A 72,089-nucleotide genomic window follows, 5' to 3' on the forward strand; every position below is an offset into this window, starting at 1 on the left:
AAATTCTTTAAATTATTTAAATTCTTTAAATTCTTTAAATTCTTTAAATTCTTTAAATTCTTTAAATTCTTTAAATTCTTTAAATTCTTTAAATTCTTTAAATTCTTTAAATTCTTTAAATTCTTTAAATTCTTTAAATTCTTAAAAATTCTTAAAATTCTTAAAATTCTTAAAATTCTTAAAATTCTTAAAATTTTTAAAATTCTTAAAATTCTTAAAATTCTTAAAATTCTTAAAATTCTTAAAATTCTTAAAATTCTTAAAATTCTTAAAATTCTTAAAATTCTTAAAATTCTTAAAATTCTTAAAATTCTTAAAATTCTTAAAATTCTTAACTTTCATAATTCTTATAGTTTTTAAAATTGTTAAAATTCCTTAAAGATTTTTTTTATGATCTTATTATCACTGGAATACATTTCTATAGATTTTATCTTGGTGCTTTAACCACATAAAGCTGCCAAAATTCCTACAAATACCGCATCCGCACAGTTTCTACCAAAATAAAAAAAATAATAAGAAAGGAAGCTCCTCATTTATTTCCCATTGATTACACGCCAAATCGAAGCTGACAGTTTCTATTAAAAGCGTTATCTCGTTTACCCACGCGAGATGTCCTCCACCCCAAGAGACGGTGAGCTCGAAGGTGATTGACTTTCCCGCGGGTGGGGATTACATTAAAAGACGTGACGGATTTAAAGAAAAAGAGAGCAATAATCAACGTAATCGTGAAACGATTTGGAGAAATAAAAAAAAGAGCGATGTTCTTTTTTTAACGCCTCGTTAGACACTTGGGATTCGCATCGCAGCAGGCCTTGGGGACGAGGTGACGCTCGCCGTCAAAGTTGAAATTTATTAACTTTTCCCACCGCTTGCTGCGTTAGCGGTGCCGGGTTTTGAAGTTGGTCCACTTTGGGTAAGGAAATAATGTACTAATTTCACAGGCGACATAAAATTAAACCGCTCAAAAGTAATTTATTACAACTTTTTTGGGAAAAGCATCACCTCACCTTCACAATGATATCCTCATTCAAGAGCTGGGTCCTCCCCAATTCCATTGCAAAACTTTTCTCTTATCGTCCAACCGTACACGGACCGCCATAAAATCCAAAAACCTGATCCGGAATTTAGTTGCTGCAACTCTCCCGAGAGGCCGGCGAAAATGGAGTGTTCCTTTCTTCACGATTTTCGATTTAGTGCCCAAACTTTTATTACACATTTCAACGCCATCTAGTCAGCCTGGAAATAGTCAATTAAAAGCCGACGGGTCCGGCCTGCTACGATCCATCAGAGAGAAAGTGAGCCACGTTGCTACAGGACACTTAAATTTTGGGTCCGGACACCCCTATGGCTACTTGGATGGCGCAAGTGTATACGGGGCTCGTAAAATTAGACAGCTTTTTTCCTTGTTGTCTGATCCCGCCACGGGATTAATCGGCGGGAAGGCCGGAGCAGCAGATTCTTTTTTTTTGCCATATGAACCTGAGAGAGCCTATTTTTATGGCCAACGGGAGAACCGGGACAGGGTCGTCATTTTGCATGGTTGGATTGCGTGTTGCTGGTTTTTTTTTTTTGTATGCAAATTTCTCAACCGTCTGTAATCCCTATCGGCGATAGCGTGATTGTCGATTATTTCATGCTCCAAATTGTAGCACATGGATTTTTTGGGAGCATTACAAGCATTTTTTAAAAGCAAAATCTGTTTTATTTTTGTTACATTTAAAACATATAGGGGAACTATACCCTTTCTCAGCCTATTTCTATTATCGGCCTATCAGCACTTTGATCAAGAATTACAGCTTAAATAAAGTGTTTTTGACTGTTCCAAAGTAATAAATAGCTCAACTTAAAGTGAACAAGCAACTCTTCATTGTTGATACATCTGAGAATGTTGGTTTAATAGCGGAAACGGCAAAAGTGATGAGAATTGGTCGAACGGCTTAGTGTGATTAAAATGGGTATATTTCCCCTATTCCGAATGTACACTTCCCTAACACGGACGTCAATGTTAAGTACCATCATCGGGGGTGTGCTGAAATTTGTATGACCCAATCTTACCCCCACACCCAATGTCACCCCTGATGACGGTACCTAGATAAATCTACATGGTTTTCAAAAAAAAAAAAATTTTTTTTTTAATTCTACTATTCTACCATTCTAAAATCCTACAATTCTAAAATTCTACAATTATACAATGTACAATGCTACAATTCTACAGTTAGGTTTTATGCCGACTCGATTTAGAGGTTAGCACTGTTTACATGGACTTAGCACAGTTCGATGCGGTCGTCGATTTTGTTCGGGGAAATTCGTCGACAATCGACGAAGACCAGGTAAACAGTGCACACGAGCTGTCAAATGACGTCACGCCGTAAAACCTAATACTACAATTCTAAGATTCTAAAATTTTAAGGTTTCAAAATGTGAAAATTAAAAAAAATAAGTTTATCAATTCTGTACAAAAATTAAAAAATCTTTAATTCTTGCTTACTTTTTCAAAAGGTCCTATGTACAGGGTTGTTACGGACGGCGTGGATCGCACGGATCTGGCGCGGATTTGCTGGTTAATTTTGCTCAGGCGCGGATTTCGCGCGGATAGCAATTTTGATAAACAAAATAATTGAGAACGATAGAATTTCTATCAATTTTACAAAGGAAAAGATTATCAGGAATTAAATAAATTCAATCTTTTTCGTTGAGTGCGAGAACATCGATTTCTAAGAAGTTGTTTATGAAGAAAATTTTCTTCTAAAAATTATTGATTTTTTTTTCTTAATACGAAACTTCGAAATAATCTTCAAGGAGCGATTTTTTTTTAAATGTATTGCGATTTGTTTTATAAATTTAACATAACATTACAACTCATTATTTTTATAACATCTGCAATTTCATTAAAATCAAAATAACAAAATTAGAGCTTTGAAACTTTTTAGATTTTCTAAGTTTTTTCAATATAAAAATTTAAATTTTTAAATTTTTGGTTTATTGAAAAAATGAAAAATTCTGGTGCCACTCTGATTCAAGTAGAATTTATTCTACTCCCAATTATCACAACATGACGAAATCCACTTACAAACTGCTATAATAACCGTCTAAAAGCGAAATGTCATGTTCACATCTTGGTTCAAATAAAAAAAGAAATGTGGAATTCAGAATTTACATATTCAAATAATAAAAAAAATCGAATTCATAATTTGAAATTGCCTAAACTTACAGACTCAAAAAACGTAAAAATTATTAAATTATTAATTATTAAATTATTAAATTATTAAAATATTAAATTATTAAATTATTAAATTATTAAATTATTAAATTATTAAATTATTAAATTATTAAATTATTAAATTATTAAATTATTAAATTATTAAATTATTAAATTATTAAATTATTAAATTATTAAATTATTAAATTATTAAATTATTAAATTATTAAATTATTAAATTATTAAATTATTAAATTATTAAATTATTAAATTATTAAATTATTAAATTATTAAATTATTAAATTATTAAATTATTAAATTATTAAATTATTAAATTATTAAATTATTAAATTATTAAATTATTAAATTATTAAATTAGGCTGGTACAAATATTTTTAAAAGTTTTTGTCACCCCCCCCTTCAAAATTGGCCCGAAAAATCAGGGGGCAAAAAAAATATTTTTACAATAAACTTTAAAATTTCAATGAACATTCAAGTGCAACCAACTGAAATCAAATTAAAATACATTCTTCTGCGTTTAAAATCATTTTTAGCATGTTTGGGTTTATTAAAAAATCTTAATATTTTTTGAAAAATTTCGATGCAAAATCTTTTTTTTCGATACAATTTTTGTTTTTGTCAGATCTTAGATTTTTTGAAACCTAATGATTGCAAAACAACTGAACTAGTGTAAAATGCATTTTAAAACACTTTTTTCATTTAAATGTGAAGACTATGGCTTGTTATTTAAATTTTTATATTTTTTTATTTTTTTGCCCCCCCCTTGACCTCGGCCAGGGCCGAGGGACAAAAACTTTTTTAAATATTTGCATCGGCCTTATTAAATTATTAAATTATTAAATTATTAAATTATTAAATTATTAAATTATTAAATTATTAAATTATTAAATTATTAAATTATTAAATTATTAAATTATTAAATTATTAAATTATTAAATTATTAAATTATTGAATTATTAAATTATTAAATTATTAAATTATTAAATTATTAAATTATTAAATTATTAAATTATTAAATTATTAAATTATTAAATTATTAAATTATTAAATTATTAAATTATTAAATTATTAAATTATTAAATTATTAAATTATTAAATTATTAAATTATTAAATTATTAAATTATTAGATTATTAAATTATTAAATTATTAAATAATTAAATAATTAAATTATTAAATTATTAAATTATTAAATTATTAAATTATTAAATTATTAAATTATTAAATTATTAAATTATTAAATTATTAAATTATTAAATTATTAAATTATTAAATTATTAAATTATTAAATTATTAAATTATTAAATTATTAAATTATTAAATTATTAAATTATTAAATTATTAAATTATTAAATTATAAAATTATTAAATTATTAAATTATTAAATTATAAAATTATTAAATTATTAAATTATTAAATTATTAAATTATTAAATTATTAAATTATTAAATTATTAAATTATTAAATTATTAAATTATTAAATTATTAAATTTTTAAATTATTAAATTATTAAATTATTAAATTATTAAATTATTAAATTATTAAATTATTAAATTATTAAATTATTAAATTATTAAATTATTAAATTATTAAATTATTAAATTATTAAATTATTAAATTATTAAATTATTAAATTATTAAATTATTAAATTATTAAATTATTAAATTATTAAATTATTAAATTATTAAATTATTAAATTATTAAATTATTAAATTATTAAATTATTAAATTATTAAATTATTAAATTATTAAATTATTAAATTATTAAATTATTAAATTATTAAATTATTAAATTATTAAATTATTAAATTATTAAATTATTAAATTATTAAATTATTAAATTATTAAATTATTAAATTATTAAATTATTAAATTATTAAATTATTAAATTATTAAATTATTAAATTATTAAATTATTAAATTATTAAATTATTAAATTATTAAATTATTAAATTATTAAATTATTAAATTATTAAATTATTAAATTATTAAATTATTAAATTATTAAATTATTAAATTATTAATAAATTAAAAAATTATATTATTCAATTATTTAATTTTTTTGCCATTTTCTTAGTTCGGATCATTTTCGGAGTCATATTTTAGTTTAGAGAAATTTAGAGAAGAAAATAATAGAAATTTCGTGTTTCGATTTTCCGGAGTAAAATTTTGGCGTGAATTATCAAGTACAAAATCGCTAGATTTTATAATTTGGTGATTTATTATATGGTTTCATGGTATTATTTCTGTATTATTCTTTTTTCGTTTGAAATTTGATTCATCATGTTACTCTCTTATATGTTTGTCGCGATTTTTTTTATATGGCGCGGATTAGGTTTTGGGGTCGGCGCGGATCTGGCGCGGATTTTTTTTTCGATTTTTCCGTAACAACCCTGTATGTACATAGGAAACCCATGGCACATTGGTTGTTTTGAAAAAGTAATCTAGAATTCAAAAATCATGAAAGTTCAAAAATTCTAAAACTTCAAAATCCTAAATTTTTCAAGTTCTACAAATACTAATTCACCGCAGTTCTGAACATCTCCACTTGTCTTTTAGTTATTTAAACTAATATTTTACTTTAATTAGCATGCTTTCCCGCAGCAGTCAAAAGCAGTGCATCCAAGTAAGCTGCTTTCCATTCATCAAAAAGCTCTCGCACAACTCGTGCTGATGGCACACGATAACTGCTTCTTGTACCTTCGTTGCTCCCTCAGCCATCATGGCATGCTTAGGGCGCACAACTGCAACGGCATGGTACGATTGTGATTCCTTGCAGAATAATTAAATTAATGAGATTATTTTCCCTGTGCGTTGACATTCCATGGACTGCTGTGACTAGTAGAAGCTCGAGCAAAAGCAGAGTCTTCTTGTGTAGATTTTAACCCTTTTGTTCATCTCAAAATGTCAACGATTAGAACGATTTACCAATCACAGAAATGCTTCAAACGACCAGCGATGCAGCCTACTCGGATGAGATTGTAAACATTCCAAGCGAAGAAGCCAACAGATGGGTTGCTCTATCTCCCAAGGCTTACTACGACGATCCCTCCTTTTTTTTTCTACTCTGAATTTCTTGAATGAACTCGTTTCCCCCTTCTTAATAGAGTTTTCCTCCGTTTACATTGTAGATGCACGCACGCGGGTGGTGGCAGCTGAGCGATTCTATTTAAAGACAAAACATTGTTTTTTTTATTGCTCGCGCGAGAGCAACGTATCAATCGCGGCCAGCTGCGATGTGCACCGAGAGAAAATCGTTCCCCGTTTTGAGCAGCAATCGCCGCGACCACGTGTTTTCAGCTTCCCTGCGTGCCGCGTCTGCTTGCATCGAGATGTCGTCGTCGTCGCCTACTGAGACTCTTGAGTTCAAGTAGCGCGCGGCTTATCTCATGGCACTCTTGGATGAGTTGAAGTTCGGCGCGATGGAAAAGTGGCAGCAAATTTCGCTGGTGTTGTGCATTTTTGGGTTTCTGAAGGAGTTCCGGCCGAGTGAGCCGTTCGTGTTCCAGTACTTGACGGGGGCGGAGTCCGGGTACAATGTAACGGTGGAGCAGGTCGTGCAGGATGTGTTCCCGATTGGGACGTACTCGTACGTGGCGCAGCTGGTGGTGGTGTTTCTGATTACGGACTACTTCCGGTACAAGCCGTTGATCATTGTGGCGGGGTTGGCGGGGACCGTGGTTTGGAGTATGTTCGTGTTGGGGAGGTCACTCGGGGCGTTGCAGGTTCTGGAGGTGTTCTACGGGACTTATATGGCGGCGGAGATTGCGTACTGGACGTACATCTACGCGAAGGTGGATCGACGACACTACCAGAAGGTCACGTCGCACATCCGGTCGGCGACGCAGGCTGGCCGGTTTGTCGCGGCGACCACCTCGCAGGCGTTGATCTACTCCGGAGCTACGGGCTACCTCGGCCTGAACTACATCTCGTTGGGAGGTATAAGCTGATCAGTACAAAAAGTTTCTTCAAGATTCTCTAACCAAAACAATTCCAGCTCAACTGGCCACCACGGTTTGGGCCTTCATGCTACCGCCGGTCCCGGCCAGCATGTACTTCCACCGGCAGGAAGTTCCCACGGACGAAGAAACGGACCTCCCAAAGGGGCCGACCTGCTCGCGAGCCTCCGAACTCCTCTGGGCACACTTCAAATCCGCCTACACCAACTTCACCGTCATCCGGTACAGCCTCTGGTACTCTCTCGCCGTCTGTCTCTACTACCAGATCACCTCCTACGTCCAGGCCCTCTGGTCCGAGATCGGCGGCCCAGACACGATGCTCTGGAACGGTGCCGTCGAGGCGATTCTCACCCTAGCCGGTTCCCTCGTCGCCCTAGCCGCCGGCTTCGTTCCCCAAAAGCTCCTCACCCCCCAAAATACTATTCTCGGCCTATCCGTCATCGCGATCGCAGAAGGCTGTGGCCTGCTCCTGGCAACGCGCACCACAACGCTCATGGCCTCCTACGCCGGTTACACCCTGTTCGGCGTCCTGCACGCCTTCTCGATCACCCTAGTGAGCGCCGAAATCGCGAAGCACATCTCCGACGACAGCTTCGCGCTCGTCTTCGGCATCAACACGATGGCTGGACTGGTCGCGCAAACGCTGCTAACGCTCGCCATTGTCGACAGCGATGGGTGGTTCGCGCTGGACGTGCGCGGCCAGTTTAGCGTGTACAGCGTGAGCTTCGTCACGATTGGGGTGCTGTTTGGAGTGTTTGCCCTGGTGGAGGTGGGGAAGAGGAGGCGCGGGAACATAGCGAGTTGATGCGCAAAAGTTGCGTCAAAGTAGGCGGGAATAAGAGGGTCGCGGCAAATACGGGTAGCTTTGATGTGCGAGTGTGTTCATACAATGCGACTGAAGGAAAGTTTTCTTTCCAAGAAAGGGGTTAATCTTGCCAAAAGGGATCGTTTATACTGGCTTTTATTCATCCAAGCAGGCTGATTTGCATGAGGAGGATAAATTTGACATGGCCTGCTGGGAATCGCTGCATGGTAGCTCGGAATAAAGTGAAGATAAGGGATCATTTTTTTAAAAATTATTCCTTGGCAAACAATATATTAGCATTTATATTTTAAATTAAAAGTTTTTTATTTGTTTACCCTCCGAAAGTCGTGACATGAGTTAGGCAAATTTTGAGAAACTAGTCCAAATTATTCCGAAACTAGTTTGCAAAAGCTTTCTAAAAGTTAAGCAGCGACGTAGGACAATGAAAAATTGTCCTTTATAAAAAAAATATCTCTGAATTGGTTCGAAATGTCTAAACAAGATTTTCAAACATGCATTCACAAATAATTCTGAGAACCAAACACAAAAATTCAGGAAAAAAAAACATTTATAAAAACATTTATATACATTATGAATTAGAATTTAAGAATATTTAGAAATTTAAAAAAAGAATTTCAGAATTTAATTTAATTAATTTTAGAATTTTAGAATTTTAGAATTTTAGAATTTTAGAATTTTAGAATTTCAGAATTTTAGAATTTTAGAATTTTAGAATTTTAGAATTTTAGAATTTTAGAATTTTAGAATTTTAGAATTTTAGAATTTTAGAATTTTAGAATTTTAGAATTTTAGAATTTTAGAATTTTAGAATTTTAGAATTTTAGAATTTTAGAATTTTAGAATTTTAGAATTTTAGAATTTTAGAATTTTAGAATTTTAGAATTTTAGAATTTTAGAATTTTAGAATTTTAGAATTTTAGAATTTTAGAATTTTAGAATTTTAGAATTTTAGAATTTTAGAATTTTAGAATTTTAGAATTTTAGAATTTTAGAATTTTAGAATTTTAGAATTTTAGAATTTTAGAATTTTAGAATTTTAGAATTTTAGAATTTTAGAATTTTAGAATTTTAGAATTTTAGAATTTTAGAATTTTAGAATTTTAGAATTTTAGAATTTTAGAATTTTAGAATTTTAGAATTTTAGAATTTTAGAATTTTAGAATTTTAGAATTTTAGAATTTTAGAATTTTAGAATTTTAGAATTTTAGAATTTTAGAATTTTAGAATTTTAGAATTTTAGAATTTTAGAATTTTAGAATTTTAGAATTTTAGAATTTTAGAATTTTAGAATTTTAGAATTTTAGAATTTTAGAATTTTAGAATTTTAGAATTTAAGAATTTAAGAATTTAAGAATTTAAGAATTTAAGAATTTAAGAATTTAAGAATTTAAGAATTTAAGAATTTAAGAATTTAAGAATTTAAGAATTTAAGAATTTAAGAATTTAAGAATTTAAGAATTTAAGAATTTAAGAATTTAAGAATTTAAGAATTTAAGAATTTAAGAATTTAAGAATTTAAGAATTTAAGAATTTAAGAATTTAAGAATTTAAGAATTTAAGAATTTAAGAATTTAAGAATTTAAGAATTTAAGAATTTAAGAATTTAAGAATTTAAGAATTTAAGAATTTAAGAATTTAAGAATTTAAGAATTTAAGAATTTAAGAATTTAAGAATTTAAGAATTTAAGAATTTAAGAATTTAAGAATTTAAGAATTTAAGAATTTAAGAATTTAAGAATTTAAGAATTTAAGAATTTAAGAATTTAAGAATTTAAGAATTTAAGAATTTAAGAATTTAAGAATTTAAGAATTTTAGAATTTTAGAATTTTAGAATTTTAGAATTTTAGAATTTTAGAATTTTAGAATTTTAGAATTTTAGAATTTTAGAATTTTAGAATTTTAGAATTTTAGAATTTTAGAATTTTAGAATTTTAGAATTTTAGAATTTTAGAATTTTAGAATTTTAGAATTTTAGAATTTTAGAATTTTAGAATTTTAGAATTTTAGAATTTTAGAATTTTAGAATTTTAGAATTTTAGAATTTTAGAATTTTAGAATTTTAGAATTTTAGAATTTTAGAATTTTAGAATTTTAGAATTTTAGAATTTTAGAATTTTAGAATTTTAGAATTTTAGAATTTTAGAATTTTAGAATTTTAGAATTTTAGAATTTTAGAATTTTAGAATTTTAGAATTTTAGAATTTTAGAATTTTAGAATTTTAGAATTTTAGAATTTTAGAATTTTAGAATTTTAGAATTTTAGAATTTTAGAATTTTAGAATTTTAGAATTTTAGAATTTTAGAATTTTAGAATTTTAGAATTTTAGAATTTTAGAATTTTAGAATTTTAGAATTTTAGAATTTTAGAATTTTAGAATTTTAGAATTTTAGAATTTTAGAATTTTAGAATTTTAGAATTTTAGAATTTTAGAATTTTAGAATTTTAGAATTTTAGAATTTTAGAATTTTAGAATTTTAGAATTTTAGAATTTTAGAATTTTAGAATTTTAGAATTTTAGAATTTTAGAATTTTAGAATTTTAGAATTTTAGAATTTTAGAATTTTAGAATTTTAGAATTTTAGAATTTTAGAATTTTAGAATTTTAGAATTTTAGAATTTTAGAATTTTAGAATTTTAGAATTTTAGAATTTTAGAATTTTAGAATTTTAGAATTTTAGAATTTTAGAATTTTAGAATTTTAGAATTTTAGAATTTTAGAATTTTAGAATTTTAGAATTTTAGAATTTTAGAATTTTAGAATTTTAGAATTTTAGAATTTTAGAATTTTAGAATTTTAGAATTTTAGAATTTTAGAATTTTAGAATTTTAGAATTTTAGAATTTTAGAATTTTAGAATTTTAGAATTTTAGAATTTTAGAATTTTAGAATTTTAGAATTTTAGAATTTTAGAATTTTAGAATTTTAGAATTTTAGAATTTTAGAATTTTAGAATTTTAGAATTTTAGAATTTTAGAATTTTAGAATTTTAGAATTTTAGAATTTTAGAATTTTAGAATTTTAGAATTTTAGAATTTTAGAATTTTAGAATTTTAGAATTTTAGAATTTTAGAATTTTAGAATTTTAGAATTTTAGAATTTTAGAATTTTAGAATTTTAGAATTTTAGAATTTTAGAATTTTAGAATTTTAGAATTTTAGAATTTTAGAATTTTAGAATTTTAGAATTTTAGAATTTTAGAATTTTAGAATTTTAGAATTTTAGAATTTTAGAATTTTAGAATTTTAGAATTTTAGAATTTTAGAATTTAGATTTTAGAATTTTAGAATTTTAGAATTTTAGAATTTTAGAATTTTAGAATTTTAGAATTTTAGAATTTTAGAATTTTAGAATTTTAGAATTTTAGAATTTTAGAATTTTAGAATTTTAGAATTTTAGAATTTTAGAATTTTAGAATTTTAGAATTTTAGAATTTTAGAATTTTAGAATTTTAGAATTTTAGAATTTTAGAATTTTAGAATTTTAGAATTTTTAGAATTTTAGAATTTTAGAATTTTAGAATTTTAGAATTTTAGAATTTTAGAATTTTAGAATTTTAGAATTTTAGAATTTTAGAATTTTAGAATTTTAGAATTTTAGAATTTTAGAATTTTAGAATTTTAGAATTTTAGAATTTTAGAATTTTAGAATTTTAGAATTTTAGAATTTTAGAATTTTAGAATTTTAGAATTTTAGAATTTTAGAATTTTAGAATTTTAGAATTTTAGAATTTTAGAATTTTAGAATTTTAGAATTTTAGAATTTTAGAATTTTAGAATTTTAGAATTTTAGAATTTTAGAATTTTAGAATTTTAGAATTTTAGAATTTTAGAATTTTAGAATTTTAGAATTTTAGAATTTTAGAATTTTGGAATTTTGGAATTTTAGAATTTTAGAATTTTAGAATTTTAGAATTTTAGAATTTTAGAATTTTAGAATTTTAGAATTTTAGAATTTTAGAATTTTAGAATTTTAGAATTTTAGAATTTTAGAATTTTAGAATTTTAGAATTTTAGAATTTTAGAATTTTAGAATTTTAGAATTTTAGAATTTTAGAATTTTAGAATTTTAGAATTTTAGAATTTTAGAATTTTAGAATTTTAGAATTTTAGAATTTTAGAATTTTAGAATTTTAGAATTTTAGAATTTTAGAATTTTAGAATTTTAGAATTTTAGAATTTTAGAATTTTAGAATTTTAGAATTTTAGAATTTTAGAATTTTAGAATTTTAGAATTTTAGAATTTTAGAATTTTAGAATTTTAGAATTTTAGAATTTTAGAATTTTAGAATTTTAGAATTTTAGAATTTTAGAATTTTAGAATTTTAGAATTTTAGAATTTTAGAATTTTAGAATTTTAGAATTTTAGAATTTTAGAATTTTAGAATTTTAGAATTTTAGAATTTTAGAATTTTAGAATTTTAGAATTTTAGAATTTTAGAATTTTAGAATTTTAGAATTTTAGAATTTTAGAATTTTAGAATTTTAGAATTTTAGAATTTTAGAATTTTAGAATTTTAGAATTTTAGAATTTTAGAATTTTAGAATTTTAGAATTTTAGAATTTTAGAATTTTAGAATTTTAGAATTTTAGAATTTTAGAATTTTAGAATTTTAGAATTTTAGAATTTTAGAATTTTAGAATTTTAGAATTTTAGAATTTTAGAATTTTAGAATTTTAGAATTTTAGAATTTTAGAATTTTAGAATTTTAGAATTTTAGAATTTTAGAATTTTAGAATTTTAGAATTTTAGAATTTTAGAATTTTAGAATTTTAGAATTTTAGAATTTTAGAATTTTAGAATTTTAGAATTTTAGAATTTTAGAATTTTAGAATTTTAGAATTTTAGAATTTTAGAATTTTAGAATTTTAGAATTTTAGAATTTTAGAATTTTAGAATTTTAGAATTTTAGAATTTTAGAATTTTAGAATTTTAGAATTTTAGAATTTTAGAATTTTAGAATTTTAGAATTTTAGAATTTTAGAATTTTAGAATTTTAGAATTTTAGAATTTTAGAATTTTAGAATTTTAGAATTTTAGAATTTTAGAATTTTAGAATTTTAGAATTTTAGAATTTTAGAATTTTAGAATTTTAGAATTTTAGAATTTTAGAATTTTAGAATTTTAGAATTTTAGAATTTTAGAATTTTAGAATTTTAGAATTTTAGAATTTTAGAATTTTAGAATTTTAGAATTTTAGAATTTTAGAATTTTAGAATTTTAGAATTTTAGAATTTTAGAATTTTAGAATTTTGGAATTTTGGAATTTTAGAATTTTGGAATTTTAGAATTTTGGAATTTTAGAATTTTAGAATTTTAGAATTTTAGAATTTTAGAATTTTAGAATTTTAGAATTTTAGAATTTTAGAATTTTAGAATTTTAGAATTTTAGAATTTTAGAATTTTAGAATTTTAGAATTTTAGAATTTTAGAATTTTAGAATTTTAGAATTTTAGAATTTTAGAATTTTAGAATTTTAGAATTTTAGAATTTTAGAATTTTAGAATTTTAGAATTTTAGAATTTTAGAATTTTAGAATTTTAGAATTTTAGAATTTTAGAATTTTAGAATTTTAGAATTTTAGAATTTTAGAATTTTAGAATTTTAGAATTTTAGAATTTTAGAATTTTAGAATTTTAGAATTTTAGAATTTTAGAATTTTAGAATTTTAGAATTTTAGAATTTTAGAATTTTAGAATTTTAGAATTTTAGAATTTTAGAATTTTAGAATTTTAGAATTTTAGAATTTTAGAATTTTAGAATTTTAGAATTTTAGAATTTTAGAATTTTAGAATTTTAGAATTTTAGAATTTTAGAATTTTAGAATTTTAGAATTTTAGAATTTTAGAATTTTAGAATTTTAGAATTTTAGAATTTTAGAATTTTAGAATTTTAGAATTTTAGAATTTTAGAATTTTAGAATTTTAGAATTTTAGAATTTTAGAATTTTAGAATTTTAGAATTTTAGAATTTTAGAATTTTAGAATTTTAGAATTTTAGAATTTTAGAATTTTAGAATTTTAGAATTTTAGAATTTTAGAATTTTAGAATTTTAGAATTTTAGAATTTTAGAATTTTAGAATTTTAGAATTTTAGAATTTTAGAATTTTAGAATTTTAGAATTTTAGAATTTTAGAATTTTAGAATTTTAGAATTTTAGAATTTTAGAATTTTAGAATTTTAGAATTTTAGAATTTTAGAATTTTAAAATTTTAGAATTTTAGAATTTTAGAATTTTAGAATTTTAGAATTTTAGAATTTTAGAATTTTAGAATTTCAGAATTTTTGAATTTTTGAATTTTAAATTTTTGAATGAGTGTTTTAATAACCACGAGCATCATGAAGAGCCTGAACGGCAAGGATTGCTTTGATTGTCAACTTTCGAAACGATAACGAATTAGGAAACTGCGTTCAAATTTACTATTATTGCCCTCCCGAAGAATCGATAACAGAAAAGACCACTAAATTCCGGCCATAGACAATATCGGAAAGGCTCAAAAGGGGGACAATAAAAATTTCATTTTATCTGATAAATGTCACATCGATTTCGATTTCGGGTCGTCGAGGAATTTCATTATTTAGTGGTGGCGCCAGGTCAGAGAGTCCCTTTTCGGAGTGGGTTTCCTCCGGGTCTATTCAGAATATGTATATGTTTGTTTCTATCTCGACAAATATCTTTGAACAAACGGCGGCTTGAAGTTCAGTGATCCTTTCGACGGAGGTTACACTTTTGTCGACCTGGTAGTAACAAATTTTCTCAAAATTTCACCACCGTCGTCTAGTTGTTAAGAATGTTTAAAATTAATTAAAATCTGACAGTTGCGCGAGCAGCAACCCGGCCGCAATCAACGCCACGCCTACGTTGATCCGCGCGAATTCTCGAGACCACGTGGTTTCCCCCCAGGAAGAGAGATTTATTTTGAGCGCGTGGAACACACTCAGCACTCGAAATTGAATAATTTAATCTAAATAATCGACACCATCTAAATGCTAATGATTGAAACTTTCGCGGCACGTGCTCGAATTCAGGTGTTTTAGCAAAACGGGCTCTTCGGGAAGGTTTTAAGGGGGGGAAACCATGGAAACTGCGACGCGCAGCGCCTACTAAGAGCTGCTAATTGGACGGATTTGTTTGGTTGTGTTTGATATTTTTTATAATTAGCTCATTTTGTTTTATTATAAAACAAAAATAGCTCAGTAAAAAGAATCTACACGAATCGCAATAAACAAATTAGAACTTTGCCTTCAGTGGCAAAATTTTCCCGTTTTTTTTTAGCCCTGAAGTGGGTGTGGGTGTAAAGGCGACAAATTACTTAACGCAAAAAGGGGTTAATTTGTAATTAATGTAATTTTAACTTGCTACCGCGCTTCGTTAATGGTTTCGTTGTGCCCCATAATTGAACAGATTTTTGGCAGACTCCCAGCGCTACGAAGGCGGTTGACACTTTTGAGGTTGTGATTTCTTAGAGAGGAAAACGTTTTCTTTTTTCTCAAATTAAATTAATTTAAATGACACGTGTCAAAGCAGACATAAAGTCGGACGCAGCTGTCAGCTCGTGATGAAGAAAGCTTCCCCACATACTCCGGAGTTGGTCGCCATGGCAACGTCCCGTTTCCTCATTCGCGAGGCCTGCTTCGATGGATCCTGGTGTGGGCCATAGATATCACTTTAGTGCCGTTTTTTACGACCATCAGAATTTTCTTTTGACACCTCCTCCAGAGATTACGAACGCCGGAAGTGTCAAGCAAGCATAGTAAGCGTTGCTCGGAATAATAATGTGACTTCCGTCACGACTCAATCGACACGCGATAAAGGAGGACGCTTGCTTTGATGAAAGCCCTCCAAAGGGAAACGCATTAAAGACTTCGGGAAACTTTTTCAACCCTGGTGAAGTCTCGCAAATAGCACTAATAAAGCAGTCAATATTTTCTGCACGAAAGTAGAATAAAAAAAGCTTCTTGGAGGTAGAGTGAAGTGGCAGGGCAGGGCAGGAAGAGTACATTACTTCCAATCTAGAGAGTGTGTGTGCGAAAAGCTTTCTGCCGCCTGCTTCGATGGCAGACGTGAGGGGGGGGGCGTCGTTTTGCGCGTTGACGCGTGTCACGTTTTCTAGTGTATCGTAGTAGGCGGGTGCGGTGGTGGGTGACAGCGTGACAATGACAGTGTGACTGCATGAAAGGTTGACTATGGTGCCGTATTTTATGGGACAATCGCGAACTAGGTCAGCGCGGAAATTGCCTGGAGTGTCGGGGTATTATGTGATAAAGATTGTTTTTTAAATCATTTCAAAGTTGAGGAAATATTTAATACATGCTTCAAATTATTACTTTGCATACTCGATAATAGAAATCTGCCATATCAAAAATAATGCACTCAAACCCCGATGGTTTGACACCAACTATTGTCAAACGAACGGGGTCATTTTTTAGTTTGACACCCCTTTTACACGGAGTTCACACACACTACCAAACGTTTATTTTGATAGTGTGCGTGAGCGCCGTGTAAAAATGGCAGTTCGTCACTTTTTTGTTTGACTTGACCAACCAACGGGGTACCGGGGGTTGTGTGTAGTCGCCGAGTCAGCAGGACCCATGAGAAACTTAGCATTTTGCAAATTCGCCGAGTTGCCGATTTGTGCTGCACCTTCATGAAAAAGATAGAGCGCCCTCAGGACTCTCAGGAGGGGGGTTCAAGGACCGCATTCTCAAGGTTGCCAACAAACAAACTCCGATTTTCAAAACTATATTTCTCCCACTAAAATTACAAACTCGCACTCAGCTGCATCAACTTGAACGGATTTTTCCCGCTCAAAAACTCCAACTCCTTGTCGAACCCGTCCTTCGTAATCTGGATCCACTTCCGGTTCAGGTAGTACTGCACGGCGCTGTGAAACTCCTCCTCCGAGTAATTGTCCACCCGAACGGGCACAAACGGATCCAAATGTTCGAAGCCTTCGCGCCTCAGCTGGTACATCGGCAGCGTCGATTCCATCCGGTCCTCGGTCAGTGCCATCCGGTCGACGGTCACGATACACACCCCATTGCACCAATCGGCGCCGGTAATGTCCAGAAAAGGTCGCGTAAGTGTGAGCTTATCCGGCGTCACGCGGACCTTATTCTCCGTCAGAATCCTCGTGTGCGGGTGGAAAAATGCGTTAAATCCGTCAATCACGACCATCGTCTTGACCCTACCGGCCGTCGATTGTTCCTTCAGCTCACCCAGCAACGCCGCAATCGCATCACACGAAAATTTCGCTCGATTAATCCCATGATCAATCAATTCCAGCATCGGCGCCCCCGCCGGAGTCGTCTCGCGCTTGCTCCAAACATAATCCCGGCTCACCTTCAAGTCCAACTTGGCCAACAGCGGCGCGTTCTGGTTCTTAAAGTGCACCAACCAAGCCGCACCGTCCAACGGCAAATCCAAACATCCCTCCCGCGTCCCCGAAATCGCCGTCTCCTTGGCCCGCTTCATCCAGTTCGGAACCCACGGAACGTGCACCAGCACAAACTCCTGGCAGAACCCGTAATGCAGCAAATGGGCCAACACCATCGACTTCCCCGCACCATCCTCCCCGTACAGCACGAACCGGTTCGCTGGCCGGCGGAAATCCGTCGCGTTCAAGTGGCCAATCAGCTCCACAGCCGCCGGCCGCACCATCAAACACGCCTCGTTGAACGTCTTGATCTGCTTCTCGTACGTCTTGGGAAAGCCCCCGTGGGCGAAGATCTGCTTGCGGACGTCCGCCGGAATCGTGTAAAAGCGGGACAGGTGCGACTGGTTGTGGCGGACCGGGTTCGATTCGCCGGTGCGAAAATCGTCCAACTTTTGGGGCTGTGGGGAGGCGACCGTCGAGAGTGGCTGTCGGAGGCCGGTGGATGAGCAGCGGACCACTACGGGGGCCGATCGACGGAGGAACATTGTGGGGACCGGCTTGCGGACGGGGTGTTGCGTAAACAGATGGGCTGGAAGGAATTTCAACTGTTTTGACCATGTTTAACAATAAAGAAAACTGCAATACTTACTTTAATAACACCTTAGTGATATGTTATTGAAAAATAACTTTAATCAATCCAATTAACATTGAAAATAAATCAAATTCTGTGATTTTTAATGCAAAACCCGCAAAACTCACGTTCTTTCTAAAATCGGAAAATAGTAATCTGACGTTTGATTTGTTTATTTCGAGCAGGGTTGGGGAAAACCGCGGACAAACTTATCGTTTGGAATTAAAACGATATTTATTTCACACGTTGAGGTAGAAAGGTCGAAGGGATGCATAAATTAACCCACCGGCAGTCGCGTACGTGTACTTTGTACACACTTTACAAGGAGCGATTTTTTTTAAATTTTGGTACGATTTTTACTATTTAACTCTTAGCTCATGAAAAAAACGACCGAGCCACGTAGCCCAGTGGTAACGCTTCCGTCTCGTAAGCGGTAGATCGGGGTTCAAATTCCGGCTCGGACCAACACAATGGAGTACCCGACGCGATTGGTAGTGAGCAATGTATTTCTTATGGAGCGAACTGTCAAACTACCACTCGAATCGGGTATTCCATTGGTGATCTTTTCCCTTCCGGATTCAATTGGGTACTAAAGCCCTATGTAAATTTTTATGTACAACGATAAAAACCACGATTAAAAACCATTTCTTATCACTTTTTTTCATTTAAATGCAAAAAATTTGTTTTGACAAGACAACATTTTTTTGATGGATCAACTATAGTCCCCTTGGAACGAGCTGTCAAGTAGGAGCTTTTCTGTCTAGAAAGACCGCGAGGTTAATTTTTCAAGATTGATTTAAAAATCCATTTTAAACTGTTTGTGGTCGTACAAGGCGTCATTGTACTCAGAAAAATAAGCTTTATCGCTGTAAAAAATAATAGCAGCAATCTAAGCTTCATTTTAGGACCCAATTGCTTAGTAAATTGAAGGTAGTGTATTGTCACAAACTGGACCTTATCAAGACACCTTAGGACCTATGGAATGTTACCATTAAGTTGATTAATAAACTGTCACTGAATTCGCTTTGTAAATGCCGGTCCCGATACTCTTCACGGGTGTTCCCTCAGGAACAGGGAAAAATAACTTAAAAATTATAAAAACGTGGTTCCATTTACCCCACAAAAGTCTGATTTTATAAAAAAAAATCTAGTAAAATAATGCAAAAGGGCCGTTGCGGATTTGTAAAAAAAGAGTGTATCCCTTTCATGATAGATGTAAATATCCCCTAGCGTAGGCAAGACACACTCTCCCCTTTTACATTGTTTTGCTAGAATTGTAAATCATATTGCTCATTCATGGCAATATCAAGATTCTCCTACACTTTGCCAAACAGGAAATTAAAATGTCAAAGTAATTATGTTTTTGTAAAAACTTTTTTTTAAGTCAAGACAGCAACCCGCAACCATATGTCATAACAATGTAAATGAGACAATGAAGATTTTTAACACCTTAAGAGGCAGTATTTGAAGATTCTGCTCGGTTTGTTCTAGAGGTCGTATCGAGGTGCTCCAATTTGGATGAAACTTTCAGGGTTTGTTTGTCTATACATGAGATGAACTCATGCCAAATATGAGCCCTCTACGACAAAGGGAAGTGGGGTAAAAGCAGCATGGAAGTTTGAGGTCCAAAAAACATAAAAAATCTTAAAGTTGCTCCCATTTGCGTAAAACTTCATCAATTCCAACTCTCTTAGATGCATTCGAAAGGTCTTTTGAAGCACTTCAAAATGTGCCATAGACATCCAGGATTGGTTTGACTTTTTCTCATAGCTTTTGCAAATTACTGTTAAAAAATGATTTTTTAAAAACCTCAATAACTTTTGGCAACAGCCTCAAACACCCATACTCCAATAGGTCAAAAGTTAGGGAATTTCATGGACTATAAGCCTACGGTATTTACTTTTTGGCCAATCGCAGTTTTTCTCATAGTTTTACGATTTTTCTAGAACAAACATTTTACAACGTTAGTTTTTGCCCTGTAGGCCAAGAAGACGGCACTTTTTGGTCTCAATTTTGTCATATTCGGAATCCTCGAACAATTTCACGTAAGTTAGAAGTATTGGAGTTGTAATTTTGATTTAAAAAATAATTAAATAAAACATTTTTGAAAAAAAAATTGATCTTATTTACCCTATGATCGATACGTCAAATGCTGTATCAAGTAGGCGAAAACTTGTTTTACTCCTAATCCGAAAAAATGATAAATAATATTTTAATTCATACTAAATGGCATTTTTTCCAATTAAATTCAAAATTCCAACACCTCAATCTAATTTAAAATTTTCTGAGGATTCCGAATATGTCAAAATTGAGACTAAAAAGTGCCGCTATGGAGGCCTACAGGGCAAAAACTAACGTTGTAAAATGTTTGTAATTCTGTAATTCTGTAATTTCGGAATACATTCGTCCGGCTTCAGCTGAAGATTCATGCTGTCCCATGTTGCATGTTCGAGTGTAGACCTACGGAAAACCTTGCCGCGAGGAGAGGTGAGTGAGAAGTACACGAACCACCTACGACATAATTCCTCGGGCGGCCCAGGTCAACTCGAAGTTACCCCAGGCACCCCCAGTGCAGGACACATTGGGGGTAGAAAGTGGATAGAATTTTCAGTGAATACAATAGTTATGACAATATAGGTTCATATAATCCTTATTTCTTGATCTTACCTTTTTTTTTTTTATTATTATTATTTAACTAACTGGCCTTTGTTAGACATATTTCGGCCAAGTGTTTATTTTTAACAAAGTTTGTCACTTGAATTCAACTGAGACGTAGTCCCACGTCAAACTATTTTCGTCAATCTCCTCTTCGGTTTCGGTTTTTGTATAGTCCACTCGTTTGCCTCCAAGTTGTTAGCAATTGTCTTTGCTGGGCTGGTGATAAATTGTTGCTGTATTTGTTGTTTCTCGCGTTGTTCTTTGTAGTTATAGTGGTCAGCTTCAATATCGCGTATTGGTGTGTAGTTGGATGATGAGTACAATGTGGTGGTGATTGGAGCTTCTTCGTTGTTCACGATCTTTGTTTGGTCTACGTCTAGTGGAGTAGTGCAGCTTGTTGTCACCTTCGTCTTTGTAGAAGTGCATTTTTGTCCAGGGTGCAATTTTCGGGAGCAATGGCGGCATGTCTTCTTCTGGTTAGGATACACGATGTAAGCCAAAAGACCATCGATTTTTAAAAACGAAGGAATCGGCTTTTCGAGCTTAATCCGGACAACTCTGACACCATTTGGGATGCCAGGAAAAAAGTCACGCCAAACCTCATCGTGGATCGACGTGACCTTGCCGTATTGTTGCAATTGTGAAGCAATCAAATGATTAGGCATGTTGGGTGGCAGATCATTGACCTTCACCGGCGTTGAATCGTCTTCCACGTAAAGTGGAATGTAGAACTTCTTCTTCTCGTAGATGATATAGTGTTTAGCACTGTGGGTGCCAGCAATTTCAGCAGCTTGATCCGGTGTGGCCATTTCGATGATCACTTGATTCATCGAAATGTTCAATTGCAGGTTGCGCACTTTGGAGAAATCAAGTGCCACATCCTTGGTAAGGAACTTTCGAATAGTTTCGATGTCTGGAATCGATGGTAGCACGTTCAAATCGACTACCAGAGAATTTTGTCGATAACTTGGCATCGTAGATGAGCTTTATTAGCTGGTTCCGAACACGAATAAGCAACGACCTAGGGTCGTAACCGTCTCACAATGTTAAGCGAACAGAGCACGAAACGCAAAAAGCGCCCGTTTTGGCTGGCGAATGCTAAGCGACTGTTGATCTTACCTTTTGACACTATCAAACCTAGCAATATTACTATTGCATCTTACCATACCCTTTTGGTAGTGTCAACTTCAAACCTTCATCCATTGTACAATTAACGCAGAATTTCCACTATATCCTTCATGCGGAATCGTCGTCTACTTTCTTCGCCTTATTATCACTTAACCACGACGCGATATTGTTCTCACATTTTTTGAGCTTCTACGACCGATTGTTATTCACGCACTTATAAAAATACTTGTTCTGTTTCGCGGCTTTGTGAAAAATACACGTGTGTTGGCTGATACAATGACTTTTTCGGTCATCGTATGCTCGCAAGGTACATGAAAGAGAAAAAGAGAGAAAAAATGGGATAAGTACAATGTAAAATAAAATCGAACATTGAATAACAGACTAACACAGAAAGAAAGAATAAAGAAACCTTCAGAACTACCAACTTGTAACGAGAAGCTTACTAGAAAACAACTGAAGTTGTGAAATATGGGACAAGACAAACAAACTTGAATAGCTAACATATATAATAAAACAGTTTGAACGTACCTTTAATCATATTAACAGTTATGCCCAAATTTCTTACCAAATTATTTTCAGCAGTTACATTTCTACAATAATGTATTGCGATTCCAAGTTAGAATAATTGAGTAGTTAAAGTTTATGGGTTAAGAGACAAGTTATAGCAATAGCAAAATAAATAGATGTATAGATTTTACTAAATTTTATCTTAAAAGAATAGGAAAAATCTAGCTTGTTTTTGAAAATAGCCAATGCACCAAGAGCAAACATACAGCATGTCACGTTCACACCATATGGAGTAAATGTGATAAACTATATGTCCACATTCGGGGCACCACCTTTTTCAGAATATAGGAAATGATAGAAGGAAGACCCCATTCTGTATGGTGGAAGATTTCTGCAACACCTTGGACTCGGACCAGACATTTTGTCTGAAATAAGAGAGAAAGACAAATATTAAAATTGTGGTATTATCACTAAATCCTATCATCCTTTCACCCCCCAAGACATGGTCTATCCTTCGTGCCTTCGTGTCTTGGGTGATGGCGAATTCTACCTTCTTCAATGATCTTCGGACCACCTCCAACTAGAATTCACAACAGGACCTCCCTCGGCTCCAGTTTACAACATGACAGCGACGAGAACACAGCCGATGGGAGTTGACAGTATCAAATGCATGCTATACCCTTTGCTTTGCTGGATACTTACTAATAGCAAAGGGCGAGAGTCCTGCGACTCTCAGCAATCATGAATACTGCCCATTTGCCACACTAACGTTGTAAAATGTTTGTTCTAGAAAAATCGTAGAACTATGAGAAAAACTGCGATTGGCCAAAAAGTTAACACCGTAGGCTTATAGTCCATTTAATTACCTATCTTTTGACCTATGGGAGTATGGATGTTGGAGGCTGTTGCCAAAAGTTATTAAGGTTTTAAAAAAATCCATTTTTAACAGTAATTTGCAAAAGCTATGAGAAAAAGTCAAACCAATCCTGGATGTCTATAGCACATTTTGAAGGGCTTCAAAAGACCATTCGAATGCATCTAAGAGAAATGGAATTGATGAAGTTTTACAGAAATGCGAGCAATTTTAAGATTTTTCATGTTTTTTGGACCTCAAGCTTCAATGCCCGTTTTACCCCACTTCCCTTTGTCGTAGAGGGCTCATATTTGGCATGAGTTCATCTCATGCATAGACAAACAAACGCTGAAAGTTTCATCCAAATCGGAGCACCTCGATACGACCTGTTTCACATCAATGAAAAACTCGCTCTTAACTCCCAAGCTCGAGAAAAAGGGGGAATTTGTATGGAAATTCCCCCTTTTTCTAGAGCTTGGGAGTTTAGGTGTTAAGGAAGTAGGCTATCCTGCTTATGTCAGTGAATGTTTACATGTAAAGTTCGGTATGAAAAATTGCGCATTTTTTTGTGAACCCCAAAAAAAGTTGAAAATATGTTCGGTTTGAGCGCGTTTGACGGTGCACGCGCTTGAGGTTCTCGAGAAAAAAAATAAAAAGATAAAAATATCCAACGAATCAAAATGCTTAAAAAATAAATACAATAATGAAAGAATTCAATAACAATTGAAAAAACTACCAAAAAAGAACAAAATCGAAAAACAAATATTCTTATATTTAAAAGAACTTAAACTGTAAGAATCTTTGGTTTCAACATTCAACATTAAATTTTGAAATTCATAAATTCTTTAAAAAAATAAATTCTTAATAACATAATTATTTATTCTTGAAAGTTTTTGTTTAATTCTAAAAAGCAAAAAAATCAGACATTTTTAAAGTCATATATTTGGTCCATATCATATGCCTTGATTTTAAATTTTTTTAATTTTTAAATTTTATGATTATTATTTTTTTTAATTTGAAATTATAATTTCTTTAAAAAAAATCAATTGTAAAATTATTAAATGTTCAAATTTCAATATTCTTAGCTTTCCAAATTTAGAATATTCGATTTTTTTAATTTTTAATTCCTGACTGTGGAATTATTAAATTTAGAGTCTTTGAATTCCAGATTTTTATTAACATTTTGAACGAAGAATTTTAAATTTTCATATTATTTATTTTTAAATTGAATTTTAAAGTTTTCACTGATAATTTTTGTTGTTTCTTTATATTTTTGGTTTGTTTTTGTTTGTGTTTTTCAATTTATAAATTTCTGTTTTTTTATTTTTTTTATTTAAAACAAGCCTTACCCGACAAACTTCGTTCTGCCTTTTTTTGTTTGTTGACGTTTTTTGTTTTTTTGCTTATTCAGCCTCCTGTGATCAAAACATGATTTTACGTAACTTTTCTATACAATTTGCCGAAGCTCCGGAATCGGTTCCAGAGTGGGCAAAGTGTCAATTAATTAGCGTATAAACCTTCCTTGGGCTTATACGAACCCAACGCAACAAAGAGCACCTCGATCTGACGCTCCGTATTGAACTGATTCGCGTTCGAACAAAACCGTCGAAATTTTATATATATATAAGATAGATATCGCCCGTGTGGATCAATCGGACCGCGCACTGGACTCACAATCCAGAGGTCGCCGGATCGAATCCCGCGGCGGGCGCTCTAAAATTCTTTGTGTAAATATGGGTATTCGGCGCCGTCGCTCCGTGCCATACTTTCATACACTTAGGAGCCCAGGGCGGCGAAGTCCTTGTAGATAAAAAGGAAGACACTAGTGGTTGGTACTAGCAATGGTGGCCGACAGCTATAAAGTCAACTTCTATATCGAAATGTCGGGATTCCTATACTGCCGTTCTACGCATAATTGTCCCATGTTCAAAAAAGTGCAACTGAGAAAAACGCGATTGAAATTTTTCGACCGATTTCTGTGTTTCTACGCATAATTGTCCCGTGGGTTCCTATTCGCCCTATGTGTCTCTAATCGCCCCAGTTAGCAGTTTATCACCCTTATTTGTGATCCTCTTGCTATACAACAGGTGAACAAGGCATAATACTTAGTTAAACTTATGATTCCGTGTAAGAAAATACTTGGTGGGACAATTATGCGTAGAAGTTCAACGATGGGACAAACAGACTTGGTGTTGTTTTCAATGAGTTTCCGAACAAAGTACCAGATTTTATGTGTTTTTCTTAAAGTACACATCAAACTAAACTTAAAAATGACATAAAGTCAAAATCGTCCAAAACTGACATGGGACAATTATGCGTGGAACGGCAGTATACGTCATTTAAATATTTTTTAAGGTTTTGATTTTTAAAATTTTGTGTTAGACAAGTTAATGATAATTGTTGGACTTTCCCTCTAGTTTAGTTCATTTTGAGCAACAAAAAAAACCGTCCTTTAAGTATTAAGATTGTGCATTGTTAGTTTAGAATAATAAGGAATTCAAGGATTTTCAAAAATATTGATACGTTCGTAATTTTAAGTCATATTCAAATAAAGCAAATCCAAGCGTTTTTGGCTTCCTCTCCGAGGAATGCCATATAAAATCACTTGAAAATTGGCCAAAAAATTGCACTTCGATTTCTCGGAAATGGCTGAACGGATTTGGACACTTCCGGTTGCATTCGATCCCTCTTAGCTTCCGATAAGTCGCTATTGAAAATCTTCCCCGTAGCCCTTTCCTGTCAAAAGATATTTACGAAAAACGATTTGCAAAACTAAAATGGAAAAACAAAAAACGATGAAAAATTTTCAAAATTGCTTCATTTTTGCACAACTAGGTAGTCTGGAATGTCCTCCATCCACGGCTGAAACGGGACAAAAATCCATTGAAATTAGCCAAAGTTACAGCCACTTTAAGAAAACTGTTTGCATTCAGCCGCCTCCAAATCGACTAAAACGTGGCCAAAATTAACCAAAATTTCGGCATGTTGCACATTTTTGTAAAGCTTTTTCAAAACCCAATCCAATGAGATACATATCTCGACGAATTATTAGGCTTAGTCGCTAATATCTGCACTAAACTGCTATTTTTGACGATACCAATGCATTATCACATGCTGGTTCGCCCATCCGGCTAAAAAACCCAGAACCGACGACGTCGTCGCCAGAACTATTATACTTCACTCGAAAGCATTTTTCATCGTGCTTCGAATGTCATTTTAGGAAATAAAATTCCCTTTGTGAATCGCGTCCAGCATGCAAAGATTCCGCCGACCTCAAATCAGGTCCAGCATGGCCCCAAAAGTCGAGCGGCCGGAAGATTGCTCGAAAAACCAAGTCGAGCACCTTCCGGCCGGAAGATTGCTCGACAACGCGCAGAGAGAAAAAAAAAAAAAACAAATCAGCTCAGAGAGCGAGCGGGAGAGAACGAGATTCGAACCCACGGCCAAAAATAAAATTCTAGGGCGCGCCCTAGCTCACTACGCCGACTCGACTTGTTGAGAAGAGTGCAACAAGAACGCGACCAACTGGTCGCAATTGGTTTACGGCAGATTATTTTATTTTGGGGGAACCCGAGTTTTGGCTTCCTCTCCGAGGAATGCCATATAAAATCACTTGAAAATTGGCCAAAAAATTGCACTTCGATTTCTCGGAAATGGCTGAACGGATTTGGACACTTCCGGTTGCATTCGATCCCTCTTAGCTTCCGATAAGTCGCTATTGAAAATCTTCCCCGTAGCCCTTTCCTGTCAAAAGATATTTACGAAAAACGATTTGCAAAACTAAAATGGAAAAACAAAAAACGATGAAAAATTTTCAAAATTGCTTCATTTTTGCACAACTAGGTAGTCTGGAATGTCCTCCATCCACGGCTGAAACGGGACAAAAATCCATTGAAATTAGCCAAAGTTACAGCCACTTTAAGAAAACTGTTTGCATTCAGCCGCCTCCAAATCGACTAAAACGTGGCCAAAATTAACCAAAATTTCGGCATGTTGCACATTTTTGTAAAGCTTTTTCAAAACCCAATCCAATGAGATACATATCTCGATGAATTATTAGGCTTAGTCGCTAATATCTGCACTAAACTGCTATTTTTGACGATACCAATGCATTATCACATGCTGGTTCGCCCATCCGGCTAAAAAACCCAGAACTATTATACTTCACTCGAAAGCATTTTTCATCGTGCTTCGAATGTCATTTTAGGAAATAAAATTCCCTTTGTGAATCGCGTCCAGCACGCTAAGATTCTGTCGTCCCTAAATCAGGACCAGAATAGCCTCAAAAACGTCTTCGCCAAGCCAAGACAAGTCAAGTCATTTCGGGAAATGACAATATGTAATGTGTTCTTAGATACCTATCCATGAGCCATCGATCGACTCCGTTAGCGATACACTTTTTACCCTTTCTTAAATTTTCGCTTTAGCTGTAGAAGGTGAGAGCGGAATGCAAGGCGTGAGAAGGAGAGAGTTTACGGAAATTTTGACTCGTTTGAGCACTGCATAGGGACGTGGCGTTACATCGTGCTGCCATCTGGTTTTTTTAAGTGCAAAAGTGCTGAGTCATCGTCTAAAAATAGACGGCGTCCTATCTCGCCCAGCAAAATGAAGTCGATAAAGTAGTCGGTTTCGATAAGAAAAAGTGGAAAACGTGGTCTAAAAATAGTGACGCCATCCCCCTATGCCGTCACGGTGTAAAAACTCGCGTGCATTGCTTACATGGATTTTCGTCGACGAACATGGGCGTATTTTACTTCTACTCGGATTGAATAGCATTCGATTTAGTAAGTCTCTAGACTATATACTAAGTATTCTGCTTTCAGTCAAAAAGGATCGCAAAGTTATTATTTTAAATTGTTTTAAAAATCCATTTTAAATCCTTTGCGGTCGTACAAAGGGTCATTGTACCCAGAAAATTAAGCTTTATCATTGTGAACAATAATATTACCAATTTAGTTGAATTTTAGAACTCAATCAACGAATCGCCTCTATATATACATGTACATTCTCAATACATTTATTTGTGTATGAACCGAGAAGAGGAAGCCCCCATTCACCTAGGTGGATTAAGTAACGTTTTTTATTTGGAGTTTTGCGTTCCTTCATATCTCCGTATCCAAAGTTTTGAGAAGTGCAAAAGTAAAAATAAGACATTCTATTGCACACTTTGCACCAAATTCTCCCCCTGTGCAAATCATAACTGCACACAAAATATTTGCACACTGGAAACCATACCCCCTTTAAAATGGATTTTTAAATCAATTTTGATAAATTTACCTCGCGGTCCTTCTTGAAAGAAAAGCTCCTACTTGACAGCTCGTTCCAAGGGGACCATAGTTGATCCATCGAAAAACTGTCAATATTTTTTTGCATTAAAATGAAAAAAAGTGATCAGAAATGGTTTTTAATCGTGGTTTTTACCGTTGTACATAAAAATTGGCATAGGGCTTTAGTACCCAATTTACCAAAACATTCAAATCATGGTGTGCCACAGAAGATGTTTTGTTTGCAAAAAAAATCTGCTTTCTTTCTATCGTAAAAGTTGTTTGTCATGAATCACGTGGACACTTTAGGGAAGGGAATAAAAATATCAAGAATAATAACCCCCTGGGATCACTGTTAATGGCTAGAACGTTTGACAGTCACCAAAACCTTGAAGAGCCCACGTGGTAGTATTAGTGAAGAGCCCACGTTGTTTATCGTGAGCTCTTCACTAATACTACTGCATGGGCTCTGTGAGTGTAGCAGTATTGGTGTTGTCTGTTTGTTTACACCAAATCTTCAAGAAACATCACTTTTTGTGTGTGCAAATCTGTTACGAAAAAAGAACTGTTGCTTCCGATTGACCGGGAAGATTTGCCGGATAGTACTGGACCGGGGACTGGCCAAGTCCCGCTGTTGATTCTTCCGAACAACTCGCTGCAATCTCCGGCAAGGAGTAACCAACCAAGTGCAGAAACATCCGTGATTCCGGTGATTGTGGCGGAGCTGGTCTTTCCGAGCATCCTTCGATAACCTTCTCCGAGGACTGTCCCACTCCTGCTGTCGACTCGCACAGGGAATCGAAGGAATCGCGTGCTTGTGTAGAATCCGACCTTTCGTGGACTCACAAGAAGTTCATCGCGAAGTGGTCCGAACAAATCTGAACTTTGAACTTGCAAAACCGTCTTCATCGCCACTTCGCGGGGCATTTATCCATAGTCTCTGGCAGATAGAGTCCTTTGGGAACTTGCGTTTGGAAATCCGTCCCGTGTCCCGTGTCGTTATTTTTGACGAAGAACTTCGTCTTAGGGCTCTATACAGGGTAGCAATCCAAAATTTCGCGAAGCGAAATGAAACCGAAAAATGAAACGCCTTCCCCAAGCAGAGGGGAAAATCACAGAAGCAGCGCGGCCGACGGTTTTGATATAAATATAAACGCCACTCCCTCCACAGCATTAGTTTAGTCGGTGGTCTACCACCGAAGCGAGAGAAGCTCAGCTCTTCTCGCGAGCGCCAGCCTTCTCGCTTCCCTACAAAACCACGGGAAATTTGAAGGCTGGCTTCAGTCGGTGGTCTACCACCGAAGCGAGAGGAGCTCAGCTCCTCTCGCAAGCCTTCTCGCTTCCCTAAAAAACCACGGGAAATTTGAAGGCTGGCTTCAGTTGGTGGTCTACCACCACCAGGTGGCGTCTTCAGGAACTAGCTTAGCTCCTCTCGAAAGCGCCACCAGGTGGCGTTTCAGGAACTGGCCTTCCCGCTTCCCTATAAAAAAAGCAAGCGCCTCAAGGTGATGCCTTCTCTAAATACCACCTAGCCTTCCTCACATAATGTTAAAAAATCAAGAATTCAGCTAAATGTTTCTTTATTCGTTCTTCGTCATATTGGTTATGCCTGTTACATTACCACTGCACCTTTTTTCATGGAAATCATTTCTAGAGTTTTTTTTGATTAGGTCCTATAAACATATGAAAGACAATAGCTTATAGGTCCTTTTCAAAAAAAAGTCTGGATTTCAACATTATGAAATTATGCCTTTTTTACCAGGCGGTTTGTTTATTTTCAAATTTTGACATCAAATGCGTTCTTCATCTTCTTTGTTGTCTTCATGTTCGCGTCGAATTAGGTTTCATAAACATGGCCGTCGTGACAGAGGGCTGGTTTAAACACCCTTGCAAAAATATCAAAGAAAAAAATGCTGAACAAGTAATTTTTTCACCATAAATCCTCGAACCTCGCGAACTGAAATAATGAGTAAAATTTACTCTTTTCCAACACTCTACGCAACCATCCCACCCCTGCACTTATCGTTTTGTTGCTCTCCACTTTCTTCTTCTTCGCGCCGAGAGTTTCTTTTTGTTTACGCGCATGTTTTCTGTCAGATTTCGATCGCTGTCACTCTCCAATCACGTCATCGATTTTTCATGGCCTGATGATAGTGCAGCAGCAGCCGCGGAGTGAAAACTGCAAATTTCAAGACGAAAAACGATTCTTTTAAAATTACGCTGCTCAAAAGTGGTGAAAAGGTGTGATTTTTGTCTGTTTGTAACCCCAGTTTAGTCGCCACCAGCGAAAATGGCTTCGTGGGAAATTCACGATGACATGAACTTGTAAGTTTCGGCCACTTTTTTTGCGGAGAAGATTTTTCTTTCATGTTTTTGTGTGTTCTAAATTTCAGCTACATCACTGCCAACAAGTTCTTCATAGAACCGAACGGGAAGAGCGAGGTGCTGATCATCGACCGGGTCAGCCGGGAGGCGTCGGTGCAGGTGAAGACGAACCAGCTGCCGCACGGCGTTCCGATCCGGAAGGTTTGCGGCGTGCTGGGCGCGATCAAGCTGATCAGCGGGTTCCACCTGGTCGTCGTGACGCACCGGATCTTTGTGGGGATCGTTAATTCGCAGGCCATTTGGCGGCTGGCCGGCTTCGACATCATTCCGTACGTGCCGTCGTTGACGCACTTGAGCGAGACCCAGAAGGTGCAGAATGGGGTGTATTTGGCCATGATCCGGCAGGTGCTGGACACGCCGTATTACTACTTTTCCTACACGTACGACGTGACACACACGCTCCAGCGGCTGCACTCGATGCCGCCGGATTTCATGCAGACGGGGTTGTACGAGCGGGCGGATTCGCGGTTCGTGTGGAATGGGTTCATGCTGAAGCAGTTTCACCGGCCGGAAGTAAGGCAGTACTGTTTGCCAATCATTCTTGGGTTCGTGTCGATCAACGATGCCATGGTCAATGGGCACGCCTTCCAGTGGATCATCATGACGAGGAGGTCGGTTCATCGGGCTGGGACGAGGTTGTTTTGCCGTGGAATTGACCAGACGGGGAACGTGGCGAATTACGTCGAGACGGAGCAGATTATCGACGTGCGCGGGGATAAAGTTTCGTTCGTGCAGACGCGTGGAAGCATTCCGCTGTTTTGGCGCCAAACGCCGAACCTCAAGTACAAGCCGCCGCCGGAGTTGGTTCCGGGTCGGGACCATTTGATCGCTTGCTCGAAGCATTTGGACTCGCAGCTTATCCACTACGGCCGGCAGGTGCTGGTCAACTTGATTGACCATCGTGGCGCGGAAGACGTGCTGGAGAAGGCGTTCGCGACGACCATTTCGACGCTGGCCAATCCGAACGTCCGGTACGAGTCGTACGACTTCCACGCCGAGTGCCGGAAGATGCGCTACGACAAGCTGCACAACCTGATCGCTCGACTCGCCCACGAGCAGGACGAGTTCGGTGTGTTTCATCTGCGCCGGGACGGAGTCCTGCTCTCGTCCCAAGACGGCGTCTTCCGGACCAACTGTATCGATTGCCTGGACCGGACCAACGTCGTCCAAAGCATGCTGGCCAAGCGCAGTCTCGAGCAGGCGTTGATGCGCCTCGGCGTCCTGACCAGCGGCCAAAAGATCGACCCCTCGTCCGCCTTCGAGTGGCTCTTCAAGGGCGTTTGGGCCGACAATGCCGACCTCGTCTCAACCCAGTACTCCGGAACCGGTGCGCTGAAGACCGACTTCACCCGCACCGGCAAACGCACCAAAATGGGCCTCCTCCAGGACGGCGCCAACTCCCTGACCCGATACTACAAGAACAACTTCAACGACGGATTCCGGCAGGACGCGATCGACCTCTTCCTCGGAAGTTACACCGTCCAGGACGGCGAAGGTCTCACCCTTCCGTGCCCCCTCGTCATCCAAAAGGGCTGGAAGTACGGAACGTTCCCCGTGGTCCTGCTCTTCGCGTTCGCAATGTTCTTCGCGTCCGTTGTCTACCCCCAGGAAAAGTACAACACGGAACACCTGCTGTTCATCCTGTTCTGGGGCTCGATGGTGGGCGTGACCGGGGCCGGCATCCTGAAATACGGCGTCGAGTTTGTCGACTGGCCGAAGCTGCTGCCGCAGGCGACGCGCTCCAAGATGGACGCCTGACGGCGGTGGAACTAATTTTATTATGCGAACTTTATTTCCGGGGCCGGTTTTCCTTGTTTGTACATAAATATAACTTGAGGTATTGAGACAAACAGTTGATGCGCGATTGCACCGTATATTTAAACTTTCTTCCCGTTTCACCATTTTAAAATCGTCGACACTTTGGTAGAGCGAACAAAACAAAATAAATAATCGATCAGCAAAGTAGGCTGTGGCTAGGACAAATTGGATGCACTCCTTTGCAATAAGTACAGGAAACTATTAAATTTCAATAAAGGCAACTTATTCCATGGCATCCTGTGCCTGTTTGTTTTGAATATTGTGAAAATTCCATTTTAAATATTCTACGATTTTTTAGAATAATATAAATTTATAAGCAAACTTTATTTTTTAATAATCAACGAATCATCTCTGCGGTTAACTTTGCACAGTGGGCTTGGCCAGGCCGCATTCACCATTGAATCTAGCGAATAGACCTTATAAGAATAAGGTTAGATGAGCCAATGAGTAAAGTATTTTTAACAAAAAAAAAACAAGATTTTATGCATCACTGATCAAATTGAATTGGAGGCAGTAAACATCATTCAATAGTTTTCAAGAAATTTCAATTTGAAGTAAAAATTAAGCGGTGCTCTGGTAGTTTATGTAAAACAAACCGTATATATTTTTGAATAGGGCCATCAACAAATGCCGTAGCATCTTTTCTTAGCATTTCAAACCATTTCAAACTATTCAAATTTCCTATTTCAATTTTTTTAGAATTTCACATTTTTATATTTTTTTGGAGATTTCGAATTTTTGACTTTTTTTGCATATTAGAAAATTTGGAATATTCGAATTTTGGCATTTTTGAAAATTTAGAAATTCACAATTTTACATGTTCTAAATCTTACATGCTAACAATTTTAATGTCTTGAATAAAATTGAAAACTTTTCGATTTTACAGCTTTTAGAATTTTAAAATTTGACAATTTTAGCTTTTAGAATTACAAAAAAAAAATGAATTTAGATTTTATTTTTTTAATATTTGAATTTAAAAAATAAAGAATTTTAGAATCCTACATTTCAAAAATAAGAAACTTTAAATTTCTGAATTAAAAAAAAAATATTGAAATTTCAGAATTTTGTTTTTTTTTTTTGCGGAGCGAGGTGGGACAGCTAGGATCAAGTCTGTCCAAGCTGTGTCAAAAAAAGGTAAAAACTTTAAATTTCTGAATTCCTCAAAATTTTGAAAATTTAAATTTCTGAATTTTGAAATTTTAAATTATAAAATTTCAGAGTTTTTAAAATTCTAGGACTTTTTAATTGTTGCATATTAGAAATTTAGAATTTTGGCATTTTAGAAATTTAGAATTTCACAATTTTACATGTTTCAAATGCTAACAATTTTAATGTCTGAGATAAAATATAAAACTGTTGAAAATTTTGATTTTAAAGCTATAAGAATTTCAAAATTTTGCAATTTCAGCTTTTAAAACTACAAAAACAATCAATACATTTTTGAATTTTAAATTTTTAGTGTTTAAATGAATAAAATTATAGAAGTTCAAATTTTAGAATCCTAGATTTGAAAAAAAAATTAAAATTTTAGATAATTCAGATTTCAGAATTTTTCAAATTTAAGAATATTCAAATCTTAGAACTTTGAGATTTTTGAATTTTAAAATTTTATAATTAAAGAATTTTTAAATTTTAGAATTTTTCGATTTTTTAATACAAGAAATTTAGAATTTTAAAGCATTTTAAAATTTTACAATTTTACAAGTTCAAAATTTTTAAAGTTTGACATAAAATTTAAAATTGTTGAAAATCCTGATTTAAAAAATTTTTGAATTTAATTTTTTTTCAATTGCTTGATTTAAGCTTTAGAATTAAAATTTAAAAATATATAAATTTTAGAATTGTAAAATATAATAATATTAAAATTTTAGAAAGTATTTCAAGATTTGATAATTATAAAATTTATCATAGAATTTCAATTTTTTTGAATTTTATAATCTTAGTCAGTCCAAGTCCGGTTGTGTCAAGGAAAGGTAGAAACCTTAAATTTCTGAATTTTTAAAAATTTTGAATATTAAAATTTCAGAATTTTGAAATTTTAGGTTTTATAAATTTTGAAATTTTAGAGTTTTAAAATTCTGGAATTTTTAAAATTTAGAATTTTAGCATTTTAGAAATTTAGAATTTAACCATTTTACATGTTTCAAATGCTAACAATTTTAATGTCTGAGATAAAATATAAAACTGTTGAAAATTTTGATTAAAGAACTATAAGAATTTTAAAATTTTGCAATTTTACAAAAACAATCAATAATTTTTTTACAAAAACAATCAATAAATTTTTAAATTTTGAATTTTTAGTGTTTCAATCTAAAAATAATAGAATTTAAAATTTTATAATACTAGATTTGAAAAAAAAAATAAAATTTTAAAATTTAAAAAAATTCAGATTTTAGAATTTTTAAAATTTGACAAAAATCAAATTTCAGAATTTTTAAAATTTTAGAAAATTTATATCTTAGAATTTCGAGATTTTACAATTTTGAAATTTTATGGTTTAAGAATTTTGAATTTTAGAACTTTAGAATTTTAGGATTCAGCATTTTAGAATTTTACAAGTTTACATGTTCAAAATTTTAAAGTTTGAGATAAAATATAAAACTGTTAAAAATCCCGATTTGAAATTGTCAATTGTTTAATTTAAGCTTTAGAATTAAAAATGAAAAAAATATATAAATTTTAGAATTGTAAAACCTAACAATATTAAAATTTTAGATTTAAGATATTCTAGATTTGAGAATCATAAAATTTTACAGTCTTAGAATCATAGAATTTGATTTTTTTTTGAATTTTATAATCTTAGAATTTCACAATTTTGGAATTTTAGACAATAAGTATTTTAGTATTATAGAGGGAGCGGCCGTGGCTGACTGGTTACGGTGTTCGCTTTCTAAGCGAATGGTCCTGGGTTCGATTCCCATCTGCTCCCAACGAGAAAGTATAGGAAATATTAATCTTGAAACTCTGAACATGAACGAAAAATCAAAGTCGCCCGAGTCGGGGTTCGATCCCCCGTCCTTTGGATTGGTAAGCAAAAATGCTAACCACTAGGCCATCACGGCTTGGTGAGCAACGTCTGGAATTAGGAATACTGTTACTATCAAACTATATACGCGCTGGGTCCTTGTCCATTTGACAAGGGTTCGGAAGTTCTAAATAACGTTTGAACCCGATTGGTGCAAACGTTCTTCAGGGCGGGGCTTGTCGATAAAAGCTGAGGGACCTCGCGCTCGGCTAGCCAGCGTAGAAATGGGTCACCGAAGCTCGGCAGAGCTAACACCTTCCAAACGCCTATGCGAGTTATTTGCATGTATAGAATGTAGATCTAAAAAATACATGGAAACAACTCAATTTGTAAGAAGCGACCGCGTGGTCCCGTTTGGTTGGTTGCACACACACACACACATAAGTATTTTAGTATTATAGAATTTTAGACCATTAAAATTTTTAAATTTTCTGGATTTCAGATTTTTTTGAATTCAAGAATTTTAGAAAGATAAGGTTTTAGTTTGCTCTACATCGAGATAATGTCAGCTCTACAAGTAATTACGTTTAATTACTTGTAAGGTTTTAGTTATTTTGCAAACAAAAAATTGTTTTCTCATTTATTTTTTGTTTATCTTTTTGCGTTTTATTTTTTCCAAAATAAAAATTAATTGAAGTTTTTTTATAACTCTCCAAAAATCAAATGACAATTTCTCTAAAAATGTCTAAAGTGTTCCTAGCCAAAGAAAAAAAAAGTTTTCTACCACCTGGCAGAAGACCCACACCTATCTTAGTGTCACCTCTTCGCTGCAATTAGTCACAACGGGCGGCGACCAACCAATTTGTCAATTTGCATAAACTCATAATCGCTGCTTCGCTTGGTTCGCATCGCTCAAATGCCAAGAGCCGCAACCACGCAACGCGCTGCATCGCGGAGAGGTGCGATTTTCAACTCATCAATAAAAGTATGCACTTTACTGCCTTCTTCATAACCTTTTTTTTTGCGCCATTGTTCTCCACTAATTTGACGTTTTTGCAAATGTTTGAAACGCCGCCCATCTGTTCGGCTGGCAACACTGATCAAAACTCATAAAAATTGCTTTAAATCTGAAAATTTAGCAGTTTTCATGCGTGCTCACATCTGAACAAGCTTCAAACAAAATATCACCTGAAAATTTTGAAAATTGCGCGAGTTTAAACCTTTTAAAATTGCGAAGTGACCAAGAAATGCACCTGTCAAACGGAAAAGCAATATGGCGGGGAGCCACCCATCCACAATTGTTTTCCGCTTGAAGAAAAAAACGAAGTTGACTTTATAGCTGTCGGCCACCATTGCTAGTACCAACCACTAGTGTCTTCCTTTTATCTACAAGGACTTCGCCGCCCTGGGCTCCTAAGTGTATGAAAGTATGGCACGGAGCGACGGCGCCGAATACCCATATTTACACAAAGAATTTTAGAGCGCCCGCCGCGGGATTCGAACCGGCGACCTCTGGATTGTGAGTCCAGCGCGCGGTCCGATTGATCCACACGGGCGGGACTAAGAAGGCCGAAGAAATGAAGCCATTTGCGCCCAAAGGTCAGACAGTTATTACCTGTACAATTTCTTCTTCTCATTTGGCCGGAGGAGGAGGAGGAGGAGGAGGACCAGACAGAAGCAAATTACCGATGGCTGGGCGGTCGACGGGTAATATGATCCAAAGCTCGTCACCGAGCTTTGTCAGTTTTTGCAACCGCAAGGCGGATAAGTGAGAAGTTAATCAGCCCCGCGTATTGAACAACGGCACGGAAAGTTGCAATTTGAGAGAAATCTCATAAATTGACAACCCTTTTGAGGAGCTGTCAAAATAATGCACGTTAAAAGAATATTATACAAGAGAAAATTATGTTTGTTCAAAACAATTTTATTTTCAATTAAAGTGTGCATTTGACAGTTTGAGTTTGACAAATCAGAATTTGACAATTTAAAAATTGTTTCCGTGCACTGTAACAATAACACAATATTGCCATGGTAACGCACGTGGCGCACTTGAGCCTGACCAGGGGTAGTCCGTCTTCCTGGATACGTGCCGGGTCAGTTACGACGGGTGTGACCTCTCTCTCTCGCTCCTTCTTCTTTCTCTCAAGTTGTGTTAAGATGTGTGTGCGATCGAAATGGGTGCCCTTTATGCAACAAGAATGGCGTAACACAACAACGCAACATCAATCGAGCCAATTCCAGAAGAAGCTGGGGAAAGTTATGCAAGACCGAGGTCACTTTCGCTGACGTCGTTCTTCATCGGTTATGATTGGAGCAAGAATAATGGGGAAAAAAAAGCAAAGCAGTCTGGTGGTGTCAAATGACAAATCAGCGCCAACTAGATGAAACCAGAAGGATGCTCCCATCAAGATTCCAAGTCGGTGTCAGATTATGAAACGTCAAACTCTCACTCCCAAAAATGAAAACAAACAGCGATCTAACCATCTCATAATTACAGGTTGTTACAGAAGACTCTCGTTTAACTAAAAACACACTTTTAAGCATGGCCTGCTCGCGCGCACCACCACAGTTGGTCAAAACGGCCAAATATTTAATAATCTGGCCCATCCCTTTCAGCGCGGCAGCAGTACTAGTAGGCCTTGGAAAATCGTCGGTCGTTTTAACCCAGTAGGTAAACAAAATTAAATCGTGTGTAATTGATGTCTAACTGAGCGGTAATGGGCCCAAAATGGGATGTTACACAGGTCTCGGCACACTCCGCGGAGTTCGGCGGTTATCGGCGAAACTCGATCTTTCTACCACTTTTCGGGAAGGCCTTAGGCGTCCGAAGGCATTAAGCTTCAAAAATCTTTTCAATAGCCTTATTTACATCAAAATTGACACAATTGCCAAAATTGTCAAAATTGTTAAATTTGACATAATTGTCAAAGTTGTCAAAATTGAAAAAAAGGTCAAATTTGTATAAATTATTCCAAATGTCAAAAATGTCACAATTGTCATTTTCTTTCAACATTGACAAAACTGTCAAAATAACCCCAATTTTCAAAATAGTAAAAAAAAAATTGAATTGTCACAATTATAAAAATTGTCCAAATTTGACAAAATTGTAAAAAATGACCAAAATTGTAAAAAATGTCCAAAATTGTCAAAATTGTAAAACTGTCAAAATTGTCAAAATTGACAAAATTGTTAACATTGTCAAAATCGTCAAAATTGTCAAAATTGTCAAACCTGACAAAACTGACAAAATTGTCAAAATTGACAAAATTGTCTAAATTGACAAAATTGTCAAGATTGACAAAATTGTCGAAACTGACAAAATTGTCAAAATTGAAAAAAAATGTCAAAAAAGTTATATTGTCAAAATTGTCAAAAATGTCATGATTGTCAAAACTGACAAAATTGTCAAAATTGACAAAATTGTCAAAACTGACTGAAAATTAAAAAAAAAACAAAATTGTTCAATTGTCAAAATTATCAAAATTGTCAAATTTGCCGAAATTGTCAAAATTTTAAAAATTGTCAAAAATGTCAAAACTGACAAATGACAAAATTGCCAAATTAAAAAAATTGTCAAAATTGTCACCGTTGTCAAAATTGTCAAAAATGACAAAAATTTCTAAACTGTCAAAATTGTCAAAATTGCCCAATTTGTCAAAATTGTCAATATTGTTAAAATTGTCCAGATTGTCAAAATAGTCAAAACTGTCAAAATAGTCAAAACTGTCAAAATAGTCAAAACTGTCAAAATGGTGAAAATTGTCGAAATTGTCAAATTGTCGAAATTGTCAAAACTGACAAAATTGTCATAATTGTCGAAACTGACAAAATTGTCAAATTGTCAAAATTGTAAAATTTGTCAAAATTTACAATATTGTAAAACTTGTAAAAAATGTAAAAAATGTCAAAATTGTCAAAAATAAAAAAAAATTGGCCATATGATCAAAAATGTTAAAAAATTGGCAAAATGATCAAAACTGTCAAAATTTGCAAAATTATCATAAACTGTCAAATTTATCAAAACTTGTCAAATTTGTCAAAACTTGACAAATTTGACAAAAATAGTAAAATTGACAAAAATTACAAAATTTAAAAATGCAAAATTGTCAAAATAGTAAAATTGTCAAAATTGTCAAAATTGTCAATGTTTTCAAAATTGTCAAAATTGTCAAATTTGTCAAAATTGACAAAATTGACGAAATTATCAAAATTGACAAAAATGACAAAATGTCAAAATTGTCAAAATTGTAGAAATTGTCAATGTTGTCAAAATTGTCAAAGATGTCAAAATTGACAAAATTTTCTAAATTGTCAAAATTGTCACAATTGCCCAATTTGTCAAAATTGTCAATATTGTTAAAATTGTCCAGATTGTCAAAATTGTCAAAACTGTCAAATTGGTGAAAATTGTCGAAATTGTCAAATTGTCGAAATTGTCAAAACTGACAAAATTGTCATAATTGTCGAAACTGTCAAAATTGTCAAAACTGTCAAATTGGTGAAAATTGTCGAAATTGTCAAAACTGACAAAATTGTCAAATTGTCAAAAATGTAAAATTTCTCAAAATTATCAAAATTGTCAAAATTGACAAAATTGTAAACCTTGTACAAAATGTAAAAACTGTCAAATTTGTCAAAAACTATCAATTTTGTCAAAAACTGTCAAATTTGTCAAAAACTGTCAAATTTGTCAAAAACTGTCAAATTTGTCAAAAATTTTCAAATTTGTCAAAAACTGTCAAATTTGTCAAAAATATTGAAATTGACAAAATTGACAAAATATACAAAATTTGATAAAAACTGTCAATATTTGCCAAATTTGCAAAATTATCAAAAACTGTCAAATTTGTCAAAAATATTCAAATTGACAAAATTGATAAAATTGACAAAATTGACAAAATTGTCAAAATTGCCAAAATTGACAAAATTGACAAAATTGACAAAATTGACAAAACTGACAAAATTGACAAATTTGACAAAATTGACAAAATTGACAAAATTGACAAAATTGACAAAATTGACAAAATTGACAAAATTGACAAAATCGACAAAATTGACAAAATTGACAAAATTGACAAAATTGACAAAATTGACAATATTGACAAAATTGACAAAATTGTCAAAATTGTCAAAATTGTCAAAATTGTCAAAATTGTCAAAATTGTCAAAATTGTCAAAATTGTCAAAATTGTCAAAATTGTCAAAATTGTTAAAATTGTCAAAATTGACTAAATTGACAAAATTGTTAAAATTATCAAAATTGACAAAATTGACTAAATTGTAAAAATTGTTCAAAATTGTCAAAATTGTCAAAATTTTCAAAATTGTTAAAATTGTCAAAATTGTCAAAATTGACAAAATTTTCTAAACTGTGAAAATTGTCGCAATTGCCCAATTTTTCAAAATTGTCAATATTGTCCAGATTGTCAAAATTGTCAAAATGATGAAATTTGTCGAAATTGTCAAATTGTCGAAATTGTCAAAACTGACAAAATTGTCATAATTGTCGAAACTGAAAAAAATGTCAAATTGTCAAAATTGTCAAAAATGTAAAATTTGTCAAAATTATCAAAATTGTAAAAATTGTCAAAATTGACAAAATTGGAAAAATTGTAAAACTTTTAAAAAATGCAAAAAATGTAAAAAATGTCAGAATTGTCAAAAATTACAAAATTGGCAATATGATCAAAACTGCCAAAATTTGCCAAATTTACAAAATTATCAAAAACTGTCAAATTTGTCAAAACTGTCAAATTTGTCAAAAACTGTCAAATTTGTCAAAAACTGACAAATTTGTCAAAAATATTATAATTGACAAAAATGACAAAATTGACAAAATATTAAAATTGACAAAATTGAAAAAAATTAAAAAATTGACAAAATTTATAAAATTGACAAAATTGACGAAATTTACAAAATTGACAAATTGACAAATTTGTTAATTATATTTTTTGGCGCAATAATTCTATCTTTTTTTAAATCTTGAATTCTAAATTAATTTTTAACTTATAAATTTTGTTTTCATTCTTTACTATTTTGGACATTCATGTTTAAACCCCCAAATTTTACGGTCCCTCTTTAGCACCGTCTTCAACCTCGCCACTGAAGAAGGGGGCCCAAGCCGCGATCAAGATTTAACCGCTGCGTTTAATTGCACCATAAAGTGCCCACTTTCCCGTGACTTTCGACGCCGTCCATTTTTGGGAGGAAAAATTTGCGCAGACATCGCGTCGCCACCTCAACAACCACAGTCTTGGTAGTAGTAGGCTGTGGGGAATAATCAAGGCCCTCTTCGTCGATTAATCCATGGCTTGCTGCGTTGTTTTTGTGATTCCCGCAAGGCGCGACTTGCGATCGTCTTCTCCAATTTCGAGTAAATATTGTTTCTAAGCAATCAGACAAGACTCTTTAAAACTTTGAAAAAAAAAAACAACTCCAAAGAAGATCGAAGAAGAAGGTGATGTAATCTGGCCGCACCGCGCAGCGGTCAGTGGTTCCCCTTGAAAATCTTCACCGGACTCCACGAGGAACCTTGAGGGGCCGTCCAAGAATCCGTCAACTCCGAGTCATTTTTCATCCCAGACACGGCTCGCGTTGTTTTCTGTGATAAGCCAATTTGCATACACATAATGAGACATTACGCGCTCTAGGCCTGCTTTAATGCGGTGGGAAGCTGCGAAATGGTCACCATGGAGACGACGACGGCGGGGTCATGGTCGTCCGAAAATAAAGATTTTTGATGTTTGACACGCGTAAATATGACTTATTGAGGGGGAGATAAACATCGCGCGCACATTGTTTGCGCATAAATTTGGGGCCGGACCTTCTCAGGCTGACATTATTTGCTGGTTCTGTCACGAACATTTGTTAGAATTTTTCAAAAACAAATTTTGAGGTTATTATATGGATTTTGACATTTACGTTACCTTCATGTTGATTAGGCCATGAATCAAGGCAGTTCAATGCCAATCAACCTAAAGGTAACGCCAACTGTCAAAAGTGAATCTCGTCAACAGACCCTAGCAGGTCTTTCAGCTACCCAAAGAGGAAGATGCGATTTTAAAACGACAAACCGGTTCCCGCGCTCGTCCAATTTCACAATTTAACATAACCCGACCGCGGGATGGAAAAAAAAAGATCGAGTCCAATCAAAGCATGCCTTGGGGCGACGATTCCTTCGCCGGGGCTTGGCTTGCTTTGACTCTGCTGGTGTCGTCGATGTTTCGCTGATAACAACAATGCGTCGGCAGCATCGTAGTAGGCTAGCAACGAAGAAGACGAAGAGACGCACAAGTCGAACGCAGTTTTAGAGGTTATGTAAGGATGCTTTATGCTAATATTGATTTTATATCATCGAGTAGGTCGAGAGACCAAGTCATCTCGACAGAAAAATTTTGTCTTCTCCGTTTGAAAACGAAAAAGATGCTGCGTAGAGATTTTGTTGGGTGTGTGAGGTGCGAACCTAACCTCTAAATTGTGTGACCCAGAAAAAAAGCTTTTGTTGGCGTTTTTTTTTCACAAGCCATATGCATAAAAGTTTAGTCACAGGAGGCACACAAAAGTGACACAATCGTGCCGATGACAGTTGCAATTTGCCGCCGGTCAGGATTGGGTCTCAAAATGTTCCCCTCCAGCACCGCCTACTATGTTGGGTCAAATATTTCACTGGGGCTCATCAGCTAAATTGATTCTTTATTTTTTTTAAAGATCTGACGATCAAATATTGTAAATTTTGACAATTTTGTCAATTTTGACAGTTGAAAATTTTGTCGATTTTGACAGTTTTGACAATTTTGACAATTTTGCAAATTTTGTCAACTTTGTCAATTCGGCAATTTTGACAATTTTGACAGTTTTGACAATTTTGTCAATTTGTCAATTTTACTAAATTTGACAATTTGGACAATTTTGAAAATTTAGACAATTGTGACAATTTTGACAGTTTTGACAATTTTGACAATTTTGAAAATTTTGACAATTTTGACAATTTTGACAATTTTGACAATTTTCACATTTACAATTTTGTCAGTTTTGACAATTTTGACAATTTTGACAGTTTTGACAATTTTGTCAATTTTGACAATTTTGACAATTTTGTCAATTTTGACAATTTTGACAATTTTGACAATTTTGACAATTTTGACAATTTTGACATTTTTGACAATTTTGACAATTTTGACAATTTTGACAATTTTGACAATTTTGGCAATTTTGACAATTTTGACAATTTTGACAATTTTGACAATTTTGACAATTTTGACAATTTTGACAATTTTGACAGTTTGGACAATTTGAACAATTTTGACATTTTGTTTTTAATTCTCACAATTTTGACAATTTTGACAATTTTGACAATTTTGACAATTTTCACAATTTTGACAGTTTTGGCAATTTTGACAATTTTGTCAATTTTGACAGTTTTGGCCACTTTGTCAATTTGTTAGTTTTGACAATTTTGTCAATTTTGACAACTGACAATTTTGACAATATTGTCAATTTTAAAAATTTTGTCAATTTTGACGATTTTGACAATTTTGACAATTTTGACAATTTTGACAATTTTGACAATTTTGACAATTTTGACAATTTTGACAATTTTGACAATTTTGACAATTTTGACAATGTTGACAATTTGGAAAATTTTGACAATTTTGACAGCTTTGACAGTTTTGTCAATTTTGAAAATTTTGTCAATTTTGACAGTTTGGAGTTTTTTTTTTAATTTTGACAATTTGGTGATTTTGTCAATTTTGACAATTTTGACAATTTTGACAATTTTGACAATTTTGAAAATTTTGACAATTTTGACAATTTTGACAATTTTGACAATTTTGACAATTTTGACAATTTTGACAATTTTGACAATTTTGACAATTTTGACAATTTTGACAATTTTGACAATTTTGACAGTTTTGACAATTTTGTAAATTTTGTCAGTTTTGATAATTTTGATAATTTTGACAGTTTTAACATTTTGTCAATTTGGAAATTTTGTTAGTTTGTTAAATTTTGTCCATTTTGTCAATTTTGTATTTTTGATTTCTACCCTAATGAAATGTTAGGCTCGAATAGGCCAATCGCCGGCCTACTATGTTGCGACGACAACGGCCAGTTGGATTGGAATTCACGCATTCATTGGCCTACTAATTGGCGTGTGATGGGCTCGATTTTCGGAGAAAGGAGTGGAATTCCGGCTCACCCAGAGCTGAATGCTGGGGTGTTATGCGGGCGATTTATTTAAAAATGCCATTGGAAGGCGTTAAATGTCTTAATGGCCTTGGCAGCTATTTTGAGAAATTGGATGTAATCAAATGGTGCGTGTTGAAACGACCGGTTTTTTTTTAAATTGTTTATTTACATTTACTTATTGCAGCTTTTACTATTCCTGATTTTTTAAATAATATTGAATCTAACAAAACATTATTATATTTTTAACAAAACGTTAGATTACGTACAGGGTACACTCGAGTACACTCCTCCTAGTAGGCGCAGAACAATTTGCCTACTACGATGGTCACACTTAGCAGTTGCCATCGCAATGCAAACAAAATCTTCGGAGAGTGTGACGAGGCCTACTTTGGTCACATCTTGGTATTTATGATTTCTGTCAAAACTTTTGAAAGTGGCCTACTGTAAGAATTGTGAAAAAGGGAAAATATTGGAAAATGATTTAAATTAAACAAATTTTGAAAAAAAAGATTCAGAAATTAGGCTATTTTCAAACACCTCGCCACATTTTTGAAGCCTCTTCTCTGTCAGCGGCGCGAGAGCACATGACATAATACATATTAATAATAATAATGGCGCGGTGTTTAACAAGCAATCATGCATTCGCGCACCCCTCGTCGGCGTCGTCTTCTTTCTTTCTTTCTCGAGAGTTCGCGACGAGGGGAACGTCGACGTGATCGCGCAGCTTCGAATGCCAAATGCACGCTTAGCGAAGAAGATGCTAATAAGTCTTTGAGGTGAAAGGGGGCTGGGGGAGGAGGTGCAAATATTTCTCACACTCCCAAAAACCAAAACGGTCAATCGGCCAAGCTGGCCGCGGCCATTCCCCCCGAGGCACTGTTTGAAGAAAAAATGGCCACTCGCAGATTAAATTCACAATTGAAAGCGAGAGTGCGACGATGATCGCCAATTTTGCCCCATCCAGGCCATCGACCGGGTCAGTCTACCCCTCCTGCGAGTGCGGCCTTCTCGGATTTGGCGGCTCAAGATTTACCCAAAGTGCTAATGTGAACCAAGCTCCGGCTCACTATTTGGACTGGTCAAAGTAGGCGCGAAGGGCGCAAGCGTTTAGCGTATCGCCACGCAGAACCATGAAAGATGTAAACAAACACGTGAAACGTCATGCGCGGCTTGCTGCGATTAGCGTGTGACAGTGCCGCTCTCCGCGCCAAGGACGCGGGGGAAAATTCTGGAAACAAAATTGACAAAAAGAACCAAACTGACAAAAATTACAGTTGCAAAATTTACAACTTAAAAAATTTTCAAATTTGTTTAAGCTGACATTTTTTTTTTCAAGATTTACGGAATTGTCAAAATTATAAAAAAATTACAAAATTGTCAATAGTTTCAAAATTGTCAAAATTGTCAAAATTGTCAAAATTGTCAAAATTGTCAAAATTGTTAAAATTATCGAAATTGTCAAAATCGTCAAACATTTCAAAATTGTCAAAATTGTCAAAATCGTCAAAATTGTCAAAATTGTCAAAATTGTCAAAATCGTCAAAATTGTCAAAATTGTCAAAATTGACAAAATTGCCAAAATTGTCAAAACTGTCAAAACTGTCAAAATTTTCAAAATTGTCAAAATTCTCAAAATTGTCAAAATTGATTGTCAAAATTGTCAAAATTGGCAAAATTTAAAAAAAATTGACAAAATTGCGAAATTGTCAAAATTGACAAAATTGTCAAAATTGTCAAAATTGACAAAATTGACAAAATTGTTAAAATTGACAAAATTTTCATAATTGTCAAAATTGTCAAACTTGTCTAAATTGTCAAAATTGACAAAATTGACAAAATTGTCAAAAATGTCAAAATTGTCAAAATTGACAAAATTGTCAAAATTGACAAAATTGTCAAAATTGTCAAAATTGTCAAAATTGTCAAAATTGTCAAATTTGTCAAAATTGACAAAATTGTTAAAATTGTCAAAATTGTCAAAATTGTCAAAATTGTCAAAATTGTCAAAATTGTCAAAATTGTCAAAATTGTCAAAAATGTCGAAATTGTCAAAATTGACAAAATTGTCAAAATTGTCAAAATTGTCAAAATTGTCAAAATTGTCAAAATTGTCAAAATTGTCAAAATTTTGAAAATTTTGAAAATTTTGACAAATTTTGACAAATTTTGACAAATTTGACAAATTTGACAAATTTGACAAAATTGACAAAATTGACAAAATTGACAAAATTGACAAAATTGACAAAATTGACAAAATTGACAAAATTGACATAATTGACAAAATTGACAAAATTGACAAAATTGACAAAATTGACAAAATTGACAAAATTGACAAAATTGACAAAATTGACAAAATTGACAAAATTGACAAAATTGACAAAATTGACAAAATTGACAAAATTGACAAAATTGACAAAATTGACAAAATTGACAAAATTGACAAAATTGACAAAATTGACAAAATTGACAAAATTGACAAAATTGACAAAATTGTTAAAATTGTCAAAATTGTCAAAATTGTCAAAATTGTCAAAATTGTCAAAATTGTCAAAATTGACAAAATTGACAAAATTGACAAAATTGACAAAATTGACAAAATTGACAAAATTGACAAAATTGACAAAATTGACAAAATTGACAAAATTGACAACATTGACAAAATTGACAAAATTGACAAAATTGACAAAATTGACAAAATTGACAAAATTGACAAAATTGACAAAATTGACAAAATTGACAAAATTGACAAAATTGACAAAATTGACAAAATTGACAAAATTGACAAAATTGACAAAATTGACAAAATTGACAAAATTGACAAAATTGACAACATTGACAAAATTGACAAAATTGACAAAATTGACAAAATTGACAAAATTGACAAAATTGACAAAATTGACAAAATTGACAAAATTGACAAAATTGACAAAATTGACAAAATTGACAAAATTGACAAAATTGACAAAATTGACAAAATTGACAAAATTGACAACATTGACAAAATTGACAAAATTGACAAAATTGACAAAATTGACAAAATTGACAAAATTGACAAAATTGACAAAATTGACAAAATTGACAAAATTGACAAAATTGACAAAATTGACAAAATTGTCAAAATAGACAAAATAGACAAATTTACCAAATTGACAAAACTTACAAAATTTGCAAAATTTACAAAAAAAAAACTTTACCAAAATTGATAAAATTATTTAATTGATCGAATTGATAAAATTACGAAATGGATAAAATACTTTTTTGATACAATCACTAAACTGATAAAATATAGAATTGAAAAACAATTATACAATTACAAAAGTGACAGAAGTTATAAAATTTATCCAAAATAGAAATATACATATTTTACCAAAATCCCAATTTAAATCACCTTCAATTTTCCCACACCCAAGCACGCATTTTCACAACAATTGTACTCAGAAAATCAAATTCTTCTCGCTTGCTGTGATTGAACATTTTCCCGTGGCACTACCACTCTTCAAATTTGACTTTTCGAGCGTGTACTCGAGATTTTTAAACGACCGCACGGCCTACTTCGATTTACCCAAAAAATACCCTCGCTGTCCAATTTGCGTGTGCGTGAAACCCATCAAATTAAACAAGCTCGGTCATGAGACAAAAATTGGAGGTTGTATACTCTTCGGCAGGTGCTTCAACACCAAGAAATGTGCTCTTTTTCGATTTAGCGTGCGTGAGACTGACGGTTGACCAACTCGTTGTCATCGCGTCGCGATTGCAGTAGGTCATCATTACAACAATTGCAACAGGCAGGTAGTTCGCAAATATTTGCTTTTCTTGGATGATGCCACCTGTTGTCGTGTAGATTTCGAGGTTAGGAAAGAGAAATGGACGCGCATCAAAGATGGCGGCGGCGGCGACGCCGGGCAGGGCGTGTGTCGCAACAAAAACCGGCTCCTTCGATTGCAACTGCTAAAACTTTGTGGCTTATTGTCATGCGTGCATCATAGGAGGCGTTGCTGAATATTTGTCCAGTTCAAAACTCTGACGAGTCGAGAGTAATGCTTGTGAGAGAACCTGTCATGCGATGTGTGGTGACCATCATGGCCTCCTGAGATGGACCCCACCATGACGGTGACGTAAGTGGCCTGTAACAATGATTTATGGATCGTTTATCCTCGCGCCAACGAGCGACGAGACGAATGGTCGTGAAAAATTGCCGGGTTAGCAAATTTGCTCAGAACGTGAATGAAGCTCGTCGACGTGATCTGGGTTGCTGAGCATGGTGAGGAGAGAGATCCGGGCCCGCGATCCCGGATCGAACTGTCATTCTTCAGATTTACGATAAAAGAAAGGACGCTGGGATTTCCGTGCCTGGAATGACCTAACGCGCTAGGACTCAGTCAACCAGTGGGTCATTGAGGCCCCTCGGGCGTAGCTCATCGGCTAATCACACCATAATTGTATAACAATTTTAACTATATGCATTCATCAACCACAACAACAACAACAACAACCGCAACCCATCGAGGCAAGCCTTGATTGATCTCCGTTGATCCATCTTCTTCCAGCACCTACCGACAATGACAGACGGAGGAGCCTACTTGGATGGGTTCGCGCGCACTCGACGAACCTCACCTCCCTAAAAAACGACGCAATGAAGACCTTAAGAAGTGCCATCAGCGCCTACTGCGCGACCAGCGTGTGACGCGCGCGCGCGCTGGCTAGTTTGAGGTTATGTAACGCCGATTTTCGCTTATTAGCGATCGATGGGTTGTTTTGGAAACATGACCGCCGAAAAAAAAAACTGGTTGAACGATGAGAAAACCATGTAAAATGCCACACACAATAGTTTGGAGTTGGTGAACCCTAACTTAGCCTAGCCAAATGGGTAGTGAAGATGCGCTGAACAAGAGGAGGGGGGAATTGACACAGATTCCGAGCGCGGCCTTTTCACACGGAGACCTTGCCACCAGTGAGCCACATCTGCCTGAAGATGTAACACTTCCGCTGCGCAGCAGCATCAGCAGGTTTCCATGGTGACATTCCAACCAACCGAACCCGGGGTGGTATCGATTTTGGGCACATCACAGTAGGCCGCGACGCATCGAGGATTTATGGCGGTGACGTTGTTTTGGGGTGCAGCAGCCTGGGATTACACATGTGTGATTCGGTTGTGGAGCCAACCCGGAGTAGGCCATGGGAACTCGGCAAGAAGACGACGCGTTTGGAAATCGAGCGCGCGCCTACTTAGTTGGCGAGTTTGGCGAAATTGGATTCAAATTATATCCCCAATTTCGCGACAGGTTAGCGATTGTGCAATATCTCGGCGGCAGCGATGAAACAAGTTTTGAGTCCGCCTTACAAGCCGGATTAGACGTGCTATTCATCTAAAAATCCAGTGTTGAGTTAGTGCCTTGTAGTGCCCAGCAGCTCAGATTTAGTGCCCTTTCACATTTAGTACAATTTGTCGAACAAAACTAACTTCCATGATTTTGTGCCTTTTTCTGAATGTACGGGTTTTTAACTATTTATCTCGAAATTTTATCTTCCATTATTTCTTATTATTTAACCTTTTATTAACTTCAATGATTTTGTGCCTTGTGCTGATCAATCGGGCTCAACATTGCATTTTCTTACTACCTTCTATTTAGCTATCTAACTCGAAATTCTAACTTCTGTGATTTTGTGCCCATTTCTGAGATTATCAATTGGACCCGACACAATTATTTCTTATCTTTTTCGACTGGTTTTACCTTATTTCTAACCTCGATGAATTTGTGCCCTTATCTGAGTTGTTATATCGGACTCAAAATTGCATTTTCCTACAGTTTTTCACTTTTTACTCTAAATTCTAACTTCTATGATTTTGTGCCCATTTCTGAGTTGATCAATCTGGCTCAAAACAAAAATTTCCTATCATTTCCGACTGTTGTTCTTTTTTTTCTATCATCAATAAATTGTGCCCATATCTGAGTTGATCAATCGAACTCAAATTATCATTTTCCTACTTATTTTAACTATCTTACTCGAAATTCTAAATTTTATGATTTTGTGCCCGTGTCTGAGTTGAGCAATCGGACTAAAACTATGTTTTTCTCGGAATTTTCACCTGTTTCGACCAATTCTAATACTTCAGTGAATTTGTGCTCCAGTCTGAGTTGATCAATCAGATTCAAAATTACATTTTCTTAGCTATTTTACTCGAAATCTACCTTCATAATTTTGTGCTCATTTCTGACATTATCAATCGGATTCAAAACAATTATTTCTTCTCGTTTTCTACTGATGTTATACATTTTTTAACTTCAATGATTTGGGCCCATGTTTGAACTGATCAATCGGTCTCAAAATTGCATTTTCCTACAGTTTTTAACTATTTTACTCGAAATTCTAACTTCCATGATTTTGTGCCCATTTTTGAGTTGATCAATCTGGCTCAAAACAAAAATTTCTTATTATTTTCGACTGGTGTTATCTTTTTCTATCTTCAATAAATTGAGCCTATGTCTGAGTTGATCAATCGAACTCAAATTATCATTTTTTCTACTAATTTTAACTATCTTACCCGAAATTCTAAATTTTATGATTTTGTGCCCCTGTTTGAGTTGATCAATCAGATTCAAAATTATATTTTCATACCATTTTTAGCTATTTTACTCTCAACTCTACCTTCTATGATTTTGTGCCCATTTCTGAGTTGATGAATCGGGCTCAAACTATTTTATTCTTATTAATTTAATCTTTTTAACAAATATTTAAAATTCATTGAATTTGTGCCCCTGCCTGAGTTGATCAATATGACTCAATTCAAGCTTCCAACAAAACTCAAAAACCCTTCAATTACCGTGAGAAACCCTCATTTTTTCACACACCGATGATGAGTTGCACCCTTTTATAAAGTTATTAGCACACCCTTTCACACTAATTACAAACGTCACCTTTTAATTGAACTACAACCCCATCCGATAAACTACCGTCCAAAACTTCCCACCGAAGCGTCGCGACGCTCGAAAAAGAATAACAAAAAGTGAGGTTAACTTTTTCCTCCACCCCTCTCGATTGCGGTTATGTTCATCATTTGGGAACAATGTTTTTTTATTATTTCACTATTTTGCTGTCGTTTTTTGAAGTAGGGCTGTTTTCATTTTCTAACGAAGTAGGCGCGCGACCCATCGCGCGTTGCGCACTTTTGACACATTCTTAATTTTTCGAGAAGGGGCCTACGACGCTCAAACATTGAGGTTAAGCAGGTTACGCAGGGCACCAACCAAAATTACCCAACATTGGCCGCCTGCTACGATGGCGCATCAATTAGCATTCTTTTCGAAAAGTGCATTATTTTATGCCTCTTTGCAAACTCTTTTTTTTTTTGAATTTGCACCGAAAAACAAACCCAACCTATTCGCGAAACAAGGGATCAAAACAAACCAATAAATCTTGCGGGGCGCATCACTGCTGTTTTGATGTTTTCGCTTTTCGCCAGCGTCTTCGTCGTAAAGTTGTGCCGAAAAACATGGTCTTCTTTTTGGTTAAATAACCCCACATTTGCAATTCCGGCCGAAAAATGCAGGTTAGGTAACGTTTGCGTTTTAATCAATCGTGTCACAGAAAGAAAGAAAACAACAACAACTGCGAGATCTGTCAAACGGAAAAAGGGCCGATATGGAAATCTTTATCGCGGCCGTAATTAAGTCTTGGGGCGTTTCAGCAGGTGGTCACGGAATGCACCACCCCGGCATGTTTGACATTCCATCAACGCGTGCGAGTTCAGATCAAAGCAGGCGTCGCGGCGGTTTCGAAACGGAACAGATAACGAAACGTCATTAGCGCAGCTGCTGGGTAACGGGCGCATTTGACATTCCAATCTGGACGGCGTTATGAGATCATAGCAGGCTCTGCGATGACTCATTTTCTTCTGTCATTGATGCGCTGATATTTTCGAACGGCCTTGCCAATAATCGGTTTCGCGCTTCCCGTACGCATTGTTTACCTTCCTTGTCCGGTGAAGAATTGCTAGTTTGGAGAAACATTTCAAAAAGGCGTATTTTGATAGTTGTTTTTTCTTTATTAGCAATTTTAAACAAATGTAAGAAGAATATTTGGGCACACATTTGCATTGAAGTTCTTTTCAAAAATATTTTTAACTAATAAAAATAGCCTCCAACCAAGCAAATGTAAACAACAATCACAAGCATTCAATTTGCACGCGTTCGTCGTAAAGATTTTTTGTTCATCTCAAATTTCCGAATATGTCATTGCCAATTGAATTAACGTGACGACCATACGAAAATAGAAGAAGACTTGGGCTAAGCAAACATGATCGCAGCAAGCCATGCCGTCGAGTGACTGCGTGCGGCCACAGGTGACGAACCCCTGCCGCATCGAATTCAAATGCACTCATATGGCATGGATTGCTGCGATGATTTTTGGTGCGGGATTTACCTGTACGACGAGACGGGTTGCTTTGATCAGCGCTGCGCGAGGTCAGGTCAAGTGTCATCGGCGGCGCGGTGTGTGGTTTGTAAAAAGTTCAAGATCGATTCTTACCTAATAATGCTATTTGCAAAAATACAAAAAAAAAACAATCAAAATTGTCAAATTTGTCAATATTTTCAAAATTGTCAAATTTGTCAATATTTTCAAAATTGTCAAAATTGTCAAAATTGTCAAAATTGTCAAAATTGTCAAAATTGTCAAAATTGTCAAAATTGTCAAAATTGTCAAAATTGTCAAAATTGTCAAAATTGTCAAAATTGTCAAGATTGTCAAAATTGTCAAAATTGTCAAAATTGTCAAGATTGTCAAAATTGTCAAAATTGTCAAAATTGTCAAAATTGTCAAAATTGTCAAAATTGTCAAAATTGTCAAAATTGTCAAAATTGTCAAAATTGTCAAAATTGTCAAAATTATCAAAATTGTCAAAATTGACAAAATTGTCAAAATCGTCAAAATTGTCAAAATTGTCAAAATTGTCAAAATTGTCAAAATTGTCAAAATTGTCAAAATTGTCAAAATTGTCAAAATTGCCAAAATTGCCAAAATTGTCAAAATTGTCAAAATTGTCAAAATTGACAAAATTGACGAAATTGACGTAATTGTCAAAATGGTCAAAATGGTAAAAATGATAAAAATGGTCAAAATTGACAAAATTAACAAAATTAACAAAATTGAAAAAAAATGACAAAATTGACAAAATTGACAAAATTGACAAAATTGTCAAAATTGACAAAATTGTCAGAATTGTCAAAATTGACAAAATTGACAAAATTGACAAAATTGACAAAATTGACAAAATTGACAAAATTGACAAAATTGACAAAATTGACCAAATTGTCAAAATTGACAAAATTGACAAAATTGTCAAAGTTGTCAAAATTGACAAATTGACAAAATTGACAAAATTGACAAAATTGACAAAATTGACAAAATTTACAAAATTTATAAAATTTACAAAATTTACAAAATTTACAAAATTTACAAAATTTACAAAATTTACAAAATTTACAAAATTTACAAAATTTACAAAATTTACAAAATTTACAAAATTTACAAAATTTACAAAATTTACAAAATTTACAAAATTTACAAAATTTACAAAATTTACAAAATTTACAAAATTTACAAAATTTACAAAATTGACCAAATTGTCAAAATTGACAAAATTGACAAAATTGTCAAAGTTGTCAAAATTGACAAATTGACAAAATTGACAAAATTTACAAAATTTACAAAATTTACAAAATTTACAAAATTTACAAAATTTACAAAATTTACAAAATTTACAAAATTTACAAAATTGACAAAATTGACAAAATTGACAAAATTGACAAAATTGACAAAATTGGCAAAATTGACAAAATTGACAAAATTGACAAAATTGACAAGATGGTCAAAATTGACAAAATTGACAAAATTGACAAAATGGTCAAAATTGACAAAATGGTCAAAATTGACAAAATTGACAAAATTGACAAAATTGACAAAATTGACAAACAGACAAAGTGACAAAATTGCCAAAATTTGATAAAATTATCAAAATTTACAAAATTGACAAACAGACAAAGTGACAAAATTGACAAAATTTTCCAAACTTCAAAATTGTCAAAATTGTCAAAATTGTCAAGATTGTCAAAATTATCAAAATTGTCATAATTAAAAAAATCACAAAATTGACAAAATTAAAATTGTCAAAATTGACAAAATTAAAATTGTCAAAATTGACAAAATTAAAATTGTCAAAATTGTCAAAATTGTCAAGATTGTCAAAATTGTCAAAATTGTAAAAATTGTAAAAATTGACTAAATTCACAAAATTGTCAAAATTTTCAAAATGGTCAAAATTGTCAAAATTGTCAAATTGTCAAAATTGTCAAAATTGTCAAAATTGTCAAAATTGTCAAAATTGTCAAAATTGTCAAAATTGTCAAAATTGTCAAAATTGTCAAAATTATCAAAATTGTCAAAATTGTCAAAATTGTCAAAATTGTCAAAATTATCAAAATTGACAAAATTGAAAAAAATCACAAAATTCACTAAATTGACAAAATTGACAAAATTGAAAAAAAATTCAAAATTGACAAAATTGTCAAAGTTGTCAAAATTGTCATAATTGTCAAAATTGTAAAAATTGTCAAAATTTTCAAAATTGTCAAAATTGTCAAGATTATCAAAATTGTCAAAATTGTAAAAATTTACTAAATTCACAAAAATTGAAAAAATTGAAAAAATTGTCAAAATTGTCAAAATTGTCAAAATTGTCCAAATTGTCAAAATTGTCCAAATTGTCGAAATTGTCAAAATTGTAAAATTTTTAAAATTGTCAAAATTGTCAGAACTGTCAAAATTGTCAAAATTGTCAAAATTGACAAAATGACAAAATTGAAAAAATTGCAAATTTACTAAATTGGCAAATTTACAAAATTACCAAAATTTACAAAACTTACAAAATTTCCAAAACTTCATTATCAAATCATCAAATTCTCAATAACGGCAAATTTTTAACACAATTTGCATTGAATTCGAACCAATTCACATTTCAATCGCCAACTCAAGTTGCCATGATTAGATCGAGAATTATTTTTCTGCGCGTGACCAGCTTTTTAAAAGCTTCAATTCTGTCATAATCAAAAATATGCAAAAATGCAAAATAAAACATCCAAGAGGGCCACATTTTCAATTCCAAGGCACGCCGCGATCGATTACGATGGGAGTTCAAACCAAAAAGAAAGAAGAAAACTTGGAAGAAAACATAAAACCAACAATCATGATCGTGCACCCGGCGGCTGAAAAAAATCGTCGAAAAATAATAATAATCGCCGTTAAAAAAAAGTCCGATAAACAAAGGAATGCTGCCGACTACGTCGGCGAGCGATAAAATGTTTAATTTTCATCTGAATATTGCCACCTGATGATAACAACCAACAGCAGGCGTTGAGATGTCTAAGACTGTTTCGATTAGTAATAGGGTAAAACATTTAGATTTGTGTTTTATAATTTTTTCGACTGAATTTTAAAACTTTCAGAATTATCTAATTGAAGAACTACAAAATAAAAATTGGAAAAAAGAAAGCCCAAAAACGCTGCCTTACCCTATTTCCATCTAGGTGTGCGGTCTACGGATTACGTAACGAAACCCGTCAAGGTTGCCACCAAAAGCACCACAACAAAACAGTGTTGCCGACCGGGCCGCGCCCCAAACATGGTGGCGGAGAAAATTTTCCAAAGTGAAAAATTCGCGCGCAGCATCCACAAATTCGTCTCAGTAGGCCGAAAAGAGCACGCGCGTAAAATATCACTTAATTGCACCTTAATTGCACACACGCACACCCAAGCCAACATGGAAGAATGCGATTAAACGGTGATTATCACATTTTCTCTCTCATGTTGAGAGCTCTCTTTGAAAGATTGTCTTTTCTCTCGCGGCTTCTTCAAAAGATCGCGCGCGTGGCTTGCTGAGACGGATTTTAAAAGCTCAATTTGACGGTTGCCACGATGAAAAGATGCCAAAAATGGCGCGCGAGTTTGATTTTAGGGGCGAAAACCAGTTTTTGGATAGTGTATAGGTTCTTTCTTTTCAAAAATAGTAGTCTTACATTGAACCAATCGTTTTGTCTGGATTTAAAAAAAATAACTGAAAATTGTTAAACTTGAGAAAAATCTCCAACAACAATCCTCAGGAATGTCGTATCGCCGCCGCCAACTTCGATTGGTCAAGCAAAGGTATGTCAAGAGCATCTCTCTTGGGGCCGCCACAAGCATAAATCCATCAACCGAACCGAAGTGACCCTTGGGACCGGCTGCATAGCAACAGGTTTCGCCGCCTCCTAAGGACGACGCACCACACTTGTTGATGTTGCGTAACCTCCCCGACGACATGGCCTTCTGCGGCGTGGTCTTCGTTGTCATCTTTTTCGTCGTGTCTTTTTTTTCAACTTTTGTTCAAGTTATTATCATCTGGCAGGCAAAATGAATCAACCAAAGCAACCACCGCCCGAGGGTTGCCCTTTTGCGGGACCTACTGCGATGAGCAACATTTTGTTCCCATCATCGCGCAACCCAAGTTTCCCAAGCGTCGCGGAAAAAAGGGTTGCTACGATTCTCTGTTTTTTCGTCACGAGTGCGAAATTTCATTTCTTTTTGTTGACGTTTTTTGTTGGTTGTTGTTGTGGGAGGCAGCAGCCTGGCCGGCTTGCTTTGATTTTCATTAAGCAGATAACCTACTTTTGGGCGAGATATGGGAAAATTAATTTCTGTGTCTTCAAGAAGACATGCCTAAATTATGATGCTGGCCTGTGTGAAGATGCGCGTATTTTTTTTGCGTGGAGCTTTAAAAAAAGGTGTCGCGCGCGCACAACAATTGTTGTAAATGTTGTGAAACGATCTGTCATCGCGATAGCCGATGACAAATTATGACTCAAATTAGCGTCAGATTTGAGATAAGTTCAAATCGTTAAAAAAGAAATGTCGCAAAATTTTAAAGAAATTTATGTAAATATATATTTTTAAAATTTAATTCCATCAACACAAAATTAATCAATTTGAAATTTTCACATTCATTTGTTGAGCAGGTAAGGCCGTTGTATTTTTTTTTTTGTTTTTAGTTGTAATATTTCACACTGCATGTACAATTTTTATAAACACAAAAAAAAGTTGCGACCGACGAGATTCAAACCCAGCACCAACTTCAAGGACTGGCGCCTTAGCCCGTTCGGCCATCAGACCCATGAAGAATGGAAAAAATAAACGCATGTATGAGTTTGGTATTTCTGTCAAGTACGTTTCCCATACTGATGGTCTACATATTTCAGCGTGTAATTTCACACATAATTTCATCAAATAATGCAAAAAAAAAATATTGTTTTTAGTCGCCCTAATGCTAAAACCGTAAATTAATATGGAATATTTTTTTAAGAAGACTTTCGCTCAGTTTTCCAATAACCTTTTTGATATTTAGTATTTTTTAACGCAGATTTTTATAACGTTTTTGTAAAAAATGTCAGATTACAAACCAAATTTTGAACTTTTTTCTGTGGAATGATTCCCATTTTTTTATTTGCTCATAATACAAGATTTCAAAATCATCATTTTAAAAAATAATCTCATATAGAATTGCAAGATCATAATTATCTGTAAGCCTGCGGTTGATAATGCATTTTATTGCCAAAAGAGACGATTTTTGTAAAACATTACAATAAAAATGAGAAAAGAATTAATTAAATAGTTTGAAGTTATTTTTGTAATGTTCTCAATTTGGAATGTTTCCAAATAAAAAAAATGAACAGCAAGTTTTATCATGTATGGAATTACAACTATAAATAGTTGAATATTTTACTGTGTACAAAAACTCACTTTGTACACAGAAAAAACTAGGATTCTTGAAAAAAAGGGCAAGTGTTAAGGGCGCAAGGTAGCCGAAAATGGCTCCCAAATTATTTTTTCACTAACATGCTAATTTCTCGAAAACTACAACACCTATCAATCTAATTTATAGTTTGTTCTCTTGGGGGATGTCTAACGAAGATTTTCCGCCACGATTGAGATTGATAAGTTGAATATGGTGTTCTCATATGTTACCAAAACTTAGCATTTTATAAAATTTTGTGGATTTGACGAACTTCTGGTAAAGCGTGGAGGCACAATGCCATACCGAGAACCCAAATCAAGTACAAGCAAGCTTCGCAAGTCAATTCCCTCTGGAACGGCGTTTAGTTTCATTAGATTTGAGGCTTAGTATGGTAATTAGAAGCAATTTTCTAAATAAATATTTTCAATATTTTCAAACCATTCGACATCATGCAACACGCGTGCAACACGCGCGTGGCATACATACGTTGTACGCTACAACAACAACAAAGCAAGCACGCAGCAAGCAAGCAGCCGTGCAGACAGCAATAGGGTATTCACTGTAACCAATTTATGAATGGTAACTTTTACAAACATCTTATTCATTTTACTAAATAGTTTTGTTCGTTTTTTTTAGTTTTATGAAATTTGTGTACAATCGATTACGATTTTATATTTCATTTTTCGTTGAAATCTGCTCAATTCATCATCGATTCTTTCCCAAATTTGATTAAATTTTATTGCTGTGCGTATAAAACAAAAAAGTTCAATATTGTATTTCAATAAAACTTCAGAACTCAAATCAATATTTTGTAAAAGAAGTCATCGGTTTGAGTATTACTCTATTTCCTTTCTGCGGGGCGTCTACCACGTTTGTTTTTGCTGCGCATGATAGTAGTTGTGCTGGGCCAAACGGGCATGAAGCGTGGTGGTAGTGAAGTGTGCTTGCTTGTTGTGTTGCAAACGGATGCGGGATGATGCATGCATTTCATAAATTTTAAGATTCTCAAAACATTAAATATGTTTAGAAAACCAGTTGAAGTCTTTAGTATACGGAAATGACCTTTACATAAACTATTTGCTTCTCGTACAAAAAAATATTAAGAGTTATCTTGAAAATGTTTGCAATAAGTTTTGCAATAATTTGTTTTATTGAACAATTTTTTTTATAAAATTTTCCAAGAAATTAGGATATATCTACAGAACAAATTGTCTGATCGATGAGTTGTCTAGGGACAAAATGAAGATGCCTAAATGAAGAAATTTTATAAAAGTGTATTAGGCTGATGTAAATATTATTTAGAAGTTTATGTCCCTCGACACAAGTAAAGATCGCAAAGGGGCCCAGTCACGAAATTCTAGCAGAGTTCTAGCATAGTTCTCACAGAGCTGGAAATTCTTACAGCATTCAAGCATAAATGTTCCACGATTCTAGCATGATTCTGGTAGAACCAGCTTTACTAAAATATTTCGTGACTGGGGAGAGGAGAAGTAGAATAAAAAGTAATATTTCAAGCCACGATTTTAAAATATAAAAGAAAAAAATAATAATAATTCGCTGGCCCCTAATTTTTTTAAAACATTTTTAAAGGAAAGCGTAATAAACTCTGAAAAAATTGCTTCAGACCTATTTGATTTCATATTGTTATTGGCTGGTTTGATGATAATTTTGAGCATCCCCCCCCCCCAAACATTATACCTCTGTACAAAATCGACATCCAATATCTTTTGAGTAAAAGTTGTTTTGATGTATTTTTCAAAATAAAAAAAAAATAATAAAATTAAGAAAAACAGAATGTTTCAAGAAACCTACTTTCAGACAAGAAGTTGATTTATTGATTGAAAAATCATATATTTTTTAATGCATTCATAATTTTTCAGCGGGATTTTTTTTACTAAATGTTGTTTCGCGCTATGGACATTTTGATGAAGTTTATTCGATTTCATCGAATGATAAAAAATACAGAAGACTAATTGGAAAAATTGCATCATCGATTAAATTTATCAAAAATAATTTTAAAATGTATTTCTGTCAGCGTTAGAATATTTTCAAACATAAGCAGTTAAAAACAATTTGGATTTTTTTTTTGCTTTTCCTTTCCATTTATTTTTAACAAAAGCAAGTCTTTATTTGCTTAAAAATTTAGTTTATGAGCGGTTCCCTACGATTTCGCAAATCGACTTTTCTTTTTTTTTATTTGGATGAAACCCTATGTCAAAAGAAGCAATTTTGCTTCATTCGTTTTTCATGCCAATCTCCATACAATTTTGGGGGCTGGTCACACAAAAGGGTATTTAAATGTAAGAAATTCTGTATCTTGAGAAGGGATTTTCTGAACGATTTGGTGTCTTCGGCAAAGTTGTAGGTTATGATTAGGACTTTTCAGAAAAATCATTTTTTTGTTTATTTAATTTTTTATCACGAAAAGTAAAATTCCCAAAATACGTATTTTTTTAAATATTTTTTAAAAGTTTTAGGGGACTAAAAAAGACAATTTCGAAGCCATAGTGCGTGATGGTGCAAAAATCTGGTTTTGAAGATATATTTTTTTTAAATATCGAAAACCTGGACAAAATAATTATTAAAAATCATTTTTAAAGCAAAATCAAATTGGCAATCCAAAAGTACTTTAGGGTAAAGTAGTCATCAATGAGACATTCATTGAGGATTGAAAAGTACTTTTCGGTTGCAAATTTGATAATTCAATAATTAATTAATTATAAATATTTTTTCCATAACCTGTTTTTGCACCATCACGCACTATGGCTCAGAAGATCTCTTTTAAAGTCCCCGAAAACATATAAAAAAAATCGAAAATTAAAAAATACGTATTTTGGAAATTTAACTTTTAGTCATAATCATAACCTACAACTTTCCCGAAGACAACAAATCGATGAAAACTCCTTCTCAAGATATACATTTACACACCCATTTTGTATGACCAGCTCCCAAAACTGTATGGAGACTTGTATGGAAAATCAAATGATGCATGGATAAAGTTTTATCTAAATAAAAAAACTGAGGAATCGTAGAGAACTACTCTTATACATATTTTTGCGTTCATGCATTTTTGAACGGTGAGAAACTCGTGAAATATAGCAAAAGTATATCTAAAAAAATCATGTAAGTTTTTGCAAACGAGCAGCCTTCGCATAAATGTCCCCTATTCAAAAACAGCAAGCTGAGAAAAATGCAAGGCAACTTTGTCCCACACAAAAGGATACGTGTTAAGTTTTCGCGAAAAAACTGGATTTCCTCCGGTTTTCTAGAACACTGCATATTTTAGTTTCTTTTTTTATTTTTAAACAAGCTGCATCAATAACGCAAAATTGATGAAAATGCATATGGGACAATTATGTGTTTTTCAATTTGAAAAAATCTATGAAGTTTTGCATTTTTTTCAAAAAACAGAGCAATAGTAGCTATTCAGCTACGTGTTATAAGCTTGGGTTTTAAAAAAATAAACGATTTATATTTAAAAGTTTATACAATATTACCTACTTGACCAAGATGCCTAGCTCATATTGACGTTCTTCCTCCCCACTCTTCGACAGTCTGATAGCCGTGTGAGCTAAGGCGCAGTCCTTTTTTTTGTGTGCTGTGTGGTTTGAATCCTGTCGGTTGCATTTTGACTCCATTTAACTATTGTTGAGTATTTGACTATCTTCCAGACATCATTTTAAATTGAGTGATTTGGAAACCTTTCAAGTGAGACCAATTGATAACTTCTCGAGAGAAGGTATATATTTATAGAATTAAATTTGGCATGTTAAGCTCTTTTTGAGGGAAATGAGATTCAAAAAAAAATTGGTGAGTGTTTTACACTTTTCTGATTTTGAAGCGTATGGACAAAACAATACAAGTAACAACTGGAAGTTTGTTTGATTATTTTAACTAAATGATTTTAACAGTTATACCAAGAGAGTAATATATAAATATATTTATTTGCTTCAAAATTTAAAGAGCCTAAGCCAAAAATATTTGGAACATCGTTTTTTAAAGTTTTCAAGTTATTCAAATTTGATTAAAAAGAGGGAAAATGATCTGAACACCTTTTTTAAAATCCTCTGTACAATTTTTTTTAAATGAAACCAACTACTTAACTAATAAATTAACTTTTCTGCTCGAAAAGAAACAATTATTGAGCAATTCTCTGAGATTACGGTCATTCGATTTTTTTTGTATTTTTAATCCGGCTGAATTTTTTTGGTGCCTTCGGATGCCCAAAAAGCCATTTTGCATCATTAGTTTGTCCATATTATTTTCCATACAAATTTGGCAGCTGTCCATACAAAAATGATAGCTGAAAGTTCAAAAATCTGTATCTTTTGAGGGAATTTTTTGATCGATTTGGTGTCTTCGGAAAAGTTTTAGGTATGGACTGTACTGAAAAAATATGATACACGGTAAAAAAAATTATGGTGATTTTTAATTTCACTTTTTGTCACTAAAACTTGATTTGCAAAAAAAACACTATTTTTTATTTTTTTATTTTCTAATACGTTTTAGGGGACATCAAATGCCAACTTTTCAGAAATTTCCAGGTTGTGCAAAAAATCTTTGACCAAGTTATGGATTTTTGAATCAATACTGATTTAAAAAAAAATCGAAATATTGGTCGTAAAAAAATTTAACTCCCTTTTTTGATGTAAAATCAAATTTGCAATCAAAAAGTACTCCAGTGAAATTTTGATAAAGTGCACCGTTTTCAAGTTATAGTAATTTTTATGTCACTTTTTTGAAGATCTTTTTTTTTAATTAGTGCACATGTTTGCCCACTTTTGAAAAAAAAAAATCGAAAAGCTGAGAAAATTCTCAATATTTTGCTTTTTTGAACTTTGTTGAAACGATCTTTAGTTGCTGAGATATTGCCATACAAAGATTTAAAAACAAGAAAATTGATGTTTTCTAAGTCTCACCCAAACAATCCACAATTTTCTAATGTCTATATCTCAGCAACTAATGCTCCAATTTTCAATGTTAAAATGTGAAACATTCGTGAAATTTTCCGATCTGTTCGAAAATATTGTTTTAATTTTTTTTTCAAATCAAGACTATTATTTTAAAAGGGCCAAACATACAATATTACGCCCTTTTGAAATGTTAGTCTTGATTTGAAAAAAAAAATGAAAATTTAGTTTTCGAAAAGATCGGAAAATTTCACGAATGTTTCACATTTTAACATTGAAAATCGGAGTATTAGTTGCTGAGATGTCGACATTAGAAAATGGTGGGTCACTCAAACAGAGGGAGACTTAGAAAACATCAATTTTCCTGTTTTTAAATTTTATATGGCAACATCTCAACAACTAAGGGTCGTATCAAAAAAGTTCAAATAATCAAAAATTCGTAACTTTGTCTAAGATTTTTTGCCCATTCTGGAAATTTTCTGAAAAGTTGGCATTTGATGTACTCTAAAACATAACAGAAAATAAAAAAAAAATAAAATAGTGTTTTTTGCAACCCAAATTTTAGTGACAAAAAGTGAAACTAAAAATCAGCAAAAAAAATTACCGTGCATCATTTTTTTCAGTGTAGTCCTTATCTATACCTAAAACTTTGCCGAATCGATTAAAAAAAATCCGTCAAAAGATACAGATTTTTGAACTTTCAGCTATCATTTTTGTATGAACAGCTGCCAAATTTGTATGGAAAATAAAATGGGCAAATTAATGATGCAAAATGGCTTCTTTGGGCATACCGAACCAACCAAAAAATTTTCAGCCAACAACTGAACAATACATTTGTTATAGCTGAAATCTGTGAATATAAAAAAAAAATAACAAAAACAAAATGGAAACAATCAAAATTCATTTTTCTGTGTTGATTTTTTGGTTTTAGCTTATTTCAACATATTTTGAATATAAGTGAAATTACAAAGTGCAAAATGCATGTTGCATGTTTCTTAGATTTTTTAAAGTAAAGTTTTAATCCCTAGATATTACAGAGTTACAGAGCATTTTACAAATCTCATTGATTTACATTTTTTTTTATCGCGGCTTGAAATTCAAATTCTTATTATTATTTTGCCATCCCTAATTTGGATCTTTGCCAAACAGGAAAATATATTTTACCTCCACATAAACAAAACAATATTATTTTCTTTCAAATTTATCGAGGAGCATAAACTTTTGGTATAATAGGGGACCTCATACAACACTGTGAGCCTCAAGAAACAAGCATTTTCGATCATTACCCTCTGAACGGCGATCTTTTTGCATGATTGGAAACCTAGCATAACGATTAGATGTATTAAAACAATAATATTAGTCAATGTTTTCAAATCACCCAGCATTTTGTAGCATGCGCGTATGCTCAAAGTTCGTGTTGGTTTGTGCAACAAAACACATTGTTGTGTGTGTTTTGATGCACGCAGCAGCACAAACAAACTATAGCAAGGATCCACGCCGAGAGCGATAGGGTAATGTTACTTATGTTTCTCATATAACAAACATTCATTTTCTAAGAGTTTGTTTTTCATTTAATGGGCTTTAAAATTTGCTGGAATAAACAAAAACAATTTTACATTATGCTTGATGTAAAATCATATAATACAAGATATTGAACAATATATTTCGAGATTTTTTGCTATACAAATTTTAGCCTAATATTTTACAATTACTTTCCCAACAATAACAAATATGTTGTAAATATATCTTCTTGTTGAAATAAAATAAATCAACTCTACACTCTACATTGTTATATAAGTGAATTATATAACAATTACCCTATGAATCTCTTTGTGGCATCAACAAGCGTGCTGTCGCTGCTGTGCTGCGCAGCGTATGATAGTATTAGCGCGGTTTAGTTACCCTCCAACTTCCCACCCTCCAGATATTTTAAACGGATCTTTACCCTCCACCCTCCCAGTTTCCAAGCAACTTTTTCAAAACGGCGTATGTTTTATTTGATTTAATACATACAACTTCTTGAATCAGTCAAACATATATTTGAGAGCTCTCCGAAGAATTCACTCAATTAATTGTAGAGAAATCTCTTGCAACAACACCACCACCAACCGTCCTGTTCCGCTATCGATGGCAGCACCACTACCCACACTAGGAATGTTACATCAGCGATGGATAAATTAAAGTTTTTAATCAATAGGCGTTTGGGAGCGATTTAGATTAATAATTTGCATAATTTACCGTTTTTACTTTAAAACCAACAATTAATTAACAGATTAATCACATTTCGCTTTTCAACTAATGAATCATTCCTTTCTAAGATTTTTATTCATTTCAATCATTTTAAGCATTTCAATAGTTTGAAGTATGTTAAGTTGAATTTAAATATTACGAGTAATTTTTATATTTAAGGTATTTCAGGTATACGAGTGTATCAAGTTTTTGAAGGTTTTTAAAGATTTCACGTAATTCAAGTTTTTTGCAGTTTTCATGGATTTTAAGTATAATAAGTATTTCCAGCATTTCAAGTATTATAAGTACCGCAATCAGGGGTGAGATTGGTTCATACAAAAATGCAGAAATTTGTATGACCCAATCTCACCCCCTCACGGTGCATCAAGTATTTCAAGGGTTTAAAGAATTTCAAGTATTCATTTTTTTCTAAGCATTTCAAGTAAATCAAATTTTCAAGTATTTCTTGAACCCAAGCATTTCAACATTTGTAACTATTTCAAGGATTTCAAGTATTTCAAATTGATTTTTAATATTTGTAGTATTTCAAGTGTTTCAAGTAGTTTAAGTAAATATTTCAAGTATCTTTTTCATTTATTTTAATTTCATAAAGAATTTAAAATATTTCCTGTACTTCAAGTATTTTGTGTTTTTCAAGCATTTCTAGTAATACAAATAAGTCATGTATTTCAAGTAATTCAGTTAATGTTAATATTTTAATTTTTCTATAATTTCAATTTATGTTTTTTAGATTTAATCGTCTCTTACTAAGTTTAATCATGAAATATCTTTATAAACGTTTCAGGAGTGATTGAAAATCATTTTTTTAGAGGATTTAATAAATTTTCAGTAATATGATTTTTTTAATTTTATACATGTATGTAACCCTCGATGTACACATCCAAATTTAAAATATTTCTAGTATTTCAAGTATTTCACGTAATTCTATTATATTAAGTTTTTAAAGTTATTCATTTTCAAGTGATTCCAGTTTTAAAAATATTTGGAGTGTATCAAATATTTTAATCATCTTAATACTTTTTATATTTTCAAGCACTTCAATCATGTTCATTCATATCATGTTTTTTTATTTAATTTTTTTTTAAGAATTTCAATTATTTAAGATTTTTAAGGTATTTCAAGTACCAAGTACATGAAATACTTAAATTATTTGAGCATAAATTTGACAAAAATACCAGTTTTTAAGTGTTTCTAAATAAATAAAATAACTGATTTAAATTAATTTCCTTTTTTGAATAAAATTTAAAAAACCGTATGTTATTATTATAATAGCATCATATTTTAAGGAGTTTATGTAAACCAAAAAGTGATAATAATGATTGAAATTCATCTGAATATACAAAAGAAATCTTGAAACAATAGAAATTTGTCGATGTTTTCAAAAATATGAAATTCTTCAAACACTTTAATAACATAAAACAGTTAACAGTTTAAAATTTAAAAAATGTTCTTATGAAGTGAAAATCATTCTAAAACCCGAATAAAATGGTACTTGAAATACATAAACTATTTATTGTACTTTCAATATTTACAATATTGTCAAAGATTAGTTGGAATATTTTTGTAGCTTGGAATACATGATAAAATATTTAAACAGGAAGTATTTGACGTGTCAACAATTCTTAAAATACTTCAACAACATTTAAAACATTCGAAATCACTTACATATTTTTAAAACACTGAAACACGTAAAAAATTCAAGCTTCATATGATCAAAATACTCGACAAACCTAAAATGCTCAATATCATAACAAAAAAAACAAAGCAGAAAGACTAGAAACTTGAAAATTTAATATACTTGTAATCTTTGAAATAATTGAAATACATGAAAAATAAAAGTAATCGAAAAATGTTAAATCATTTCAAAATACTTAAAGTCCTTGCAAATGATAAAATGCTTGAATGACTTAAACAACTTGAATTAATTACATGAATCACATGAATTACTTAAAGTAATAGAAATACTTCAAGGTCTTGAAAAAACAAAATACTCGAATTAATTCAAAAAACAAAATACTCGAATTAATTCAAAAAACAAAATACTCGAATTAATTCAAAAAACAAAATACTCGAATTAATTGAATAACTTGAAATACATTTGATATTGGAAAAACTTGAAATTCCTGAAATACACGAAAACACGAAATTCTTCAATTACAAGAAATTTGAAGTATTTGAATTACTAGAAATGTTTGATACTTGTTTTACTTCTATAGTTTTTAAAGGTCCAATTACCAAAATTTTGCTGTGTTTTTGAATACTACTAACTAAATGCGGTTTCAGAAACACCAAAAAACAAAAAAAAAACAAACATGTGTTTACTGGACTTGAAAAAACCCCAGACTTGAAGTACTTGAAATTCTTCATATACTTGAAACACTCGAAATACTTAAAATACTACAAGTTTTTGAAATATCTAAGATCAATCTGAAATACTATTGATTCTTGAAACACTTTCGGTTCTCGCAATACTTTAAATCCTTGAAATCCTACTTCGAAAACTTGGAAAAATTTAAATACTTAAAGTACTTATGAGACTTAAAACCCAATACTCCAAAACTTGAAATGTTTGATGTACCGTCATCAGGGGTGACATTGGGTCAGACAAAAATTTCGAAATTTGTATGATGCAATCTCACCCCCAGACCCAATGTCACCCCTGATGACGGTACTTATAACACTCTTGAAATATTTAAAATCGATTTGAAATGTTTGAAGAATTTGAAAACATGAAGTATTTGAAATACTTAAAACATATTTATTTACTTCTATTGTTTCTTTAAAGGTCCAATTTTGCTCTGACTCTGACTCTCTGACTCTGACTCAATGCGGTTTCAGATACACCAAAAAGACAAAATTTTGTTCATTTGACAGTAAAAAACTCCAAACATGAAGTACTTGAAATCCTTCAAGTTCATGAAATCCTTGAAATTCTTCAAATACATGAAAATTGCTTGAAACACTCAAAATACATAAAAGACCGAATTCTTGAAATATTTAAGATCAATTTAGAATACTTTAAATCATAGAAATTGAAATACATGAAATACTTGAAATACTTTAAAACTCGAAATTTATGAAATACATGAAATGCTTGAAATATCTGAAAACATGAAGTATATACAAGTATATACAAGAAGTATTTAGTTTTTTTTTGAAGGTCCATACCAATATTTTGCCTGTGTTTTTGAATACCGCTAACTCATTGCGGTTTCACAACACAAAAAAACAACAACAAAAAAAAACTAAATTTTGCTTACTGGACTTGAAAAAAACCCCAGACCCCTTCAAGTACTTAAAACCCTTCAGATACTTGAAACTTGCAGATACTTGAATACCTACTTCTAAAACTTGGAAAAAATGAAATACTTCAATTACTTATAATCAAAACTTGAAATACTTGAAATTCTTGAAATGTTTCATGTACTTATAAAAATCGAAATTCTTAAAATATTTAAAATCAATTTGAAATATTTGAAGGAATTTAAAATAATTGAAAAAATATATTATAAGTAATTGAAAAACTTGAATTGCATTAAATATTAAGATACTAGTATATGAAGTATTTAATAAACATGAATTAATAGAAACATTTGATATTTTTATTTACTTCTATTGTTTTTATAAAGGTTTGACGCAATGTGGTTTCAGAAACACAAAAAAAACTAAATTTTGTTCATTGGACTTAAAAAAACTCCAAACATGAATCTTGTTTGAAACACTCAAAATACATAAAAAAAACTACAAATTCTTGAAATATTTAAGATCAATCTGAAATACTTTAAATCCTAGAAATTCTTGAAATACTTGAAATAGGTACTTAAATACATGAAATACTTTGAAAACATGAAATACTTGCAATATTTAAAATCCACAAAATACTTTACATACTTGAAGCTCTTGAAACATTACACTTTAAATCCTTGAAATAATTAAAATCAATTTGAAATAATTGAAACTATTTAAAAAATAGAGTATTTGAATTATTTAAAAAACTAAAACTAATTGGATAAACAATATTTTAATAACTTGGAATACATGATATCCATACAATATTTGAAATACTTTAAGCACTTTAAATCCTTGAAAACTTTAAAAAACTTGATACACTCGTATACCTGAAATACCTTAAATATAAAAATTACTCGTAATATTTAAAATCAACTTGACATACTTCAAACTGTTGAAATGCTTAAAATGATTGAAATGAATAAAAATCAAGGAATGATTCATTAGTTGAAAAACGAAATGTGATTAATCTGTTAATTAATTGTTGGTTTTAAAGTAAAAACGGTAAATTATGCAAATTATTAATCTAAATCGCTCCCAAAAGCCCATTGATTAAAAACTTTAATTTATCCATCGCTGATGTAACATTCCTAGTGTGGGTAGTGGTGCTGCTTGAAACATAACTTAGCCATCGATAGCGGAACAGGACGGTTGGTGGTGGTGTTGTTGCAAGAGATTTCTCTACAATTAATTGAGTGAATTCTTCGGAGAGCTCTCAAATATATTTTTGACTGATTCAAGAAGTTGTATGTATTAAATCAAATAAAACATACGCCGTTTTGAAAAAGTTGCTTGGAAACTGGGAGGGTGGAGGGTAAAGATCCGTTTAAAATATCTGGAGGGTGGGAAGTTGGAGGGTAACTAAACCGCGCTGATAGTATTTGTGTTGTATCAAGCGAGCATGATAGTATACCTCCGGTGGTTGGTCACTATTTTGTTTGACACTTTTTAGTTTGTACCCCGTTGGTTGGACTAAATCAAACAAAACTAAAAAGTAACGAACTGTCACTTTTTACACGGAACTCACCATTATTATCAAACCATACTTTTTTCAGTTAAAAAGAGTGTCAAACTAAAAAGTGTCAATTTAAGTGACAAAAAATGTTGTCAAACCGTCGTAATTTGAGTGTAGTTATTTGTATTTGCTTGTTTTATTGCAACCGTTTACCGAATTGCGATCTTGCATAATAATCAACGTTAGTTTTTATTTGATTTCAAATATTTATCGATATGCAAACATTTACTACTGATCCACGGAGTAAAAAGAGTTCCCAAAATCGTGAAAAAGCGTTCATAAAAATGGGAACCTCGAACAAAGTGTTCAAATCACATGGTACGATTTTGAAAAACGTACCGTGAAATTTGAACACTTTGTTCGTGGTTCCCATTTTCATGAACGCTTGTTCACGATTTTGGGAACTCTTTTTTCTCCGCATGGAGATTAGAAGATATCCAAGACTAGAAATTAAAAAATCAACTAAAAAGAAACTGAATTAGTTCATTAGTTTATCAGTTGATTAGGGAGCGTTCTTTTATTACGTAACGCATTTATTTAGCATTTTTTCCCTCTTTATGTGAAACATTCTCATCACACTTATTTTCATTAGATTTTTTCCATGTTTAAATCATCAAGAAATTACTATATCCAAAATTTCCTTATGGATAATTCTCCGCCAACTCACAAACTTTGTCCTAAGGGGTCCCTCCGCCACGAGATATCGAAAAATGTAGCTCTTATTCGTGATCAAGAACAAAAATTATCCCTTAGTTCAAAGTTTCACGCAAATCGAAGAGGGGTCGATTCAACTTTTCCGATTTCGTGTGAGTTGACGAAAAATTACCCCTATACAAGTGCCTTTTCTGGCTGGCCATGATGCAGACTTCCAAAATTTCAAAAATTTCAAAAATATCAAATAAATAAATAAATTGTTCGCTCTACAGCATGGTCTTAGAATTCTTTTTTTTGCAAGATTCCTACTCGAAACTGGGTGTCCGAAGGCTTGAATCTGTGAGTCGATCCAAACGACTTCTAAACCTGGACCCCTGGGTTAGGCCGCGACCTACATTTACTCCCCATCCGACGGAAGGCGTGATCAGACAAATCTCGTCTCGAAAAATGCAACTGAGCCGACTAGGATCAAACCCAGGCTATCAGGGTGAGAAGCAACTACGCTTACCACTACACCACCGAACTCGAAATCGTTGTCAGAATTTCACTTTGCAGAATCGAATCAATTTGGTTTATCTGATTATTGGTAATCTGAAATGATGGCCAGTATGGCATTAGTAGAATATTGAGAATTTATAATTAGTTACCAATAAGCTGAACTCAAACCAAATAACCTAAATGTCGAGTAATAAAGTACGGGCTGTTTTTGAAAATGTCTGGTGAAATTATTTGAAAAAAGTATTCAAACTTTGATCTCATTATCTAACTGATTGTATTGATAATTAGTAACAAATGTAATAAGCATTTTTGTATAATGAAAATTGTTTTCAATCATTGTAGGAAACAATTTTAGCTAAAAGCATGGGAAAT

The 72,089-nt window shown here is 32.9% G+C and overlaps 4 protein-coding genes across 4 annotated transcripts; 2 read left to right on the top strand and 2 right to left on the bottom strand.

The window, feature by feature from the left end:
- The first annotated feature begins 6,591 nt into the window (after positions 1 to 6,591).
- Positions 6,592 to 8,290, top strand: LOC120415089 (folate transporter 1-like). The gene is made up of 2 exons (XM_039576506.2): positions 6,592 to 7,159; positions 7,218 to 8,290. Exons 1-2 carry the CDS (start codon positions 6,610 to 6,612, stop codon positions 7,982 to 7,984), a joined length of 1,317 nt encoding a protein of 438 aa, XP_039432440.1. The 5' UTR covers positions 6,592 to 6,609; the 3' UTR covers positions 7,985 to 8,290.
- An 8,441-nt stretch (positions 8,291 to 16,731) lies between these two features.
- LOC120415078 (28S ribosomal protein S29, mitochondrial) lies at positions 16,732 to 18,156 on the bottom strand. Its single transcript, XM_039576481.2, has 2 exons — positions 18,031 to 18,156; positions 16,732 to 17,970 (listed from the first exon to the last, which is right to left on the bottom strand). Exon 2 carries the CDS (start codon positions 17,924 to 17,926, stop codon positions 16,766 to 16,768), a length of 1,161 nt encoding a protein of 386 aa, XP_039432415.1. The 5' UTR covers positions 17,927 to 17,970; positions 18,031 to 18,156; the 3' UTR covers positions 16,732 to 16,765.
- A 2,536-nt stretch (positions 18,157 to 20,692) lies between these two features.
- LOC128092578 (uncharacterized) lies at positions 20,693 to 21,774 on the bottom strand. The gene has a single exon (XM_052706738.1). The coding sequence runs from the start codon at positions 21,642 to 21,644 to the stop codon at positions 20,796 to 20,798; it is 849 nt and encodes a 282-aa protein (XP_052562698.1). The 5' UTR covers positions 21,645 to 21,774; the 3' UTR covers positions 20,693 to 20,795.
- Positions 21,775 to 30,573: 8,799 nt separating this feature from the next.
- Positions 30,574 to 32,860, top strand: LOC120415052 (phosphatidylinositol-3-phosphatase SAC1). The gene is made up of 2 exons (XM_039576425.2): positions 30,574 to 30,747; positions 30,816 to 32,860. Exons 1-2 carry the CDS (start codon positions 30,713 to 30,715, stop codon positions 32,563 to 32,565), a joined length of 1,785 nt encoding a protein of 594 aa, XP_039432359.1. The 5' UTR covers positions 30,574 to 30,712; the 3' UTR covers positions 32,566 to 32,860.
- Positions 32,861 to 72,089: the final 39,229 nt, after the last annotated feature.

Source organism: Culex pipiens, chromosome 1 (genome assembly GCF_016801865.2).
Source record: "Culex pipiens pallens isolate TS chromosome 1, TS_CPP_V2, whole genome shotgun sequence".
Classification (NCBI taxonomy): domain Eukaryota; kingdom Metazoa; phylum Arthropoda; class Insecta; order Diptera; family Culicidae; genus Culex; species Culex pipiens.

What these genes read in the sequence shown, in the direction of transcription:
- LOC120415089 (XM_039576506.2), top strand. Translation starts at nt 6,610, where the DNA reads ATGGCACTCTTGGATGAGTTGAAGTTCGGCGCGATGGAAAAGTGGCAG. An exon ending in GAACTACATCTCGTTGGGAG is followed by an intron (nt 7,160 to 7,217) that starts GTATAAGCTGAT and finishes AAACAATTCCAG; the next exon opens with CTCAACTGGCCACCACGGTT.
- LOC120415078 (XM_039576481.2), bottom strand. Translation starts at nt 17,926, where the DNA reads ATGTTCCTCCGTCGATCGGCCCCCGTAGTGGTCCGCTGCTCATCCACC.
- LOC128092578 (XM_052706738.1), bottom strand. Translation starts at nt 21,644, where the DNA reads ATGCCAAGTTATCGACAAAATTCTCTGGTAGTCGATTTGAACGTGCTA.
- LOC120415052 (XM_039576425.2), top strand. Translation starts at nt 30,713, where the DNA reads ATGGCTTCGTGGGAAATTCACGATGACATGAACTT. An exon ending in ATTCACGATGACATGAACTT is followed by an intron (nt 30,748 to 30,815) that starts GTAAGTTTCGGC and finishes TCTAAATTTCAG; the next exon opens with CTACATCACTGCCAACAAGT.